We start from the raw sequence: 72,089 nt of genomic DNA, 5'->3' as shown, positions 1-72,089 counted from the left end.
GCTATAAAATGTAATGGCAGACTAAGCCACTCTGCTTCCTAAAATTACATGGTGTTGTAGACAAAAACAAGAGGCTATTTAAGGATCTGACATAATACAGAACTGTTGTCAAAGCTGTCAAATAGAGTGCTGTTTGGTTTCCAGAGAACAAGACATTCAAAGAAATGAAATTAACCGTTTGTAAGGCATGACTCATTTCCCTCAAAGAGAGTTTGCTGACTCAATTGGAAAGGTGCCGGCATAAACACTTCTCATGACAGCTGCACTGTCAAAAGGTTACTTCTCAAATGACAATGGGCAGGCAAGAATAAAATGACAGTTTTAAACCCCTGTGTGTTTATGTTTTGGGACAATATTCTACTTCCACTGGTTTGGCAGGGGCCAATGATGACCTATTATGTCGCAATTACTACATGTGTATGTACTAGATTCTTTTTGCTCTCCAACAAACTTGAAAGTGATTAATTGAAAACTCCTGTATTGTTTTGTTGATGCACGAAGCATGTTGCCATCATCAAAGCTTCGGCTCCTCTCAGCTTTGTTTTTTTCAGTGGTCGCTCATGCAAGAGTGATCAAATTCCATTATAAACTGGGTGGTTCGAGCCCTGAATGCTGATTGGATGAAAGCCGTGGCATATCAGACCGTATACCATGGGTACGTCAAAACATTTATTTTTCCTGCTCCAATTATGTTGGTAACCAGTTTATAACAGCAATAAGGCACCCCAGGGGTTTGTGGTACATTGCCAATATACCACCTCTAAGGGCTGTATCCAGGCACTCCGTGTTGCGTTGTGTTTAAGAACCACCCTTAGTAGTGGTATATTGGTCATATACCACACCCTCCCAAGCCTTATTGCTTAAATATCACACTGGGAAAAAAGACAACCTCTTTTCCATGGAACATCTGCAGGAGGGACAAAGACCAGGCAGAAAGTCCAACTCTTTCAAAGTGGACAGAGCGAACCGCGACTTCTCACACAGCCCCCTTCCTGGGACATCACAGTTGATAGAGTTGAGAGCTAGAGGAGTTGGGGGCAGGGTGATTGTCTTGTTCTATGAGAGAATTCAGGGTCACGCTCTGCCCCAGCTGTCAAAGTGTTTATTGATCAGTGATACCCCTGAGGGGAGGAGGGGAAGCAGATCATAACAACCAGCACCTGTCCTGGTCAGCTCTGCCCTGGTCAGCCCTGCCCTGGTCAGCCCTGCAAACTGAGCTGAGCCCAGGACTCAATGTGCACTGCATCCCAATTGGCCATAATAGTGGATGTCAAATAAAGGTAACATGACAGGCTGGCCTGATATGTTTTGTCAGGATCCCAGTCCCAGCGAGTTCTGTTAGAGAGATGGGAACTCTAAAAGCATTGCCAAATTCATTGGCAGGCTTTTGGGAAATATGATCATAGCAAACAACCATAGTTTATGTGTGAAATAAATTAAAGACATTATTATCTCTCTGCTGATTTCATAAGGGAGGGAGGCAGTGCCGTTTCTGCCTAAACGCAGACTAGAAAACAAAACAAAACAATACAATATGGAAGAGTTTCTGTATATATTATGACAGCATTTTTTCATGTTTTTGTTTATTTTGGACTTTTGGACTGTCTGGGCACACAACATTTTATCTGGAGGCAAGCCGAAGTTGGTAGCTGAAGTCTATACCCCTTTGTCAGTGATTGGTCAACAGTAGGGAGTCTTCAATAATATCTTTGTTGTCATTCAACAACAGACAACTAATTTTCATGCACATTTTTTTATTGAGAAATACTGCACCAAACATCTTAGCTAGATATAAAATTGCTCAACTAAAATGTGCTCTGCAAACATCAAAATTAATTATAGATTTTGTAATATTATTATATATTTTTTACCCCTTTGTCATGAGATCTTCTGTTGAATCTGACAATTAATCTTAATGGTTGTTCAGTCGTCTCAAATAAAACTGTGAAGGACCTCGGCGTTACTCTGGACCCTGATCTCTCTTTTGACGAACATATCAAGACTGTTTCAAGGACAGCTTTTTTCCATCTATGTAACATTGCAAAAATCTGAAACTTTCTGTCCAAAAATGATGCAGAAAAATTAATCCATGCTTTTGTTACTTCTAGGTTAGACTACTGCAATGCTCTACTTTCCGGCTACCCGGATAAAGCACTAAATAAACTTCAGTTAGTGCTAAATACGGCTGCTAGAATCCTGACAAGAACCAAAAATGTTGATCATATTACTCCAGTGTTAGCCTCTCTACACTGGCTTCCTGTCAAGGCAAGGGCTGATTTCAAGGTTTTACTGCTAACCTACAAAGCATTACATGGGCTTGCTCCTACCTATCTCTCTGGTCCTCTTTGGTCCTGCCGTACATACCTACACGTACGCTACGGTCACAAGACACAGGCCTCCTAATTCTCCATAGAATTTCTAAGCAAACAGCTGGAGGCAGGGCTTTCTCCTATAGAACTCCATTTTTATGGAATGGTCTGCCTACCCATGTGAGAGACGCAAACTCGGTCTCAACCTTTAAGTCTTTACTGAAGACTCATCTCTTCAGTGGGTCATATGATTGAGTGTAGTCTGGCCCAGGAGTGTGAAGGTGAACAGAAAGGCTCTGGAGCAACGAACCGCCCTTGCTGCCTGGCCGGTTCCCCTCTTTCCACTGGGATTCTCTGCCTCTAATCCTATTACAGGGGCTGAGTCACTGGCTTACTGGTGCTCTTTCATGCCGTCCCTAGGAGGGGTATGTCACTTGAGTGGGTTGAGTCACTGATGTGATATTTCTGTCTGGGTTGGCGCCCCCCCTTGGATTGTGCCGTGGCGGAGATCTTTGTGGGCTATACTCGGCCTTGTCTCAGGATGGTAAGTTGGTGGTTGAAGATATCCCTCTAGTGGTGTGGGGACTGTGCTTTGGCAAAGTGGGTGGGGTTATATCCTTCCTGTTTGGCCCTGTCTTGGGGGTATCATCGGATGGGGCCACAGTTTCTCCTGACCCCTCCTGTCTCAATCTCCAGTATTTATGCTGCAGTAGTTTATGTGTCGGGGGGCTAGGGTCAGTTGGTTATATCTGGAGTACTTCTCCTGTCTTATCTGGTGTCCTGTGTGAATTTAAGTATGCTCTCTCTAATTCTCTCTTTCTCTCTTTCTTTCTCTCTCTCGGAGGACCTGAGCCCTAGGACCATGCCTCAGGACTATCTGGCATGATGACTCCTTGCTGTCCCCAGTCCACCTGGCCGTGCTGCTGCTCCAGTTTCAACTGTTCTGCCTGCGGCTATGGAATCCTGACCTGTTCACCGGATGTGCTACCTGTCCCAAACCTATTATTTGACCATGCTGGTCATTTATGAACATTTGAACATCTTGGCCATGTTCTGTTATAATCTCCACCTGGCACAGCCAGAAGAGGACTGACCACCTCTCATAGCCTGCTTCCTCTCTAGGTTTCTTCGTAGGTTTTGGCCTTTCTAGGGAGAACACCTGCATTGCTTGCTGTTTGGGGTTTTAGGCTGGGTTTCTGTACAGTACTTTGAGATATCAGCTGATGTACGAAGGGCTATATAAATAAATTTGATTTGATTTTATATCCAATTGGTAGTTACAGTCTTGTCCCATCGCTGAAACTCCCATACGGACTCGGGAGAGGTGAGGGTTGAGAGCCATGCATCCTCCGAAACACGACCCTGCCAAACCACACTGCTTCTTGACACACTGCTCGCTTAACCTCTCTGGGCAACCCGACGCGCCAGCGTCCCGCCTTGCCAACAATAAATGCAAATGCGCTACGCCAAATGCTAATAGCACTCGTTAAAACTCAAACGTTCATTAAAACTCACATGCAGGGTACTCAATTCAAGCTACACTCGTTGTGAATCTAGCCAACAAGTCAGATTTTTAAAATGCTTTTCGGCGAAAGCATGAGAAACTATTATCTGATAGCATGCAACACCCCGAAATACCAGAAGGGGACGTAAACAAAAGAATTAGCGTAGCCGGCGCTACACAAAACGCAGAAATAAAATATAAAACATTCATTACCTTTGACGAGCTTCTTTGTTGGCACTCCTATATGTCCCATAAACATCACAATTGGGTCTTTTTTTCGATTAAATCGGTCCTTGTATACCCAAAATGTCCATTTTTGAAGACCGTCAGATCCAGGAAAAACACAGTTTTTAAACACAACGTTATTTTTTTAAATTAAAAAAGTTGCCTATAAACTTTGACAAAACACTTCAACCTACTTCTGTAATCCAACTTTTGGTATTAGTAAACGTTAATAAACGATCAAATTGATAACGGAGCGATCTGTATTCAATAGCAACAAGTTTGGAAAACGTAGTCCACTTTTCCGGTTCCATTTTTTCCAGCTGTGGACCTGAAGACCGGATGTGCCTATTACTCAGATGGCCAAGGATTTAGTTGCATCGAAATCACAACACTGGCGACATCGTGTGGAAGCTGTAGGAACTGTAATCCCATCCTTAACTATTATTCCTTCCAATAGACAATACAGAGACTGGCGGATTGATTTTTTCTCCGTCGATTTTGTGATCAGGTTTCCTTGCGATTTTGACCACGGACCACGATCTGTTATAGTCACAGACATCATTGAACCAGTGTTAGAAACTTCAGAGTGTTTTCTATGCACACATACTAATCATATGCATATACTATATTCCTGGCATGAGTAGCAGGACATTGAAATGTTGCGCGATTTTTAACAGAATGTTGAAAAAAGTACACGATCTCTAACAGGTTTTAACCCGGAAGCCAGCTGCACCAATGTGTCGGAGGAAACACCGTAAAACTCGTGACCAAAGTCAGCATGCCCGGCCCGCCACAATGAGTTGCTAGAGCGCAATGGGACAAGAACAGCCATCCAAACCCTCAGCTAACCCTGGCGACGCTGCGCCAATTGTGCATCGCCTAATTTTTCAAGCGATCTTTTATTGATTTATTTTATTGAACCCTTATTTTAAAAGATAAATTGACTGAGAACACATTCTCATTTACAGCAACAACCTGGGAAATGGTTACAAGGGAGAGGAGGGGGGATGAATGAGCCAATTGGAAGCTGGGGATGATTAGTTGGCCATGATGGTATGAGGGCCAGATTGGGAATTTAGCCAGGACACCGGAGTTAACACCCCTACATTTCGTAATGTGCGAGTGCATCAGCAGTTGGGGCCCCCGAACCAAATCTCCCTTTACAAAACATGGCCCCGGAGGGAGGTTAGGGAGTTTAAGGGTTGGGGGCTATGATCTACTTACATTTTCTTGCAAGATGCATGACCCTCTAGAACACACTTTTCTATTTCTGGTAGTGCCAGAAAAAACCCAATAATGTTATCCTAAATATGAACACAACATTTTTCCACAGACAAGTATTACATCTGTTTAGAAAAATAACTGCCAACTCTCACGCATTGGACGTGAGACACACGCATTTGACCCTCTTCTGACACTCACGGCACATCTCTTATATCTCACGCATTGAAAAGTACTGCTTTATTTTTCTAATTGGTCCATTCTATAGTCAGCACGTTGACCTTTCAACTGTGCTCCAAATCATATTGAAATCTGAGCATCAGTGCCTTCAATTTAACATCATCATGAGCAGAAATTCTATCATTGTCCTGTCTTGACACAGCACTGTGAACTGCAGCACATTGAAGAATATGATTGGTTTAGTTATATAAGGCATCAAGGGGATTGGACGCATGTTTTATAGAAACTCCCCTCAAGATTAGAGTAAAAAGAGCATCATGATAGCTCTGTTTTATGTACAGTCGTGGCCAAAAGTTTTGAGAATGACACAAATATTAATTTTCACAAAGTCTGCTGCCTCAGTGTGTATGATGGCAATTTGCATATACTCCAGAATGTTATGAAGAGTGATCAGATGAATTGCAATTAATTGCAAAGTCCCTCTTTGCCATGCAAATGAACTGAATCCCCCAAAAACATTTCCACTGCATTTCAGCCCTGCCACAAAAGGACCAGCTGACATCATGTCAGTGATTCTCTCGTTAACACGTGTGAGTGTTGACGAGGACAAGGGTGGATATCACTCTGTCATGCTAATTGAGTTTGAATAACAGATTGGAAGCTTCAAAAGGAGGGTGGTGCTTGGAAACATTGTTCTTCCTCTGCCAACCATGGTTACCTGCAAGGAAAACCGAGCCTTCATGATTGCTTTGCAAAAAAAATGCTTCACAGGCAAGGATATTGCTGCCAGTAAGATTGCACTGAAATCAACTATTTATTGGATCATCAAGAACTTCAAGGAGAGCGGTGCAATTGTTGTGAAGAGCGTCTGCTAAATGACTTAAATGTAAATGTAAGAAGGATTCAGGGCACCCAAGAAAGTCCAGCAAGCGCCAGGTCCGTCTCCTAAAGTTGATTCAGCTGCGGGATCGGGGCACCACCAGTACAGAGCTTGCTCAGCAATGGCAGCAGGCAGGTGTGAGTGCATCTGCACGCACAGTGAGGCAAAGACTTTTGGAGGATGGCCTGGTGTCAAGAAGGGCAACAAAGAAGCCACTTCTCTCCAGGAAAAACATCAGGGACAGACTGATATTCTGCAAAAGGTACAGGGATTGGACTGCTGAGGACTGTGGTAAAGTCATTTTCTCTGATGAATCCCCTTTCCGATTGTTTGGGGCATCCGGAAAAAAGCTTGTCCGGAGAAGACAAGGTGAGCGCTACCATCAGTCCTGTGTCATGCCAACAGTAAAGCATCCTGAGACCATTAATGTGTGGGGTTGCTTCTCAGCCAAGGGCTGAGCTCACTCACAATTTTGCCTAAGAACACAGCCATGAACAAAGAAAGGTACCAACACATCCTCTGAGAGCAACTTCTCCCAACCATCCAGGAACATTTTGGTGACGAACAATGCCTTTTCCAGCACTTCCTTGACAGCATCCTCCATCAGAGTTCTGCTCAACAGCTCTGCACTGCTCCGCGATGTACAAGAAGTATGAATGCCCTGATTTCTGCAGAGGCCGTATCACCTTAAATGATGAACACGACCAATACAGATGCCAGATTGCCCATGTAGCACATTTTAGGATGTGACAACGAAAAGGCAGCAGACAGACCGAAACAGTATGTTTTAGTTGGGAAGTTTTGTAGGGTGACCTGATTTGGAACTATGAAAATAATTTTGTCAAACAGACAAATCAGAATCTGTTTGGACAATTTGTGTCTTTTGAAAATGAATTATATGAGGCTATGTATTATTGCAACCAATCATGTACAGCTTTTAATAAACCATACAAATTAGCATTGGCTATTAAATGCTCCAGTAATCAAGTTGTTGACATTTTAGTTTTGTGCACATGATGGTGGGGGGGGGGGTAGGCAGAGATGGTAGGGGGACTCACAACTCAAACACATCATCTTTTGTCTATGTAGAGTACAATGATGGCAAGGTTCTTTAACTAGTAGTCACAAACCACCTGAATATTGATATTCATTATACAGTGCCTCCGAAAAGTATTCAGAGCCCTTGACTTTTTCTAATTTTTTTTACAGCCTTATTCTTGTTACAGCCTTATTCTAAAATGGATTAAATACATAAAATTTGTCAGCAAACTACAAACAATACCCCATAATGACAAACCGAAAACAGGTTTTTAGATATTTTTGCAAATTTATTACAGATAAAAAACAGAAATACCTCATTTACATAAGTATTCAGACCCGTTGCTATGAGCCTTGAAATTGAGCTCAGGTGCATCTGGTTTTAATTGATAATCCCTGAGATGTTTCTACAAATAGATTTAAGTCCACCTGTGGCAAATTCAATTGTCAGAGCGAAAACCAAGCCATGAGGTCGAAGGAATTGTCTGTAGAGCTCTGAGACAAGATTGTGTTGAGGCACAGATCTGGGGAGGGTGTTTGCAGCATTGAAGGACCCCAAGAACATAGTTGCCTCCATCACTCGTAAATGGAAGAAGTTAAGAACCACCAAGACTCTTCCTAGAGCTGACCGCCTGGCCAAACTGAGCAATTGGGGGAGAAGGGCCTTGGTCAGGGAGGTGATAAAAACCTGATGGTCACTCTGACAGTTCCAGGGTTCCTCTGTGGAGATGTGAGAACCTTCCAGAAGGACAACCATCTCTGCATTGCTCCACCAATCAGGCCCTTAAGGTAGAGCAGCCAGATGAAAGCCACTCCTCAGTAAAAGGCACATGCCATCCCGATTGGAATTTGCCAAAAGGCACCTAAAATACCTTCAGACCATGAGAAACAAGATTCTCTGTTCTGATGAAACCAAGATGGAACTCTTTGGCCTGAATGCCAAGTGTTATGTCTGGAGGAAACCTGGCACCATCCCTACGGTGAAGCATGGTGGTGTTAGCATCATGCTGTGGGGATGTTTTTCAGAGGCAGAGACTGGGAGACTAGTCATGATAGAGGGAAAGATGAACGGAGCAAAGTACCGAGAGATCCTTGATGAAAACCTCCTCCAGAGCGCTCATGACCTCAGACTGGGGCGAAGGTTCACCTTCCAGCAGGACAACAAGACCTGAAAATAGCTGTGCAGCAACGCTCCAACAAATAGCTGTGCAGCAACGCTCCCCATCCAACCTGACACAGCTTGAGATGAGATGCAGAGAAGGATGGTAGAAACTCCCCAAATACAGGTGTGCCAAGCTTGTAGGGTCATCCCATCGAATACTCGAAAGGTGCTTCAAAAAAGTACTGAGTAAAGGGTCTAAATACATATGTAAATGTGATATTTCTGTTTTTTTTTGTATAAAAATTTGCAACATTTTCTAAAAAAAAAATTTTGCTTTGTCTTTATGGTGTATTGTGTGTAGATTGTTGAGGAAAAAAATAATTTAATACATTTTAGAATAAGGCTGTAACCTTACGAAATGTGGAGAAATTTAAGGAGTCTGTGTACTTTCTAAAGGCACTTTATGTTTCTCGAAGGTTGGGTGATTGAGATATGAATTGTTACAGCAACAACATGTTCAAACACCCAGCACTTGGGAAACATAGACTATGGGTGGCCAACCCTCCTGGAGAGCATGCAGGATTTTCTTCTAGCCCTATTTTAAATGGAGTTCACCCAAATGACAAAATACAAAATGTTTGTGTCCTTAACTTGAAAGCAATCTATGGACAAGGAGACTGCAATCTATGATTTGGTTACCCACTGCAATCAACTATTAATATTAACATTACCTGTGCAGAGTCTTGGTGTTCTTCCAACCTTCCCACTGCTTGTCCCTAAGTCTGAATAAAGTGTCAAACCAGCTAAAAAAATGTGTTTTAAAAATAATATTAGCATACTTTAAATGTCATCCTCCAAAAATGTCAAAGTAATAAAGTCATCAAATTTTGAGTGTCCATTTAATGTTCAAAGCATCCTGAATACACCTGAATACACCTTTATTTTACACTCTTCCACCCTGGTCATAGGCCTAAGCCATGTCAAAATACCTAGAATTGCAGGAAATTAGCTTTAATCATCCATAAGTGGTGCTCCTAGTGGCCAGGGACTTTAATGCAAGAAAAAATATATCAGTTTTATCGAATTTCTACCAGCATGTCACATGTGCAACCAGAGGGGACAAAAACTCTAGACAACCTTTAATCCACACACAGAGATGCATAGAAAGCTCTCTATCACCCTCCATTTGGCAAATCTGTCCATAATTTTCTCCTCCTGATATCTGCTTACAAGCAAAAACTAAAGCAGGAAGTACCAGTGACTTGCTCAATACAGAAGTGGTCAGATGGATACCAAGATGGCGTAGCAGTGAAGACGTGTTTGTTTGTCCTCTCGTGTACTTTTGTATTTTTCATATTTTTTTGTATATATATATATATATATATATTTCAATTTATTTTCAATCTCTTTTTGATTTTTAATTCGATTATGCCTTCCGTTAACCTGCCTCACCCAATGTGATACGGAATCGCTATTATTTTAAATTTTAGAACACATTCAAGAACCTCCAGAAGCTAACCAGCTAATTAGCTACAACCTATTTAGTCATTGTTAGCCACTGCTAGCGGCTTTTACCTTCTGCAGAGATACCAGCCCTGTTTTTAGCCTGGATAATACTCGCTAGTCTACCAGTATCGGACTGTCTCTCCACAACAACACCGGATTCCTGCCGTAATCCCTGGACCACAACTTCTCACAGCTAGCTTGCACTCACCGTGGTACCCAGTACCGAAGCTATCCCTGAGGCCCACCTCCCGGCCTACTCAGCTGTTCACCCGAACCCCACTCATACACGGCTAGAGCCCAATACTCCACCGGATCCTTGTTGTAAACTCTGGACCTTGGCACCGGATCACCGCTACTACCGATTGGATATAGTGGCTAACACCACTGCCACGAAGCTAGCACCAGTTAGCCGTGAGCCAGGCACATCTCCTGGCTAGCAAACTAAATTCCACAATACCTCTTTCGCCATCTGGCTTGGATTCTCTGTCGACGCGGCGCCTCAACGCACCACCACGACTAGTCTGCCGATGAATACTTCATCCGCTGTGCCTTCATCCGGCCTCCGTCGGAGCAGACGCTCCTACTAGCTCAGGGCTACTAACTTTAACTTAGCTTTTTTTTAAAGCAGAAATTTGCATCCTGTAGCTCCAACTCCAAAAAGTTCTGGGACACTGTAAAGGCCATGGAGAACAAGAGAACCTCCTCCCAGCTGCCCACTGCACTGACGCTAGGTAACACGGTCACCACCGATAAATCCATGATAACCGAAAACTTCAACAAGCATTTCTCAACGTCTGGCCGTGCCTTCGTCCTGGCTACTCCAACCTCGGCCATCATCCCCGCAGCTACTCACCCAAGCCTCCCCAGCTTCTCCTTTACCCAAATCCAGATAGCAGATGTTCTGAAAGAGCTGCAAAACCTGGAACCGTACAAATCAGTTGGGCTTGACAATCTGGACCCTCTATTTCTGAAACTATCCGCCGCCATTGTCGCAACCCCTATTACCAGCCTGTTCAACCTCTCTTTCATATCGTCTGAGATTCCCAAGGACTGGAAAGCTGCCACAGTCATCCCCCTCTTCAAAGGGGGAGACACCCTGGACCCAAACTGTTACAGACCTATATCCATCCTGCCCTGCCTATCTAAGGTCTTCGTAAGCCAAGTCAACAAACAGATCACTGACCATCTCGAATCCCACCGTACCTTCTCCGCTGTGCAATCTGCTTTCTGAGCCGGTCACGGGTGCACCTCAGCCACGCTCAAGGTACTAAAAGATATCATAACCGCCTTCGATAAAAGACAGTACTGTGCAGCCGTCTTCATCGACCTGACCAAGGCTTTCGAGTCAATCACCATATTCTTATCGGCAGACTCAGTAGCCTCGGTTTTTCTAATGGCTGCCTTACCTGCTGTCACGTTCTTTCAAAATCGAACCCAGAAGCAGACCAGGACAAGGAGAGTAGGAAGAAGGTGAGTATTTATTTACAAGTGAATGTGAATGGGTAGATATATCCAGGTGGCGTAGCGGGCAGCGGTGGTGAGTTGATGGGAGTAAATAGGTGGATCCAATGGGGTAGCGGAATTCTCTGACGACCAGGCGGGAATGGGGTAAATGATCCGGGTGAGTAACTGAAGACAGAACAAACGGAGGTAAGTTTAAGGCAAGCAATACGTAAAAAACAACAAAACAAATTCTATCCAACTTGAGGCTGATACTATGGCACGACATACTGTTCATGGCTAACGATCCGGCAGGGAATGGATGTCAGGTCCGGGCTTATGAAGAGGAGAGATGATGATCAGGACCAGGTGTGCAGATAGCTGATGGGATACAGGTGCGGGTAATCAGGCCTCCCAACTGGCTACATTGCCCGGCAACCAGACAGGGTGCGTTCCAGGACGCCGGAAGAAACACTCCAGAACAGAACACAGGCAAAAACAGACTCAGGAAACGGGATTCGTGACACCTGCTTCACCAACTACTTTATAGACAGAGTTCAGTGTGTCAAATCGGAGGGCATGTTGTCCTGTCCTCTGGCAGTCTCTATGGGGGTGCCACAGGGTTCAATTCTCGGGCCGACTCTTTTCTCTGTATATATCAATGATGTTGCTCTTGCTGCGGGCGATTCCCTGATCCACCTCTACGCAGACGACACCATTCTGTATACTTCCGTCCCGTCCTTGGACACTGTGCTATCTAACCTCCAAACGAGCTTCAACGCCATACAACACTCCTTCCGTGGCCTCCAACTGCTCTTAAACGCTAGTAAAACCAAATTCATGCTTTTCAACCGTTCACTGCCTGCACCCGCACGCCCGACTAGCATCACCACCCTGGATGGTTCCGACCTAGAATATGTGGACATCTATAAGTACCTAGGTGTCTGGCTAGACTGTAAACACTCCTTCAAGACTCATATCAAACATCTCCAATCCAAAATCAAATCTAGAGTCGTCTTTCTATTTCGCAACAAAGCCTCCTTCACTCACGCCGCCAAACTTACCCTAGTAAAACTGACTATCCTACCGATCCTCGACTTCGGCGATGTCATCTACAAAATAGCTTCCAATACTCTACTCAGCAAACTGAATGCAGTTTATCACAGTGCCATCCATTTTGTTACTAAAGCACCTTATACCACCCACCACTGCGACCTGTATGCTCTAGTCGGCTGGCCCTCACTACATATTCGTCGCCAGACCCACTGGCTCCAGGTCATATACAAGTCCATGCTAGGTAAAGCTCCACTTTATCTCAGTTCACTGGTCACGATGGCAACACCTACCCGTAGCACGCGCTCCAGCAGGTGTATCTCACTGATCATCCCTAAAGCCAACACCTCATTTGGTCGCCTTTTCTTCCAGTTCTCTGCTGCCTGTGACTGGAACGAATTGCAAAAATCGTTGAAGTTGGAGACTTTTATCTCCCTCACCAACTTTAAACATTTGCTATCTGAGCAGCTAACCGATCGTTGCAGCTGTACATAGTCTATCGGTAAATAGCCCACCCAATTTACCTACCTCATCCCCATACTGTTTTTATTTACTTTTCTGCTCTTTTGCACACCAGTATCTCTACCTTCACATGACCATCTGATCATTTATCACTCCAGTGTTAATCTGCTAAATTGTAATTATATGCCAACCTCCTCATGTCTTTTGCACACAATGTATATAGACTCTTTTTTTTCTTCTACTGTGTTATTGACTTGTTTATTGTTTACTCCATGTGTAACTCTGTGTTGTTGTCTGTTCACACTGCTATGCTTTATCTTGGCCAGGTCGCAGTTGTAAATGAGAACTTGTTCTCAACTAGCCTACCTGGTTAAATAAAGGTGAAATATATATATATATTTTTAAAGATGACACAGATGCTACACTACAGGACTGTTTCGCTAGCACAAACTGGAATATGTTCTGGGATTCATCAAATGGCATTGAGGAGTATACCACCTCAGTCAGTAGCTTCATCAATAAGTGCATTGACGAAGTCGAACCCACAGTGACCATACGTACATATCCCAACCAGAAACCATGGATTACAGGCAACATCATCATAGAGCTAGAAGCTAGAGCTGCTGCTTTCATGGAGCGGGACCCTAATCCGGACGCTTATAAGAAATCCTGCTATGCCCTCAGACGGACCATCAAACAAGCAAAACTTCAATACAAGATTAAGATTGAATCCTACTACACTGGCTCTGACGCTCATCGGATGTGGCAGGGCTTGAAATCTGTTACAGACTACAAAGGGAAACCCAGCCACGAGCTGCCCAGTTACGCGAGCCTACCAGATGAGCTAAATGCCTTTTATGCTCGCTTCGAGGCAAGCACCACTGAAGCATGCATGAGAGCACCAGCTGTTCTGGATGAAAGTGTGATCACGACCTTGGTAGCCAATGTAAGCAAGACCTCTAAAACAGGTCAACATTCACAAAGCCCGGGGCAAGATGGATTACCAGGACATGTACTCAGAGCATGCGCGGTCCAACTGGCAAGTGTCTTCACTGACATTTTCAACCTACCCCTGACTGAGTTTGTAATACCTACATGTTTCAAGCAGACCACCATAGTCCCTGTGCCCAAGTAAGCGAAGGTAACCTGCCTAAATGATTACCGCCCGTAGCGCTCATGTCTGTAGCCATGAAGTGATTTCAAAGGCTGGTTATGGCTAACATCAACAGCATCCTCCCGGATACCCTAGACCCACTCCATTTCGCATACCGCCCAACAGATCCACAGTTGATGCAATCTCAATCACACGCCACACTGCCCTCTCCAACCTGGACAAGAGCAACACCTATGTGAGAATGCCATAGACTGTTTTCTCTGCTACCGCACATCAAGCGGTACCGGAGCGCCACGTCTCGGACCAAAAGGCTCCTTAGATTCTACACCCAAGCCTTAAGACTGCTGATAAATTAATCAAATGGCAACCGGGTTATTTATATTGGCACCCCCTCCAATAGTTTTTTACACTGCTGCTACTCACTGTTTATCATCTATTCATAGTCACTTCACCCCTACCTGCATGTAAAAATTACCTTGACTAACCTGTACCCCCGCAGATTGATTTAGTACTGGTACCCCATGTATATTGCCTCGTTATTGTTATTTTATGGTGTTAGTGTTTATAGTTATTTACTTTAGTTTGCTAAATATTTTCTTAACTCTTTCTTTAACTGCACTGTTGGTTAAGGGCTTGTAAGTAAGCATTTCACGGTAAGGTCTACCTACACATGTTGTATTCAGCGCAGGTGACAAATAAAGTTTGATAGGGGGCAATGAAATACACATGGAAAAGATCACTCCAAGCTTTCAAAAGTTGGCAGCCCTGGACTCTGGTCATTGCAAAAATATTGCGTGGGCATAGTGTAACCTATAACATTCAATGTTTTTTGTCACTCATAATACTACTGACATTACTCTTATTATACAGATTATACAGTAATACAGTAGTAGTCTATAAACCCTTTGTGCTCACGTGTTCTTACTGTCATTGATAGCAGCTCAATCAGCTAAGAATAATCAATAAAACGAAACTGTTTCGTGCACGAGGGAATTTCAAAACCGAAGCTGTCTCGTGCACAAGGGAATTTCCCGTCCACGTGTCTGAAAACACTATTTTGAAGGCGGGATCAAAACAAACACTCTGATTGGTTATGAGAACAAAACGCGAAATAGATCTTAAAGGGCCATACACGAGTCACGTTATAAAACAATAAAAATGGCCTAACGTACCGATGCTTCTTTAAGACCACTTCAATATAGCCTATATTTTTCGTGTGTTCACGCCCTGTTTGAGGGCGGGTGATTTTCTTGCTGACGTCTGTGAAATGAAATCAGCTTGTTGCTATTTGTCTCACACAGAATAAAAGTTTGCGTGGGGTGATACTGAGTACGGACTAAATCCATTTGGGTTTACAGTGAAAATATACCCTTTTCATTTTTCTATACACTAAGGACTATCTTGTGGTGAGTTCCGAGTCTTAATGTATCAAATAAGATTGAACACTGTCATTAACCTGTTGTTTTTTACATTGTTGTTTTGCTGGTCTGCATAGTTTGAAAGACCTGCCTGTGCTGTAAAATCTTGGACATTGTGTGTCATCATTGAGCCGCTACATTGTCTCTCACAACATCCCTGTATAACCACTGGGATAAAGTGACTTTACCGACCCATTATGTGGCTATTTCTCACCGATATATGCCATCGGATGAATATTTTACTAACTTTTGTCTTGACAGTAGTTATGGGGTGTTGTATTATGACAACAATCGTAGCCAACCTTGTAGGCTGTTTTACTTTTCGCGCTGCGATCTCTGTAGAGTTACGGTCTGTCGGCACCGTGTCGGCATTTCCAGCTTCTGGTTGGTTTACTTAAACTCTAAACAAGCACGCAATTTAACCAGGGACTCACACTGGAAAAGAGCACATCTATATTGTCGACTATGTAATTCGTCCAATTTTGATTATTAACGTGCATGGCTTATAAACAAAGGAATAAGCAAGTGTAATAAGACAGCTATTACAGGTTGTTCTGAAATAATCCGAGCGCGTTACGATAAATAAGAGAATAAAGATTATCTGCGGCCGCACAATAAATGAGTTGAGAGAGACGGTTGTCGTTGTCATATCTCACAGTTCAGTGTCTCTGGGGTAGTATAGCCCATATAATGTCAGTTACCCGAATGGTTTTAGTGTCCTTTGCCTGACCCACCCGTCTTGACCACACTCCTTATTGTCGACTATGTAATTCGTCCAATTTTGATTATTAACGTGCATGGCTTATAAACAAAGGAATAAGCAAGTGTAATAAGACAGCTATTACAGGTTGTTCTGAAATAATCAGAGCGCGTTACGATAAAGAAGAGAATAAAGATTATCTGCGGCCGCACAATAAATGAGTTGAGAGAGACGGTTGTCATTGTCATATCTCACAGTTCAGTGTCTCTGGGGTAGTATAGCCCATATAATGTCAGTTACCCGAATGGTTTTAGTGTCCTTTGCCTGACCCACCCGTCTTGACCACACTCCTTATCCAAAACCTCACTTTCCCAAATAACTATATGCAGGGACACAGATAAAGAACTAGTTGTCACTGTCAGATTTCCAAATAGTGCGATATAGTGTGATGGAGGTAGAGAATTATTACAGGGGGCTGCATTTGTGTCTCTGTGAGTGTGTATGTACACTGTACCTGTGTAGTGTTTTTGGGGGGGTGATGGTCTTCTTTGTGGTGTAGGGTCTTCTTTGTGATAGAGTATTCTTTGTGGTGTGTACATGACTCTGAGTATAACGTTCAACTATGTGTTGTTTATGACATTAGTGCTGTGCTCAAGAGGTGTATGGGTGTGAATGCTAAGCTGAGCTGATGTGAGTGTGTTGTCAGTATCTGTGAAGGTGGTGTTTAGAGTTGTATTAAGTGATAGTAGGCTATTTGTAAATCCATGAACCCAATGCAGTAGGGGGAGCCACTGGCTGACACACTCTTAAAAGGGCAGACTTTGGTCTGTGGCAGAGAACTGAATGGAAGTAGTAAGACACATAACCTAAGTATATCTTTTCCACATTCTGTTATGTTACAGCCTTGTTCTAAAATTGATACAATCATTTCTTACTCTCATCAATCTACACACAATACACCATAATGACAAAGCAAAAACAGGTTTTCAATTTATTTTGCAAATGTATTACAAACAAAAAAACAGAAATACCGTATTTACATAAGTATTCAGACCCTTTGCCATGAGACTCGAAATTGAGATTAAGTGCATCTTGTTTCCATTGATCATCCTTGAGATGTTTCTACAACTTGATTGCGGTCCACCTATGGTAAATTCAACTGATTTGACATGATTTGGAAAGGCACAAACCTGTCTATATAAGGTCGCCCAGTTGACAGTGCATGTCAGAACAAAAACCAAGCCATGAAGTCGAAGGAATTGTCCATAGAACTCCGAGACAGGATTGTGTTGAGGCACAGATCTGGGGAGGGGTACCAAAAAAATGTCTGCTGCATTGAAGGTCCCCAAGAACACAGTGGTCTCCATCATTCTTAAATGGAAGAAGTTTGGAACCACCAAGACTCTTCCTAGAGCTGGCCGCCTGGCCAAACTGAACAATTGGGGAGAAGGCCCTTGGTCAGGGAGGTGACCAAGATGGTCACTCTGACAGAGCTCCAGGGTTCCTCTGTGGAGATGGGAGAATCTTATCAGAAGGACAACCATCTCTGCAGCACTCCACCAATCAGGCCTTTACGGTAGAGTGGCCAGATGGAAGCCACTCCTCAGTAGAAGGCACATGACAGCCCGCTTGGAGTTTTCCAAAAGGCACCTGGAGGAATCTCAGACCATGAGAAACAAGATTCTCTGGTCAAATGAAACCAAGATGGAACTCTTATTGCCTGAATGCGTTTGGAGGAAACCTGGCACCATTCCTACGGTAAAGCATGGTGGTGGCAGAATCATGCTGTTGGGATGTTTTTCAACGGCAGGGACTGGGAGGCTAGTCAGGTTTGAGGGAAAGATGAGAGGAGCAAAATACCCAAGAAGACTCAAGGCTGTAATTGCTGCCAAATATACTTCAACAAAGTACTGAGTAAAGGGTCTGAAAACTTATGTAAATGTGATATTTCAGTTGTTTGTTTTTTTTAATACATTTTCAAAAATGTCTAAAAACCTGTATTTGCTTTGTCCTTATGGAGTATTGTGTGTAGAAAAAGTCAAGGGGTCTGAAAACTTTCTGAATACACTGTATTTTCTTGCAACTTCCATGTTCTTGTCTTGTTTGCCAGAACAAAGCACTAAGTGGTTTTCCACATAGGGCTTATTGTGAATGCATACAGCATGGCATAGCAGACCCCAGAATAATAGGCACTAAAGAGACTGAGGCAAATCTCTTTGGGTGAATAAATGAAAAAGTGTCCTCAGAGGCTGGCATGTTGATAAATCCAAGGAGAGAAGAGGAGAGTGGCTCTGTCTCTCTTCCTCCAAGGCTGTCATTACCCATTTGTTGCACTCTCATTTGGAAGTGGTGTGTTAGTAGCCTAAACCTGCATTAAAGGCTTGATGGAGAGTACTGAAAGGGTTCACAAGGTTACTTACATTTCAGAAGTATTTTCGTAACTCGTTTGACCCCCATATTGCTGAAGGTTGCAATGCTGTGAATTAACCAAGCAGGGAGATTGTTGTCTGCTAATCTCTTGTGGACAGACAACGTAAGCATTATTGGTACAGTAGAGCTGTCATGCGTGGAGCAAATCAAATCCAATTTTATTGGCCACATACACATGGTTAGCAGATGTTGATGCAAGTGTAGTGAAATGCTTGTGCTTCTAGTTCTGACTATGCAGTAAAACCTAACAATTAATCCAACAAATTCACAGCAACTACCTTATACACACAAATGTAAAGGGGTGAACAAGAATATGTACTGTACATATAAATATATGCATGAGCGATGGCGTGTGGCATAGGCAAGATGCAGTAGATGGTGTAGAATACAGTATATACATATGAGATGAGTAATGTAGGAGATATGTAGACATTCTTAAAGTGGCGTTATTTAAAGTGACTAGTGATAGTTTATTTAATAAGTGGCCAGAGATTTTAGTCTGTATGTTGGCAGCAGCCTCTCTATGTTAGTGATGGCTGTTTAACAGTCTGATGGCCTTGAGATAGAAGCTGTTTTTCAGTCTCTCAGTCCCAGATTTGATGCACCTGTACTGACCCCACCTTCTGGATGATAACGGGGTGAACAGGCAGTGGCTCGGGTGGTTGTTGTCCTTGATGATCTTTTTGGCCTTCTGTGACATTGGGTGCTGTAGGTGTCCTGGAGGGCAGGTAGTTTGCTCCCGGTGATGCGTTGTGCAGACCGCACCACCCTCTGGTGAGCCTTGTGGTTGAGGCCAGTGCAATTTCAGTACCAGGTGGTGATACAGCCCGACAGGATGCTCTCGATTGTGCATCTATCAAAGATTGAGTGTTTTAGATGACAAGCCGCCGTTGCGCCTTCTTCATCATGCTAACTGTGTGGGTGGACCATTTCAGTTTGTCCGTGATGCGTACACAGAGGAACTTAAGACTCTCCACCCTCTCCACTACTGTCCTGTTGATAGGGGGGGGGTCCCTCTGCTGTTTCCTGATGTCCACAATCATCTCCTCTGTTTTGTTGACGTTGAGTGAGAGTTTATTTTCCTGACCCCAGACTCCGAGGGCCCTCACCTCCTCCGTGTAGGCCGTCTCGTCGTTGATGGTAATCAAGCTTACCACTGTAGTATCTTCTGCAAACTTGATGATTGAGTTGGAAGCGTCCATGGCCACGCAGTCATGGGTGAACAGGGAGTACAGGAGAGGGCTGAGAACTCACCCTTGTGGGTGTTGAGGATCAGCGTGGTGGAGATGTTGTTTCCTACCTTCATCACCTGGTGGCGGCCAGTCAGAAAGTCCAGGATCCAGTTGCACATGGCGGGGTCGAGATCCAGGGTCTCAAGCTAAATGACGAGTTTGGAGGGTACTATGGTGTTATATTCTGAGCTATAGTCAATGAACATAATTCTCACATAGGTATTCCTCTTGTCCAGATGGGATAGGGCAGTGTGCAGTGTGATGGCGATTGCATCGTCAGTGGACCATTTGGGGCGGTAAGCAAATTGGAGTTGGTCTAGGTTATCAGGTAGGGTGGAGGTCATATGGTCCTTGACTAGTCTCTCAAGGCACTTCAGGATGACAGGGATTGGTTGAATATGTCCATAAACACACCGGCCAGCTGGTCTGCGCATGCTCTGAGGACGCGGCTAGGGATGCCGTCTGGGCCGGCAGCCTTGCGAGGGTTAACACGTTTAAATGTTTCACCAACTTTGGCCATGGAGAAGGAGAGCCCGTAGGTTTTGGTAGAGGGCCGTGTCAATGGCCCTTTATTGTCCTCAAAGCGAGCAAAGAAGCTATTTAATTTGTCTGGGAGCAAAACGTCGGTGTCCGTGACGGGGCTGGTTTTCTTTTTGTAATCAGTGATTGACTTTAGACCTTGCCACATACGCCTCGTGTTTGAGCCGTTGAATTGCGACTCTACCTTGTCTCAATACTGACGCTTTGCTTGTTTGATTATCTGCACTGTTTGTATTCAGTGCTGTTTTCGGTCACCTTGCCATGATTAAAAGTGGTGGTTCACGCTTTCAGTTTCATGGGAATGCTGCCATCAATCCACGGTTTCTGGTTAGGGAAGGTTTTAATGGTCACAGAGGGAATGACATCTCCGATGCGCTTGCTATTAAACTCGCTCATCAATGTTATTGTCTGAGGCAATCTGGAACCTATCCCAGTCCACGTGATCATAGCAATCTTGACGCCTGGAATCCAATTGGTCAGACCAGCGTTGTATTGACCTGAGCATGGGCGTTTCCTGTTTTAGTTGCTGTCTATAGACAAAATGGAGTCATGATCAGATTTGCCGAAGGCAGAGCGGGGGAGGGCTTTGTATGCATCGCGGAAGTTGAAGTAGTAATGATCCAGAAAGCTACTGGCTCTTGGCGCGCATTCGATATGCTGATAGAATTTAGGAAGTATAGTTCTTAGGTTAGCTTTGTTAAAATCCCCATCTACAATAAATGCAGCCTCAGGATGTATGGTTTCCAGTTTACATAGAGTCCGGTGAAGTTCTTTCAGGGACGACGAGGGATCTGCTTGGGGGGGATATCGAAGAGAATTCTCTTGGAATATAATGCAGTCAATATTTGATTGTAAGGAATTATAGGTTAGCTGAACAAAAGGACTTTAGTTCCTGTATGTTGTTGTGATTACACCATGAGTCGTTAATCATAAGGCATACACCCCCGCCCTTATTTTTACCAGAGAGATGTTTGTTTCTGTAGGCGTAAAGAAACCGGGTGGCTGTACCGACTCTGACAACATATCCCAAGTGAGCCATGTTTCCGTGAAACAGAGAATGTTACAATCTATGTCTCTCTGGAAGGCAACTTGTGCCCTAATTTCATCCACCTTGTTATCTAGAGATTGGACAGTATTAGTTCCGGTGCTTTGGACAAATCACATTTTCACAGGTGTTAGCATCTTTTGAATTTCGGAAGAGGAAGGGATATTTGGCCGCTAGTCTAGTTTCCGATCTCTTCTCAACACATATGAACCCAGAACTTAATCGAGCATCTGACCGATTACACAATAATTTAGTTCTGGGTTAACCAAGATTATTTTCTCTGCTAACCTAGGGCCTGAAACACTGGAAGTACTGGGGGGATCCTTAAGTGTGATCTTGAAGCAATACAGAATCTTTTAACTTTTTTGTTGTTTTTTACAACAGTCATGAACTATTTATTATAAGCAAGTCTTTGGAGACCAAGCTTCAGTTTTGCCATATAAACCTATTAGTCAGATTTGCAAATAATTTGTTGTCTAGGCTACTCTGCATGTTGTAGTCTCAATCCTTTGGACTGTATGAGGGACCAAGCTAGCCACAGGTCTGCTGGGTTGAGATAGGAGAGAGATGGAGACTGCCTCTCGCTCAACCAAACCCCCGATTTAGGTACATTTAGCCAACAAGTCTCTTAGCCGCAGCCAGTTGTGTTGTTTGATGACTGTGATGAGCTGAACGATTTGTCTAAATCAGCAGTGTGCTTCACAACCACAGACTGAGCAGATCTCTGCTAGTTTTCTGTTCCACATAGATATCCCCAACTGACCTGGGTCTGCTCTGTCTGGATCAGCCAGCGTGGGTTTTATTTATGGAAGGGTAGTTATTATGGATTAGAAAGTTGTCTTTAATGATAATTAAATGTTAAATGTACTCTGCCTGAGGTCCTGCCTGAGGTCATCTCATTAGTGCAGAGACAGACGTGTTTAGAATCCACATTGATTTGAAGGTAATGATATCAATTTATCAAAACAGTAGTCAAAGGAAGTCTTAGCAGAGCAATAGGCCCAACTCCCTCTCAATTTCTCTCTTCTCCCCCTAGGCAGGTCTTGGCAGATCGCCGCCGTATGGACGATGAGGAGGATGATGTGTTTGAGCCAGACTCCCACTGCTGGCGCACAGCCTTCAGGGAGATAAAGTACGAGGACAGGGGAACCCAGACACCCAGCCCTGTCCTGCCACTGCCCAATAATATGCTGCCCTGCGGGGTGGCCCAGGAGCCCAGACCACTCTTCTACGGTACGGCCACACACACTATGTTAACACACACCCACGCAAACACAGTGTGAGGAATAGATAAGAGTGGAGCTCTGCTGTACTCCGCTCTTGGCGCCTGATAGTCCCAGCCACACCAGCTTTTATGACCTGTGTGTAGTGTACCCAGCTGCTTTCCCATTCAGATGGCGCCATTAGGTGATTTAGCCTGGCCCTGATGTGACAACAGGCCATACCTGTATAACTGACCCTTTACTAGAACACCAAGGATAGCTGGATGCCCTCTCTGTCCTGTCACACTACAGATAGCACTGGTAATGGAAAAGATTACTGTATCTGAACTTTGGCGTTGTTATGAGTTGCAGAGCATATGGCACTCTCAATGAACATTAAGATATTGACCTGACCAGTATCTATGGCTTTTTTCCCACAGGCAACGCAGGCTTTCGATTGCACTTCCCAGCACAGTTTGAGCGTGTTGGAGACCAGGGGCCTCTGGGAGAGCGAGGGGGGATGGAGCGGCTCAATCGGCAGCCCCAGCTGCCAGCACGCAGCATAGAGGTCTGCATTGGACAGAAACTCCAACTCATCGGAGACCAGTTCCACCAAGAACACCTTCAAGTGGTGAGAATACCCACCGTGACTGACTGTACAGCACAGCTAAAGTCCACTGAGCAGGCCTACTGTACTCAGAGGTCTGCTGAGAGAGAGACTGAGCAGCAGAAGTGGCTTCTTTACGGGCATCCATTGTGGTCATGTCTCAGTGTCCCGTGTTTGTTTTGGCTAGTCAGTGAGCATGCATTAGCCCAGTGTTCTGACCTCTCATTCTACCCCCCCAAGACGTAGCTTAACCAGGGCAGCCTTTTCCCACACTCACCCCTTCCCTCCCGGTCTCAGCTTCCTGTTTATTTCTCTCTGCCTTTCTCACCCCATTTCATCCCTATGCTGCCACGGCGCCACAGGGGGCATGGAGGAGTCCACACCAAACTGTATACTATGGTCGGGGTGACACTTTTAGTTCATGTACTGGATGCACTGAAGTAGTCAGGCTATTCTCTCTTGACATACTATAGGTTAGGTTGTATTGGTGGTAGAACCGTGGATCATTGAGAGTTTCTTTCTGCAGAGCACCAATGGCACATTTAGAGGGAAAGGAAAACACAGAGTCAAAGACACTCACACACACTCTTACACACATAAACACACACAACACATTCTCACACAGAGACTAAGCTGAAGTGACCAGACTAGGTAAACATGTTGTACTTGCTACGATTATGATATATGATTGTCTCACCCAGCTATCTTAAGATGAATGCCCTAATTGTAAGTCGCTCTGGATAAGAGCGTCGGCTAAATAACTAAAATGAAAAATCTAATATTGTAACCCGAAGCTTGGCGCGTGAGCCCAGGTGAACAGCTGTGGTTAGGGAGTCTGACCAACTTAAGAAAACCGTCTTGCATTTCCTTAAAATCTCTTTCGTGAATTGCATGGACCTCTTGAGTCTTAGTCTTAAGCATGAAACACACAGAGAATCTCACTGCCGATAGACTGCTGACTATGTACTTACCACAGTGGGAGGTCATTCCTTCACTTGCTAGAACAAAAGCGGTACCTGCTGCATTCCGCCCCAGTAGCAACGAGCCTGCCATTTCTATTTGTAGAATCGCAATGCTCGTCAGTGGCCAACTACTTGACTTTGAGCCAATCAGAGAGCACAAACCCCCACGTGGGGGAGCTATCAGGAGTGACAACAAAAAGGAAAAAATAACACATTTCCTCTGTACATTCATGGTTAAATGTCACGAGCCAGTCATACTTCATATGCAATGTAGGCTATGGGATGGTAACTAGGTACACAAACGCAATGCAATGCACACAACACTAAATACTTCCTCCAAACTAGCTAACACTGTAGTTAGTATTGACATAATTAAAGCTGCAATATGTAACTTTTTGGGGGACCCAACCAAATTCACATAGAAATGTACATTTACATTTACATTTAAGTCATTTAGCAGACGCTCTTATCCAGAGCGACTTACAAATTGGTGAATTCACCTTCTGACATCCAGTGGAACAGCCACTTTACAATAGTGCATCTAAATCATTTAAGGGGGGGTGAGAAGGATTACTTTATCCTATAGTAGGTATTCCTTGAAGAGGTGGGGTTTCAGGTGTCTCCAGAAGGTGGTGATTGACTCCGCTGTCCTGGCGTCGTGAGGGAGTTTGTTCCACCATTGGGGGGCCAGAGCAGCGAACAGTTTTGACTGGGCTGAGCGGGAACTGTACTTCCTCAGTGGTAGGGAGGCGAGCAGGCCAGAGGTGGATGAACGCAGTGCCCTTGTTTGGGTGTAGGGCCTGATCAGAGCCTGGAGGTACTGCGGTGCCGTTCCCCTCACAGCTCCGTAGGCAAGCACCATGGTCTTGTAGCGGATGCGAGCTTCAACTGGAAGCCAGTGGAGAGAGCGGAGGAGCGGGGTGACGTGAGAGAACTTGGGAAGGTTGAACACCAGACGGGCTGCGGCGTTCTGGATGAGTTGTAGGGGTTTAATGGCACAGGCAGGGAGCCCAGCCAACAGCGAGTTGCAGTTATAGATCTGTCATTTTTATGGAAAACAAGTCTAAGAAAGGGTAGATCGGTTCTATGTGCACTATGCCTATACTTCCCTGTCTTGTACACCACCACAAGTTTTGTGAAAATACATTTTTGGTTATGGAAAATATATTTCACAGCAGTTTAGATGGCACAAGGATCTCTACACTATACTTGCTTGTTTTGTCACAACTGAAATTAGGTGAACTATTCAAATTTTAGCAACCTGGAAATGGCTGAGCGATTTCTCTGTAGTGCACCTTTAAATCGCAATGGATTAAATCAAATCAAATCCAATCAAATTTATTTATATAGCCCTTCGTACATCAGCTGATATCTCAAAGTGCTGTACAGAAACCCAGCCTAAAACCCCAAACAGCAAGCAATGCAGGTGTAGAAGCACGGTGGCTAGGAAAAACTCCCTAGAAAGGCCAAAACCTAGGAAGAAACCTAGAGAGGAACCAGGCTATGTGGGGTGGCCAGTCCTCTTCTGGCTGTGCCGGGTGGAGATTATAACATGGCCAAGATGTTCAAATGTTCATAGATGACCAGCATGGTCGAATAATAATAAGGCAGAATAGTTGAAACTGGAGCAGCAGCACGTCCAGGTGGACTGGGGACAGCAAGGAGTCATCATGTCAGGTAGTCCTGGGGCATGGTCCTAGGGCTCAGGTCCTCAGAGAGAGAGAAAGAAACAAAATAGCAATATTTAACGTAGCTATCTAGATTTCTTTGGAATCTAAACCATAAATTAAGCAACACTCACAGACATGCGTTTTTCAAACAATGCTACTGCCACCATCTGGTTTGGAGTATTTTAACAAGGCTGTGGATGACGACTTCAAGGTCTTTGCTGTGTGAACACAAAATAGATTGACTGCCGACACTGTTCAGAGGTGCAAAGGCAGGCAAACGTTTGACAATCCTACCAGTGTGTCTGAGCTACAGTGCATTCTGAAAGTATTCAATCTACACACAATACCCATAATGACGAAGCAAAAACAGGTTTTTAGAACTTTGTGCACATTTATAAAAAATATTATGTATACATAATTATTCAGACCCTTTACTCAGTACTTTATTAAAGCACCTTTGGCAGGGATTTCAGCCTCAAGACTTCTTGGGTATAACGCTACAAGCTTGGCACACCTTTATTTGGGGAGTTTCTCTCATTCTAATCTGCAGATCCACTCAAGCTTTGTCATGTTGGAAGGAGAGTGTTGCTGCACAGCGATTTTCTGGTCTTTCCAGAGATGTTTGATCGGGTTCAAGTCGGGCTCTGCCTGGGCCACTCAATGACTTTCAGAGACTTGTCCCGAAGCCACTCCGTCATTGTCTTGGATCTCTTCTATGGGTCGTTGTCCTGTTGGAAGGTGAAACTTCACTCCAGTCTGAGGTCCTGAGAGCAGGTTTTCATCAAGGATTTCTCCGTTCATCTTTCCCTCGATCCTGACTAATCTCCCAGTCACTGCCGCTGAAAAACATCCACACAGCATGATCCTGCCACCACCATGCTTCACCGTAGGGATGATGCCAAGATTCCTCCAGACATGGCGCTTGGCATTCAGGTCAAGGAGTTCCATCTTGGTTTCATCAGACCAGAGAATCTTGTGTCTCATCGTCTGAGAGTTTTTTAGATGCCTTTTGGCAAACTCCAAGCTGGCTGTAATGTGCCTTTTACTGAGGAGTGGCTTCCATCGGGCTGATTGGTGGAGTGCTGCAGAGATGGTCGGCCAAGGTCCTTTTCCACCGGTTGCTCATTTTGGCTGGGCGGCCAGCTCTGTGAAGAGTCTTGGTGGTTCCAAAAGGCTTCAATTTAAGATTGATGGAAGCCACTGTGTTCTTGGGGACCTTCAGTGCTACAGACATTTTTTGGTACCCTTCCCCAGATCTGTACTGCGACACAATTCTGCCTCTGAGCTCTACGGCAATTCCTTCGACCTCATGGCTTGGTTTGTGTTCTGACCTGCACTGTCAACTGTGCGACCTTATAAAAGGCAGGTGTGTGCCTTTCCAAATCATGTCCAAACAATTTGAATATGACCACAGGTAGACACCAATAAAGATGTAGAAACATCTCAAGGATGATTCATGGAATCAGAATGCATTTTTTCTCCCACACTCACGCTGAGATTTTATTAATACCACAGACTTCTGTCCTGCAGCCACAGTGCACTGTTACTCATCTGATATGACACATGACATTGCAGGCAGGCGTTATTACACTAGGGCTATGATACACTGACTGACACACAGCTTAACCTCAGCAGAGACAGGCCAGGGCAGGGTATAAGGGAAGTCTCTCTCTCTCTCTCTCTCGTTTTTCACTGGGTAAACACAACAAGTAACATCAGTTAGTATGAGAACAATATGATGTCATATCCTGAAGCTACAGCGTGATAGGGCTCACACACTCACACACTGCTAACCTCAGCAATTAACCTCTCCCGGGCAGGTGGGACGGTAGCTTCCCACCTGGCCAACATCCGGTGAAATTGCAGAGCGCCAAATTTAAAATACAAAATTGCTAATATTAAAAATTAATAAAAATACAAGTGTCATAGATGATTCTTTAGCTTAGAATCTTGGTAATCGAAGCACGTGGTCCAATTTACAATAGGCTTTACGGCGAAAGCATAGCATTTGATTGTCTGAGGACAGCACCTTCCTACATTAATATAAATTCATAACCTGCACAGGTGTCACAAAACACAAAAATTGCGATAAAATAAATCACTTACCCTTGAAGATCTTCATCTTTTTTTGCAATCCAAAGGTCCCCAGTTACACAATGAATGGTCGTTTTGTTTGATAAAGTCCCTCTTTATATCCCAAAATCTCTGTTTGGTTGGCGCGATTTGTTCAGTAATCCACTGGCTCAAAGGCGGTCAAAACATGCAGACGAATACATCCTAATAGTACTGGTAAAGTTTGTCAAAACATGTCAAACAATGTTTATAATGAATCCTCAATTATCTAAATAATCGATAATATTTCAACTGGACAATTGTGTATTCAATAGAAAGGAAAAACAACGAAGGACGCGCACACGGTCACGCACGCAAACCAGCACTTCATGTAATCAGTGTCCACTAACCAAAAGGTATTTGTCTTTGTCGTTTTTCAAAATACAAGCCTGAAACCATGTCTAAAGACTGTTGACATCTAGCGGAAGCCGTAGGAACTGCAACCCGAGTCCTAGTTATGAGACTTTCGCATAGAAAACCATAGGAAAATCAAATGACCAAAAAAATAAATATTCCTGGATGGATTGTCCTCGGGGTTTCACCTGCAAAATCAGTTCTGTTATACCCACAGACAATATTTTAACAGTTTTAGAAACTGAGAGTTTTCTATGCAATACTACCAATTTTATGCATATCCTAGCTTCTGGGCCTGAGTAACAGGCAGTTTACTTTGGGCACAGATGTCATCCAAACTTCAAAATACTGCCCCAGAGAGGCTAGGGAAAAAAACAACCGCGTGAGACATTGTTTTTTTAGATTTCCGAATCCCAGAGAATAGTGGATCTGGAATATTGACTTTGATTACCTACATAGTAAGCAACAGTTAGGTGTTATTTCAGTTCTTGAAGTTCTTGATTTACTCTCTTGTCATTCGAGTGGACAGAATTACTGTTCTTGTGTGCAGAGCCCACTCAGCGCAGGGAGTTATACAGGCCTGAGTCTCTGAGAGTTTCTCTCTGCCTGTCTGGCTGCTGTTGAGTGATGCTTGTACAGACTAACCCAAAACAGATCCGTGTGGTTTGTATGCGTGATCTCAAGTTTAGCCCATGTCTGCTATTCCTGGCGCTGTGGTTTTGTTGTGTGTATATAAGTCTTCAGCAGTGAGGTAGGTACACTCATTTCCGTGCTGCATGTGTGCATGCACCCACATAAACTCAGAAAAAGACAGGACCCTTTCTTTCAAAGATAATTCATAAAAATCCAAATAACTTCACAGATTTTCATTGTAAAGGTTTTTTAACACTGTTTCCCATGCTTGTTCAATGAACCATAAACAATTAATAAACATGCACCTGTGGAACGGTCATTAAGACACTACCAGCTAACGGGCCTCCCGGGTGGCACAGTGGTTAAGGGCGCTGTACTGCAGCTGTGCCACCAGCGACTCTGGGTTCGCGCCCAGGCTCTGTCGTAACCGGCCGCGACCGGGAGTTCTGTGGGGCGACGCACAATTGGCCTAGCGTCATCCGGGTTAGAGAGGGTTTTGCCGGTAGGGATATCCTTGTCTCATCACGCACCAGCGACTCCTGTGGCGGGCCGGGCGCAGTGCACGCTAACCAAGGTTGCCAGGTGCACGGTGTTTCCTCCGACACATTGGTGCGGCTGGCTTCCGGGTTTGATGCGCTCTGTGTTAAGAAGCAGTGCGGCTTGGTTGGGTTGTGTATCGAAGGGCGCATGACTCTCAACCTTCGTCTCTCCCGAGCCCGTACGGGAGTTGTAGCGATGAGACAAGATAGTAACAACTAACAATTGGATACCACGGAATTGGGGAGAAAAAAGGGGTAAAAAAGAAAAAAATCTATTAAAAAAAGACACTACCAGCTTACAGGCGGTAGGTCACAGTTATGAAAACTTAGGACACTAAAGAGGTCTTACTACTGACTCTGAAAAACACCAAAAGAAAGATGCCCAGGGTCCCTGCTCATCTGCCTTAGGCATGCTGCAAGGAAGCATGAGGACTGCAGATGTGGCCAGGGCAATAAATTGCAATGTCTGTACTGTGAGACGCCTAAGACAGAGCTACAGGAAGACAGGACGGACAGCTGATCGTCCTCACAGTGGCAGACCACGTGTAACAACACCTGCACAGGATCGGCACATCCAAACATCACACCTGCGGGACAGGTACAGGATGGCAACAACAACTGCCCGAGTTACACTAGGAACGCACAATCCCTCCATCAATGATCAGACTGTCCACAACAGGCTGAGAGAGGCTGGACTGAGGGCTTGTAGGCCTGTTGTAAGGCAGGTCCTCACCAGACATCACCGGCAACATCGTCACCTATGGGCACAAACCCACCGTCTCTGGACCACACAGGACTGGCAAAAAGTGCTCTTCACTGACGAGTCGCAGTTTTGTCTCAACAGGGGTGATGGTCGGATGCGCGTCTATCGTCTAAGGAATGAGCGTTACACCAAGGCCTTTACTCTGGAGTGGGATCGATTTGGAGTTGGAGGGTCCATCATGGTTTTGGGCGGTGTGTCACAGCATCATCAGACTGAGCTTGTTGTCATTGCAGGCAATCTCAACGCTGTGCGTTACAGGGAAGACATCCTCCACCCTCATGTGGTACCCTTCCTGCAGGCTCATCCTGATATGATCCTCCAGCATGACAATGCCACCAGCCATACTGCTCGTTCTGTGCGTGATTTCCGGCAAGACAGGAATGTCAGTGTTCTGCCATGGCCAGCGAAAAGCCTTGGATCTCAATCCCATTGAGCACATCTGGGACCTGTTGGATCGGAGGGTGAGGGCTAGGGCCATTCCCCCCCAGAAATGTCCAGGAACTTACAGGTGAGTTGGTGGAAGAGTGCGGTAACATCTCACAGCAAGAACTGGCAAATCTGGTCCATGAGGAGGAGATGCACTGCAGTACTTAATGCAGCTGGTGGCCACTCCAGATACTGACTGTTACTTTTGATTTTGACTCCCCCCTTTTGTTCAGGGATACATTATTCAATTTCTGCTAGTCACTGTGTCTGTGGAACTTGTTCAGTTTATGTCTCATTTGTTGAGTCTTGTTATGTTCATACAAATATTTACACATGTTAAGTTTGCTAAAAAATAAACACAGTTGACAGTGAGAGTACGTTTTCTTTTTTTGCTGAGTTTACGAATACGCTGTGTGCGTGTGTGTGTGCATGCATGCATGAGACTGAGTATGTGTGTGTGTGAGTGTGATCTCGTCTTTCAGAGTCACTTGGACTGCCACTTTTCAATGTTGATATGTCTCTCTCGCCATCCCTCCATTTCTCCCTCTTGTTGGGTTATTGCAATTATGTAGGGCATCAGCAGGCTTTCAAACACAGTTTGACATTTATCTCTTTGATTGACTCATAAATGAAGAGACATGGCATACTGTGTATTGTGGCTCAACACCCTCCCATTTCCATATCATCCTACCATCGCTGCAGGGGAATGGCTTAAGGCGCTTAAGAGTATAAGAGGAGCATTGGTGCTGACAGATAAATTGCTCCTCCGTATGAGAAGGCTGGAGGGGACGGAGCAGAGGTCCCCAGAGCAGAGTAGGCTGACATGACAGTAATGACAGACACAATGACAGGAAGACTGCCACAGTCTGCATGGGGGTGAGGAGCAGAGTTGAGTTACAATAGTGTGTTTTTCTAAAGACTCCTCCTGGTGCTTTCGATGAGTGTTGAAAGCGTAAGCATTGAATGTCCCTAGGGTGTGTGTGTGTGTGTGTTTCCTTTCCTTATCTTCTCACTGTTCTATAAGGGCACTCTATTTTCTTTACAGCACACATGAGGGGGTGGGGAAAAATGCTTGTGGTTGTTGAGATGTGCATGTCTGTATTCCTGTCCACTTCTGCCTCTTGGCTGCACTCCTGTCCTGAGCTGTGAGTCTCTGGCCACTGCCTGTCTGTGTAGCTGATAAGCTAATGCTTGTGTGAGCCATTGGGCCGACAGACAGACAGGTTGCCTGCATCATGAGGCTCTGACAAAACACATCAGGCTTATGTTAATGTGATGATGCTCGGCACACGCATACTCCTGACATGGCTCTTGTTCAGGCAAATGAGAAATAAGAGCACTCAGGATTTCCGGAAGTCCAAAGTTAGTTACTTTAAGGAGCAGTTCTCTCACTGTGGGTCTAACCCCAAGAAGTTCTGGAAAATTGTTAAAGACCTGGAGAAAAAACCCTCCTCCTCACAGCTACCCATGTCCCTTAATGTTGATGATGTGGTTGTTACTGACAAAGAGCACATGGCTGAGCTGTTTAATCACCACTTCATTAAGTCCGGATTCCTATTTGACTCTGCCATGCCTCCTTGCCCGTCCAACATTTCCTCATCTCCCACTCCTTCTAATGTGACTACCCCCGATGCTCCTCCCTCTTTTCCCCCTGCCCTGCTACAAATTTTCTCCCTGCAGTGTCCAAGGTGCTAAAGGAGCTGATTAAACCTGACCCCAAAAACCATCTGGGTCAGATGGTTTAGACCCTTTCTTCTTTAAGGTTGCTGCCCCTATCATCGCCAAGCCTATCTCTGACCTTTTTAACCTGTCTCTCCTCTCTGGGGAAGTTCCCATTACTTGGAAGGTAACCACGGTGCATCCTTTATTTAAAAGGGGATATCAAGCTGATCCTAACTGTTATAGGCCTATTTCTATGTTGCCCTGTTTATCAAAAGTGTTGGACAAACTAACTGGCTTTCTTGATGTCTATAGTATTCTCTCTGGTATGTGGTTTCCGCTCAGGTTATGGATGTGTCACTGCAACCTTAATGGTCCTCAATGATGTCACCATTGCCATTGCCAAGCAATGTTGTGCTGCTATTTTTATTGACTTGGCCAATGCTTTTGATACGGTAGACCATTCCATTATTGTGGGCCGGCTAAGGAGTACATTTACATTTAAGTCATTTAGCAGACGCTCTTATCCAGAGCGACTTACAAATTGGTGAATTCACCTTCTGACATCCAGTGGAACAGCCACTTTACAATAGTGCATCTAAATCATTAAGGGGGAGGATTACTTATCCTATCCTAGGTATTCCTTGAAGAGGTGGGGTTTCAGGTGTCTCCGGAAGGTGGTGATTGACTCCGCTGTCCTGGCGTCGTGAGGGAGTTTGTTCCACCATTGGGGGGCCAGAGCAGCGAACAGTTTTGACTGGGCTGAGCGGGAACTGTACTTCCTCAGTGGTAGGGAGGCGAGCAGGCCAGAGGTGGATGAACGCAGTGCCCTTGTTTGGGTGTAGGGCCTGATCAGAGCCTGGAGGTACTGCGGTGCCGTTCCCCTCACAGCTCCGTAGGCAAGCACCATGGTCTTGTAGCGGATGCGAGCTTCAACTGGAAGCCAGTGGAGAGAGCGGAGGAGCGGGGTGACGTGAGAGAACTTGGGAAGGTTGAACACCAGACGGGCTGCGGCGTTCTGGATGAGTTGTAGGGGTTTGATGGCACAGGCAGGGAGCCCAGCCAACAGCGAGTTGCAGTAATCCAGACGGGAGATGACAAGTGCCTGGATTAGGACCTGCGCCGCTTCCTGTGTGAGGCAGGGTCGTACTCTGCGGATGTTGTAGAGCATGAACCTACAGGAACGGGCCACCGCCATGATGTTGGTTGAGAACGACAGGGTGTTGTCCAGGATCACGCCAAGGTTCTTAGCGCTCTGGGAGGAGGACACAATGGAGTTGTCAACCGTGATGGCGAGATCATGGAACGGGCAGTCCTTCCCCGGGAGGAAGAGCAGCTCCGTCTTGCCGAGGTTCAGCTTGAGGTGGTGATCCGTCATCCACACTGATATGTCTGCCAGACATGCTGAGATGCGATTCGCCACCTGGTCATCAGAAGGGGGAAAGGAGAAGATTAATTGTGTGTCGTCTGCATAGCAATGATAGGAGAGACCATGTGAGGTTATGACAGAGCCAAGTGACTTGGTGTATAGCGAGAATAGGAGAGGGCCTAGAACAGAGCCCTGGGGGACACCAGTGGTGAGAGCGCGTGGCGAGGAGACAGATTCTCGCCACGCCACCTGGTAGGAGCGACCTGTCAGGTAGGACGCAATCCAAGCGTGGGCCGCGCCGGAGATGCCCAACTCGGAGAGGGTGGAGAGGAGGATCTGATGGTTCACAGTGTCGAAGGCAGCCGATAGGTCTAGAAGGATGAGAGCAGAGGAGAGAGAGTTAGCTTTAGCAGTGCGGAGCGCTCCGTGATACAGAGAAGAGCAGTCTCAGTTGAATGACTAGTCTTGAAACCTGACTGATTTGGATCAAGAAGGTCATTCTGAGAGAGATAGCGGGAGAGCTGGCCAAGGACGGCACGTTCAAGAGTTTTGGAGAGAAAAGAAAGAAGGGATACTGGTCTGTAGTTGTTGACATCGGAGGGATCGAGTGTAGGTTTTTTCAGAAGGGGTGCAACTCTCGCTCTCTTGAAGACGGAAGGGACGTAGCCAGCGGTCAGGGATGAGTTGATGAGCGAGGTGAGGTAAGGGAGAAGGTCTCCGGAAATGGTCTGGAGAAGAGAGGAGGGGATAGGGTCAAGCGGGCAGGTTGTTGGGCGGCCGGCCGTCACAAGAAGCGAGATTTCATCTGGAGAGAGAGGGGAGAAAGAGGTCAGAGCACAGGGTAGGGCAGTGTGAGCAGAACCAGCGGTGTCGTTTGACTTAGCAAACGAGGATCGGATGTCGTCGACCTTCTTTTCAAAATGGTTGACGAAGTCATCTGCAGAGAGGGAGGAGGGGGGGGAGGGGGAGGAGGATTCAGGAGGGAGGAGAAGGTGGCAAAGAGCTTCCTAGGGTTAGAGGCAGATGCTTGGAATTTAGAGTGGAAGAAAGTGGCTTTAGCAGCAGAGACAGAGGAGGAAAATGTAGAGAGGAGGGAGTGAAAGGATGCCAGGTCCGCAGGGAGGCGAGTTTTCCTCCATTTCCGCTCGGCTGCCCGGAGCACTGTTCTGTGAGCTCGCAGTGAGTCGTCGAGCCACGGAGCGGGAGGGGAGGACCGAGCCGGCCTGGAGGATAGGGGACATAGAGAGTCAAAGGATGCAGAAAGGGAAGAGAGGAGGGTTGAGGAGGCAGAATCAGGAGATAGGTTGGAGAAGGTATGAGCAGAGGGAAGAGATGATAGGATGGAAGAGGAGAGAGTAGCGGGGGAGAGAGAGCGAAGGTTGGGACGGCGCGATACCATCCGAGTAGGGGCAGTGTGGGAAGTGTTGGATGAAAGCGAGAGGGAAAAGGATACAAGGTAGTGGTCGGAGACTTGGAGGGGAGTTGCAATGAGGTTAGTGGAAGAACAGCATCTAGTAAAGATGAGGTCGAGCGTATTGCCTGCCTTGTGAGTAGGGGGAAGGTGAGAGGGTGAGGTCAAAAGAGGAGAGGAGTGGAAAGAAGGAGGCAGAGAGGAATGAGTCAAAGGTAGACGTGGGGAGGTTAAAGTCGCCCAGGACTGTGAGAGGTGAGCCGTCCTCAGGAAAGGAGCTTATCAAGGCATCAAGCTCATTGATGAACTCTCCGAGGGAACCTGGAGGGCGATAAATGATAAGGATGTTAAGCTTGAAAGGGCTGGTAACTGTGACAGTATGGAATTCAAAGGAGGCGATAGACAGATGGGTAAGGGGAGAAAGAGAGAATGACCACTTGGGAGAGATGAGGATCCCGGTGCCACCACCCCGCTGACCAGAAGCTCTCGGGGTGTGCGAGAACACGTGGGCGGACGAAGAGAGAGCAGTAGGAGTAGCAGTGTTGTCTGTGGTGATCCATGTTTCCGTCAGTGCCAAGAAGTCGAGGGACTGGAGGGAGGCATAGGCTGAGATGAACTCTGCCTTGTTGGCCGCAGATCGGCAGTTCCAGAGGCTACCGGAGACCTGGAACTCCACGTGGGTCGTGCGCGCTGGGACCACCAGATTAGGGTGGCCGCGGCCACGCGGTGTGGAGCGTTTGTATGGTCTGTGCAGAGAGGAGAGAACAGGGATAGATAGACACATAGTTGACAGGCTACAGAAGAGGCTACGCTAATGCAAAGGAGATTGGAATGACAAGTGGACTACACTTATCGAATGTTCAGAACGTTAAGCTTACGTAGCAAGAATCTTATTGACTAAAATGATTGAAATGATACAGTACTGCTGGAGTAGGCTAGCTGGCAGTGGCTACGTTGTTGACACTACACTAATCAAGTCGTTCCGTCGAGTGTAATGGTTTCTACAGTGCTGCTATTCGGGGGCTAGCTGGCTAGCTAGCAGTGTTGATTACGTAACGTTACGTTAAAAGAACGACAAAAGCTGGCCGGTCAACATAGCTAGCTAACCTAGAAAATCGCTCCAGACTACACAATTGTCTTAGATACAAAGACGGCTAAGTAGCTAGCTAGCTACGATCAAACAAATCAAACCGTTGTACTGTAATGAAGTGAAATGAAAATGTGATACTACCTGTGGAGCGAGGCGGAATGTTGACCGGGTTGTTGAAGTTCAATTCGGAAGACGTTGGCTAGCTGTTGGCTAGCTAGCTAGCAGTGACTCCTACGTTAAGGACGACAAATAGCTGGCTAGCTAACCTCGGTAAATTAAGATAATCACTCTAAGTCTACACACTCTAAGCTACACAATTACCTTGGATACGAAGACAGCAAAGACAACTATGTAGCTAGCTAACACTACACTAATCGAGTCATTGAGTGTAATAGTTTCTACAGTGCTAGTGGACGTTAGCTAGCTGCTGTGCTAGTGGACGTTAGCTAGCTGCTGGGCAGAAAGCAGTGTAGACTACGTTAGGACGACAAAATACGATCAGCAAAGACAACTATGTAGCTAGCTAACACTACACTAATCGAGTCGTTGAGTGTAATAGTTTCTATAGTGCTAGTGGACGTTAGCTAGCTGCTGTGCTAGTGGACGTTAGCTAGCTGCTGGGCAGAAAGCAGTGTAGACTACGTTAGGACGACGAAATACGATAATTACGCAATTATCTTTGATACAAAGACGGCTATGTAGCTAGCTAAGAAGAAATTGCTAAGATTAGACAAATCAAACCGTTGTACTATAATGAAATGTAATGAAATGTAATGAAAAGTTATACTACCTGCGGACCGAAGTGTAGATGCGACCGCTCGCTCCAACCCGGAACCGGAACCGGAGTATTGGTGTCGCTGAGGGGTCTTTGGCCTGGTTTGCTAACTACCTCTCTCAAAGTAGTCAGCCACTGCCTGTCACCAAGGGAGTACCCCAAGGCTCGATCCTAGGCCCCACACTCTTCTCAATTTACATCAACAACATAGCTCAGGCAATAGGAAGCTCTCCCATCCATTTATATGCAGATGATTCAGTCTTACAGTCAGCTGGCCCCTCTCTGGATTTTGTGTTCAACACTCTACAGCAAAGCTTTCTTAGTGTCCAACAAGCTTTCTTTGCCCCTAACCTTGTTCTGAACACCTCCAAAACAAAAGTCATGTGATTTGGTAAGAAGAATGCTCCTCTCCCCACAGGTGTGATTACTACCTCTGAGGGTTTAGAGCTTGAAGTAGTCACCTTATACAAGTAACTGGGAGTATGGCTAGAAGGTACATTGTCCTTCTCTCAGCACAAGCTGCAGGCTAAGGTTAAATCTAGACTTGGTGCCCTCTATCGTAATCGCTCCTCTTTCACCCCAGCTGCCAAACTAACCCTGATTCAGATGACCATCCTACCCATGGTAGATTACGTAGACATAATTTATAGTTTGGCAGGTGAGGGTGCTCCCCAGCGGCTAAATGTTATTTACCATTCGTCCATCAGATTTACCTTCAATGATCCTTATAGGACACATCACTGGTCATCTCCGTATACCCGTCATAAGACCCACTGCTTGATGCTTATTTATAAAACCCTTTTAGGCCTCACTCCCCTCTATCTGACACAAGCAACACCCGTTCTGCCAGTCACATTCTGTTAAAGGTCCCCAAAGCACACACATCCCTGGGTCGCTCATCTTTTCAGTTCGCTGTAGCTAGCGACTGGATTGAGCTGCAACAAACACTTAAACTGGACAGTTTTATCTCCATCTCTTCATTCAAAGACTCAATCATGGACACTTACTGACAGTTGTGTCTGCTTCGCGTGATGTATTGTTGTCTCTACTTTCTTGCCCTTTGTGCTGTTGTCTGTCCCCAATAACGTTTGTACCATGTTTTGTGCTGCTACCATGTTGTGCTGCTGCCATGTTATGTTGCTACCATGTTATGTTGTCATGTGTTGCTGCCATTCTAAGTTGTTGTCTTACGTCTCTCTTTATGTCATTTTGTGGTGTCTCTCTTGTTGTGATGTGTGTTTTTGTCCTATATTTATATTTTATGTTTAATCCCAGCCCCCGTCCCCGCAGGTGGCCTTTTGCCTTCTTGTAGGACGTCATTGTAAAGAATATTTTTTCTTAACTGACTTGCCTAGTTAAATAAAGGTTAAATAAAATACGTTAAAAAAAAGTCTGGCAAGTGTCTGTTCTCTATCACTGGCTAAATTTAGACCCTGACTGAGTCATTTTAGACAGTTGGTAGTGTGACTCATGACCAAAGAGGGTGCTACAGGGTGGGCCCACACCTTGTCACCCTCTCTGTGCTGAGCAGGGTGGAGGAACCAGAGGAGGAGACAAGGTCACTGCTGCCGTTTTTACAGGACATTATGGATGTGAGAATGTAAACATTAGAGGTCGACCGATTAATCAGAATGGCCGATTAATTAGGGCCGATTTCAAGTTTTCATAACAATCGGAAACCTGTATTTTTGGATGCCGATTTTGCCTCTTTTTTTTTACACCTTTATTTAAGGAGGCAAGTCAGTTAAGAACACATTCTTATTTTCAATGACGGCCTAGGAACGGTGGGTTAACTGCCTTGTTCAGGGGCAGAATGACAGATTTTTATGTTGTCAGCTCAGGGATTAAATCTTGCAACCTTACGGTTAACTAGTCCAACGCTATAATCACCTGCCTCACGAGGAGCCTGCCTGTTATGCGAATGCTGTAAGAAGCCAATGTAAGTTGCTAGCTGGCATTAAACTTATCCTATAAAAAACAATCAATCAGTCATAATCACTAGTTATAACTATACATGGTTGATGATATCACTAGTTTATCTAGCATGTCCTGCGTTGTATATAATCGATGCAGTGCGCATTCGCAAAAAAGGACTGTCGTTGCTCCAACGTGTAACCATAAACATCAATGTCTTTCTTAAAATCAATACACAGAAGTATATATTTTTTAAACCTGCATATTTAGCTAAAAGCAATCCAGGTTAGCAGGCAAAATTAACCAGGTGAAATTGTGTCACTTCTCTTACGTTCATTGCACGCAGACAGTTTGGGCCGCCTGGCTCATTGCGAACTAATTTGCCAGATTTTTACGTAATTATGACATAACATTTAAAGTTGTGCAATGTAACAGCAATATTTAGACTGAGAGATGCCACCCGTTAGATAAAACACGGAACAGTTCAGTATTTCACTGAAAGAATAAACGTTTTGTTTACGAAATGATAGTTTCCGGATTCGACCATATTAATGACCAAAGGCTCGTATTTCTGTGTGTTATTATGTTATAATTAAGTCTATGATTTGATAGAGCAGTCTGACTGAGCGATGGTAGGCACCAGCAGGCTTGTAAGCATTCATTCAAACAGCATTTTCGTGCATTTTGCCAGCAGCTCAAGCATTGCGCTGTTTATGACTTCAAGCCTATCAACTCCCGAGATTAGGCTGGTGTAACTGATGTGAAATGGCTAGCTAATAGCGTTTCAAACGTGACTCGCTCTGAGACTTGAAGTAGTTGTTCCCCTTGCTCTGCATGTGTAACGCTGCTTCGAGGGTGGCTGTTGTCGATGTGTTCCTGGTTCGAGCCCAGGTAGCGGCGAGGAGAGGGATGGAAGCTGTTATACTGTATACTGTTACACTGGCAATACTAAAGTGCCTATAAGAACATCCAATAGTCAAAGGTATATGAAATAAAAATCGTATAGAGAGAAACAGTCCTATAATTCCTATAATAACTACCACCTAAAATGTCTTACCTGGGAATATTGAAGTCTCCTGTTAAAAGGAACCACCAGCTTTCATATGTTCTCATGTTCTGAGCAAGGAACTTAAACGTTACCTTTCTTACATGGCAAATATTGCACTTTTACTTTCTTCTCCAACACTTTGTTTTCACGTTATTTAAACCAAATTGAACATGTTTCATTATTTATTTGAGGCTAAATTGATTTTATTGATGTATTATATTAAGTTAAAATAAGTGTTCATTCAGTATTGTTGCAATTGTCATTATTACAAATAAATAAAAACAATCGGTCGATTTAATCGGTATCGGCTTTTTTTGGTCCTCCAATAATCGGTATTGGCGTTGAAAAATCATAATCGGTCGACCTCACATTAATGTCATTGTGTGGCGTAGCAGTGTTTGTTGATCAAATATATTGTGCTAACCTAGTCAGTTGTACAACTGAATGCATCAACTGAAATGTGTCTTCCTCATTTAATCCAACCCATCTGAATAAAAGAGGTGTGGGGGGCTGCCTTAATCGACATGCACGTCATCAGCGCCCAGGGAGCAGTTGTCGTTGGGGGTTAACTGCCTTGCTCAAGGGCAAAATGGCAGATTTTTCCACCTTTCCGGCTCGGGATTCAAACCAGGCATACATACAGCATTACTGACTGTCACAATTGCCTATAATAGGCTTCACCCTCTGTCAGAGTTGGCCAGTTCAGGTGTAATCACAGACAGATTGATGAGCTTGGTTATGTGCTTTCTAGTTGTAATTAGATGTAAAGGCACAACTTTAATAAGTGCTGCTACCCTACCTGTTGTTAGCGCTGTGTCTCTAGGTGAACCAAACAGAACAAAAATATAAACGCAACATGCAACAATTTTAAAGATTTTACTGAGTTAAAGTTCATATAAGGAAATCAGTTAATTGAAGTAAATTCATTAGGCCCGAATCAATGGATTTCACATGACAGAGAATACAGATATGCATCTGTTGGTCACAGATACCTTTAAAAAAAAGGTAGGGGCATGGATCAGAAAACCAGTCAGTATATGGTGTGACCAGAAATTGCCTCATGCCATGCATCACATCTCCTTTGATTAGAGTTCAGGCGGTTGGTTGTGGCCTGTGGAATGTTGTCTTACTCCACTTCAATGGCTGCGTGAAGTGGCTGAATATTGGCGGGAACTGGAACACGTTGTCGTACACGTCAATCCAGAGCATCCCAAACATGCTCAATGGGTGATGTCTGGTGTGTATGCAGGCCATGGAAGAACTGGGACATTTTCAGCTTCCAGGAATTGTGTACAAATCCTTGCGACATGGTGCCGTGAATTATCATGCTGAAACATGATGTGATGGTGGTGAATGAATGGCACGACAATGGACCTCAGGATCTCATCACGGTATCTTGGTGCATTCAAATTGCTATTGATAAAATGCAATTGTGGTCGTTGCTCGTAGCTTTTGCCTTCCCATTCCAATACCGTACCGCCACCATGGGGCATTCTGTTCACAACATTGACATCAGCAAACCATTCGCCCACACGACGCCATACACGCTGTCTGCCATCTGTCCAGTACAGTTGAAACCGGAATTCATCTGTGAAGAGGACACTTCTCCAGCGTGCCAGTGACCATCGAAGGTGAGAATTTACCCACTGAAGTCGGTTACGACACGGAACTGAAGTCAGGTCAAGACCCTGGTGAGGACGACAAGCACGCAGATGAGCTTCCCTGAAAAGCTTTCTGACAGTTTGTCCAGAAATTCTTCGGTTGTGCAAACCCACAGTTTAATCAGTTGTCTGGGTGGCTGGTCTCAGACGATCCCGCAGGTGAAGAAGCCGGATGTGGAGATCCTGGGTCGGCGTGGTTACACATGGTCTGTGGTTATGAGGCCGGTTGGAAGTACTGCCAAATTAGAGAAAGGAACATTCAATTATCTGGCAAACGTTCTGGTGGACATTCCTGCAGTCAGCATGCTAATTGCACGCTCTCTCAAAACTAGAGACATCTGTTGTATTGTGTTGTGTGACGAAACTGCACATTTAAGAGTGGCCTTTTATTGTCCCCAGCAAAGGGTGCACCTGTGTAATGACCATGCTGTTTAATCAGCTTATTGATATGCCACACCTGTCAGGTGGATGGATTATCTTGTCAAAAGAGAAACGCTCACTAACAGGGATGTAAACAAATTTGTGCACAACATTTGAGAGAAATACGCTTTGTGTCCGTATGGAAAATTTTGGGGATATTTTACTTCAGCCCATGAAACATGGGACCAGCACTTTACATGTTGCGTTTATATTTTTGTTCAGTATAGTTCAAATTGTGCTTTGGATAATGTATATTTATGAAGCAGACTTATTATGCAATTATCAAAATATCCCCAGCTTAACTTTTGATAAATGCTATATCACAAAACTAGTGCTATCAATATTCCCAGTCGTACCTCAAATATCCGATGGCTATACAATAATGTATTTCTTCCTTTTCCAAAAACGGGTGCGGGTGTGGAAAGTGCATGAGCCTGTTTGAAACTGGCACCAGCTTATGCAACGCTCTGCAAAGTTCATCTCACTGTATAGGGGCTAGTGGAAACCTGGATCTTATCACATTGCAAAGTGCAGGCTAGTTGTAAACAGGTTGATTTCTGGGCTTGCACACAGATGCTGCATCAGATGTCATGTTAAGAAACAAGTCAACTCGGCAGTCACGCTTTGGTGGAATTGGTTTACAACGGGAGAATGTTGTCTGACACTGGCAATGTACTAAGCTTTTTTTTGTCAAAGCTTTTTATCCAGCCTATTGTTGCTCTTTGTTGATGTGTGACGTGTATCTGACATAGCTGTGGTGTTATCAGGTCCGGAAGTGTCTGTGTTTCGTCTGTGGAGCTAAGCTCAGCTCTCATACTGAGATATGTTCCTGTGGATCCACGCCCCTCCTCAAGTGCTCTCTAGTCCTATATAGTGCAATTATCTTATCTCCTCCTCTATGGCAGAGATAGCTTTATCCTCCAAATCACACACCATCCAGTTGGCTCTCCAGTCTGAGGGGGAGAGGGAGGCTGCTCCTGATGTGCTGTTGATTCTGTTTCCATAGACTTGCTGTGCAATGAATGTGTCTGTGACATGGGGTGGGGTGGATGTTAGTGTTACATTGGCTGGGGTTAGGGTTCTCAATCCTGCACACAAAGAACCTGCATTAATAAGTAGTGCTGGACACACACACAGACTGTTGTGAAAATATCATAGCCGTTCCGGTGTCTGGTTATGACCTATCCCTCCTCAATTCACCATCTTGATCTCTCTCTCAATCACTATCACCACCCATCACACACCAACACACATCCACAGCTCCAACTGAAGACCCTGGTAAAGGAATGATGCCATTTTCTAATTGACTAGGCCAGTTCCCTGTCCTTATGCTGTTCTGACTCGGTTGTTTTTCTCCCTTGTTTTGTTGCAGTATCACCGAAACCAAAGGAACATGAGGCCCTTGTGGTGGCGCCTGGCCTCGGCTCTGCTCACCCTGCTGTTTGAGCAGGAGGCCATCGCTGGAGGGGGGAGAGCAGGGTGGAGGTGATGGAGAGGACCAGCCCAGCCCAGCCCAGACTACCCCTCTCCCACAGGAACTGGACTCCAAATGGCACTGTCAAATTTAACACGGGTCTGTTGGGGAAAAATTACAAAAGAGAAAAGGTCCCCGCGGGACGGAGACAACCATTTTTTACGAGGTTGTTTTTTTCCAAGAAGATGCCATGTTGTTTCACGAGATTCCTCTACTGGACGATGTCCTTATTTTGGTAATTGTTTGATGTAGTATTTTGTACAGTACATTATTCCTGTTGAATTTGTTTGCACTTCCGTATGTGTACATCTTGAATGACCTCCATGGTCCCGGGAATGCCTTGTCAATGTCTTCTACCACAACCCAATGACTGTTGACAAGAACCAAGCAGAAGAAAGAAAGAGAAGGAGGGATCTGAAGAAGGGAAAGAAGAGTAGTTCATAGGGTTTTCTTTTCTGAAGTTTCCAGGAAATAATTGGTCAAACTTGATAACTTACTAATTTCCAAAGATGCAGTCTCTCAGAACCAAGCATTTTTCAGCTCAACCTTCTCAATGGGGTTGTGTATGTTATATTGGGGTTGTATACTGTTATATTACATGTTGATTATTCTTTGCTCTTCCAGTCACTTTTATTGTTTTGATTTCAATAATTGTTGTTTTTCCCATTGTCACCAAAAATAATGAAACATCCAGTGGCTTCCGATGTGGTAAATGCCACTTTGTGGTGTGAAGGTAGATACAGTACATGCAGCACCCCTGATAAAAAAGTATATATATATATATAACATTTTCTCATAACATTTGTGAACTAGGCCTTTATTACTGCTGTATTAGCAGAGAAAAATACTCTTTAGGACCCCCCCCACCCCCCTTCAACAGCACTCCCAAAACATCTGCCATCATACAACTTCCAAAGCAAAAGTGGATCCCACGAGTTACTCAGAGAGAACACCAGGTTTTCAATCATAGTTTATTTCAGAGTTATCTTTTACTAATTTCATAAATCCCCGAACTGGACCCCAGTCATTGTAAGATAGATTGTGCTGATCATTTTTTTGTTTTAAGACTACCAGGCCCTTCAAGTGGAGCTATGTATCCACACTGTTTGCACTATAGTACATCAGTCAGGAGTAGATTCGGTTACAAAGCCAACCTCTGTCATTTAATGAAGGTTTTTAACTGTATCTGATTTGCAATGGTAACATTACAATGTTTTCATTCACATGACCAAGCTATATCTTCCCAAGAAGTGACTGAATATGGCCTGTTATCATTAGAATAAAACATCTGAGGTACAAGTGATGCTGGTTAAATGAATGCCTCATTGAAATTCCCTCCAATCGATGTGCTCTCTAACCCACTGCCAGAGATGCACTTGTATTCTGGACACCAAAACAAACATGTGAAACAACAACATCTTCCCTCCTCTCAGGATTCTTGCATGGGCTTTTATATATATTTTTTTAACCTGTGGAGTGATCTTGTATTAGTTCTTTGTCCTCAGATCCTGTGGTGTAACTTTGTAATAGAAATCACCTCTGATAATCCAATTGACAAGAGAACGTGTCTGAGATTAGAAATGAACTGGTAGTATGCAAGACTGTAATTACTATTGAAATATTAATCTTTTTGAAGACACTGCTGTATTCTTGAAGATGCTGTTTGTTGTACATGTTATTGCCTTTTTACTTCACTTTTTGTCCATTTTGAAGTAGCAGTATATATCTGTAATTTCAGACACAACTCCTGTTAATACGGTTATGTTTGGTCCTACAGTACTTTACTTTTTGCCCATTTTGAAGGAGAAGTATACATCATCAGGCTGTAATTTCAGACACAACTCTTGGTAATATGGTCCTACAGCCATCTTCTGTGTCATCTTCTGTCTGTATAATCAGTGCTTTCTTTCAACCCTTAATTTAGAATGCTGGAGAAACAGGTAACTGCCAAAGTCAAGGAAACACCCATATAAAGTGTCTTCATAGGGTGGTGTTGGGCCACCATGAGCCAGAACAGCTTCAATGCCCCTTGGCATAGATTCTACAAGTGCTTGAAATAATATGGTGTTTTGTTGATGGTGGTGGAAAACGCTGTCTCAGGCGCCCCTCCAGAATCTCCCATAAGTTTTCAATTGGGTTGAGACCTGGTGACAGTGACGGCCATTTCATATGGTTTACATCATTTTCATGCTCATCAAACCATTCAGTGGCCACTCGTGTCCTGTGGATGGGGACATTGTCATCCTATGGGGGCATAGCCATGGTAGCCAAAATAATGACCTGCCCAACCTTTTTAAACATATTTCTTTAGCATAATGGGATATTAATTCCTTTATTAACTCAGGAACCACACCTGTGTGGAAATACCTGATTTAAATATACTTTGCATCCCTCATTTACTCAAGTATTTCCATTATTTTGGCAGTTACCTGTATGTTTCAGTGCCAGGGAAAATACAAATAACAGTTTCCCATGTAGAGTAGTATGACAAAGGAATGGAGTGGTTTGGTCCAATTCTGTTGTCTGCATCAGTTGAAATATTAGATATTAGATACATAACCATAGATATAAAAGTATACTTCAGACAGACTGGTCAGATGATGATGCTTGCTCTGTCTGTTGAGGCAGGGACTAATTTAGAACCATGTGGGGCAGTGAGAGATGAGCTGAACATCGCTGTTGGTGTTGTTTGTTGTTGTTTCCTGCAGATCCTGAATGCTGAGCCAGTCACCGTAGCCTCCTGTCTCACTGTAGCCCTTAAACCGTCCCTAAACTCGCTTCTCTCGCTCTACTGTAGCCTACATCTCTGTGTACTGCTCATCCATTTCCTTTAGGACTTTTAGCGTTGTTTTCCGTTTTTTTATTTTTTATTTATTTTTTGTATATTCACCCTTTTCTACTGTATGGATTTTGTGTGCAATTTCTCTTCCTTTTGTTTTTTAAAAATGTGTATATAATTTGTTTGTTTGACTGTATAGAACGATGGTTATCTGCGCTGTGTTTTCCCTGGGGGTAGTCATCTCCAGAAATGGGCCCAATCGGTTAAGGCATTTATATGAATCAACCATGTCACGTTAGCCATTCAGCAGATAGCAGTAGAATCTCAGTGTTCATTCTGGAAAGATCACAGATCAGTTTAGCTACAGTTGAAGTCGGAAGTTTACATACACTTAGGAAGGAGTCATTGAAACTCATTTTTCAACCACTCTACAAATGTCTTGTTAACAAACTATAATTTAGGCAAGTCGGTTAGGACATCTACTTTGTGCATAATTCACTGTATCACAATTCCAGTGGGTCAGAAGTTTACATACACTAAGTTGACTGTGCCTTTAAACAGCTTGGAAAATTCCAAAAAATGTCATGGCTTTAGAAGCTTCTGATTCGCTAATTGACATCATTTGAGTCAATTGGAGGTGTACCTGTGGACATATTCAAGGCCTACCTTCAAACTAAGTGCATCTTTGCTTGTCATCATGGGAAAATCTAAAGAAAGTCTGGTTCATCCTTGGGAGCAATTTCCAAATGCCTGAAGGTACCACCTTCATCTGTACAAACAATATTACGCAAGTATAAATACCATGGGACCACGCACCTGTCATACCACTCAGAAAGGATACGTGTTCAGTCACCTAGAGATGAATGTACTTTGGTGCGAAAAGTGCAAATCAATCCCAGAACAACAGCAAAGGACCTTTGCAAAGGAAACAGGTACAAAAGTATCTATATCCACAGTAAAACGTATTCTATATCGACATAACCTGAAAGGCCGCTCAGCAAGGAAGAAGCCACGGCTCCTAAACCGCAATAAAAAGCAAAACTACGGTTTGCAACTGCACATGGGGACAAAGATCGCACCCTTTGGAGAAATGTCCTCTGGTCTGATGAAACAATAATAGAACTGTTTGGCCATAGTGACCATTATTATGTTTGGAGGAAAAAGGGGGAGGCTTGCAAGCAGAAGAAACACCAATCCAACTGTGAAGCACGGGGGTGGCAGCATCATGTTGTGGGGGTGCTTTGCTGCAGGAGGGACAACGTAGATGGCATCATGAAGAGGAAAATTATGTGGATATATTGAAGCAACATCTCAAGACATCAGGAAGTTAAAGCTTGGTCGCAAATGGGTCTTCCAAGTGGACAATGACCCCAATCATACTTCCAAAGTTGTGGCAAAATGGCTTAAGGACAACAAAGTCAAGGTATTGGAGTGGCCATCGCAAAGCCCTGACCTCAATCCTTTAGAAAAATTGAGGGCAGAACTGAAAAAGTGTGTGCGAGCAAGGAGGCCTACAATCCTGACTCAGTTACACCAGTTCTGTCAGGAGGAATGGGCCAAAATTCACCCAACTTATTGTGGGAAGTTTGTGGAAAGCTACCCGAAATGTTTGACCCAAGTTAAACAATTTAAAGGCAATGCTACCAAATACTAATTGAGTGTATGTAAACTTCTGACCCACTGGGAATGTGATGAAAGAAATAAAAGCTGAAATACATCATTCTCTCTACCATTATTCTGACTTTTCACATTTTTTAAATAAAGTGGTGATCCTAACTGACCTAAAACGGGGAATTTTTACTCTGAATAAATGTCAGGAATTGTGAAAAACTGAGTTTAAATGTGTTTGGCTAAGGTGTATGTAAACTTCAGACTTCAACTGTACAGTATGACCATTTTCTGGTCAGTGCTTTGGAGCTGGATCAGTACCGTGCAGATAATTTGCCAAAACATTTTTTTTGTCACTGGGCATTAGTTATGGGTTCAATCCTTTTTTGTCTACTTTAGCATTCTTCTGTAATAAACATGCACTGGAAAGTACTTTGTGTCTGTAGATCTGATGCGTCCCTGAGCAGTCCCTGTGATATTGTACAGTGTACTCTGGTTCGTTCTTTCAAATCTGTCATGTGCTGAACTAGCTGTGTGTCTGTAGTATAGCAGACCATTGACGATGCATAGAACAGTCTTTGATTTATTTGAAAGAGAAAAAAGCCACCATGGTGCCCAGAAATGATTTTTCAGAGGGGGTTCTGAAGCTGTGTACTGGAGATATACATATACTTGCCAGCACTGTGCAAAGCTCCAGGAACTCTATACAGTGAGTTTTGTATATTATGGAAAAACCGTCAGTGTCTTGATTTTTTTTGTCCACTTTCTTTAAATGTACCTTTTTTATGAGACCATTTCTTACTCATTGTCTTTCCTAACTGTTTTAATGTCTTTTCATTTGAAAGGGTCAGCTTTTATAGGGACAGTTTTGAGGCTTTTAAATTGTTTTTAATACCTGTTCGATCTTTTTAACAAGTCCAATGAGATCAAGGGCTTCTTTGTATATAAATGAGCTTGAAACATTCCTTTTTTGACTGGTTCTGGTGTAAACATGTTTTCAACGATACCGTCAAAACGGAAACATTTATTTCAGTGTTGTGCTCCATATGATCTCTGAAGTTAAATCATAACCAAGAAACATTGTCCTTTTTTAGGAACCGATGAACTGTACATGTATTACTGACACCTGGAAAATGCCTTTAACTGCTCAGTTTCAACTAAGTCTTGATTATCACACACTCTCTGTACTCCCAAGAAAAGAGACCCAGCGAAAATGTAGCATTTTTGTGAACATTGACTGTGTGTTTTCAAGACTGTACTGTGCACTCATTTCTTTTTTTGTGTTTTATTTTTGTTGATGCATTATGGAAGTAAGGACAATTTGTTATGTAGTGCAATATGCTGTACATATAAGAGCTTTGCTCAACAAATCTTTTTCTGAATTACTTGTTCTGTTTTATTGGTACTTTTTTTTCAATAAAATTATATTGAAAGTGTAAATGGCTTAAATTGTTAAAAGGTCCCCTTTTATGGGGAGGTAAAACTACATGTTACAGTTGAAGTCGGAAGTTTACATACAGTGGGGAGAACAAGTATTTGATACACTGCCGATTTTGCAGGTTTTCCTACTTACAAAGCATGAAGAGGTCTGTAATTTTTATCATAGGTACACTTCAACTGTGAGAGACAGAATCTAAAACAAAAATCCAGAAAATTACATTGTATGATTTTTAAGAAATTAATTTGCATTTTATTGCATGACACAAGTATTTGATAAATCAGAAAAGCAGAACTTAATATTTGGTACAGAAACCTTTGTTTGCAATTACAGAGATCATACGTTTCCTGTAGTTCTTGACCAGGTTTGCACACACTGCAGCAGAGATTTTGGCCCACTCCTCCATACAGACCTTCTCCAGATCCTTCAGGTTTCGGGGCTGGCACTGGGCAATACGGACTTTCAGCTCCCTCCAAAGATTTTCTATTGGGTTCAGGTCTGGAGACTGGCGAGGCCACTCCAGGACCTTGAGATGCTTCTTACGGAGCCACTCCTTAGTTTCCCTGGCTGTGTGTTTCGGGTTGTTGTCATGCTGGAAGACCCAGCCACGACCCATCTTCAATGCTCTTAATGAGGGAAGGAGGTTGTTGGCCAAGATCTCGCGATACATGGCCCCATCCATCCTCCCCTCAATACGGTGCAGTCGTCCTGTCCCCTTTGCAGAAAAGCATCCCCAAAGAATGATGTTTCCACCTCCATGCTTCACGGTTGGGATGGTAGTCTTGGGGTTGTACTCATCCTTCTTCCTCCAAACACGGCGAGTGGAGTTTAGAACAAAAAGCTCTATTTTTGTCTCATCAGACCACATGACCTTCTCCCATTCCTCCTCTGGATCATCCAGATGGTCATTGGCAAACTTCAGATGGGCCTGGACATGCGCTGGCTTGAGCAGGGGGACCTTGCGTGCGCTGCAGGATTTTAATCCATGACGGTGTAGTGTGTTACTAATGGTTTTCTTTGAGACTGTGGTCCCAGCTCTCTTCAGGTCATTGACCAGGTCCTGCCGTGTAGGTCTGGGCTGATCCCTCACCTTCCTTATGATCATTGATGCCCCACGAGGTGAGACCTATTGTCCTGTAGCCCATCCCAGCCTTGTGCAGGTCTACAATTTTACCCCTGATGTCCTTACACGGCTCTCTGGCCTTGGCCATTGTGGAGAGGTTGGAGTCTGTTTGATTGAGTGTGTGGACAGGTGTCTTTTATACAGGTAACGAGTTCAAACAGGTGCAGTTAATACAGGTAATGAGTGGAGAACATGAGGGCTTTTTAAAGAAGGTGTAACAAGTCTGTGAGAGTCAGAATTCTTACAGGTTGGTAGATGATCAAATACTTATGTCATGCAATAAAATGCTAATTAATTACTTAAAAATCATACAATGTGATTTTCTGGATTTTTGTTTTAGATTCCGTCTCTCACAGTTGAAGTGTACCTATGATAAAAAATTACAGACCTCTAAATGCTTTGTAAGTAGGAAAACCTGAAAAATCAGTAGTGTATCAAATACTTGTTCTCCCCACTGTATACCGTAGCCAAACAAATTTAAACAGTTTTTCACAATTCCTGACATTTACTCACAGTAAAAATTCTCTTTCTTAGGTCAGTTAGGATCACCACTTTGTTTTAAGAATGTGAAATGTCAGAATAATAGTAAAGAGAATTATGTATTTTAGCTTTTATTTATTTCATCACAATCCCAGTGGGTCAGAAGTTTACATACACTCAATTAGTATTTGGTAGCATTGCCTTTAAATTGTTTAACTTGGGTCAAACATTTTGGGTAGCTTTCCACAAGCTTCCCAAAATAAGTTGGGTGAATTTTGGCCCATTCCCCCTGACAGAGCTGGTGTAACTGAGTCAGGTGTGTAGGCCTCCTTGCTCGCACACGCTTTTTCAGTTCTGCCCACACATTTTCTATGGGATTGAGGTCAGGGCTTTGTGATGGCCACTCCAATACCTTGACTTTGTTGTCCTTAATAAGCCATTTTGCCACAACTTTGGAAGTATGCCTGGGGTCATTGACCATTTGGAAGACCCATTTGCGACCAAGCTTAAACTTCCTGACTGATATCTTGAGATGTTGCTTCAATATATCCACAGAATTTTCCTCTTCAAGATGCCATCTATTTTGTGAAGTGCACCAATCCCTCCTGCAGCAAAGCACCCCTACAATATGATGCTGCCACCCCCGTGCTTCACAGTTGGGAACGTGTTCTTATTTGTCACGAATGTGACAAACAAATCATTCTCTCTACTATTATTCTGACATTTCACATTCTTAAAATAAAGTGGTGATCCTAACTGACCAAAGACCGAGAATTATTACTGTGGTTAAATGTCAGGAAATGTTGAAAACTGAGTTTAAATGTTTGTTTTTTTCACCTTTATTTAACCTGGTACGCTAGTTGAGAATAAGTTCTCATTTAATACTGTGACCTGGCCAAGATAAAGCAAAGCAGTTCGACACATACAACAACACAGAGTTACACATGGAATAAACAAACATAAAGTCAATATTACAGTAGAAAAAAAAGTATATATACAGTGTGTGCAAATGAGGTAAGATAAGGGAGGTAAAGGCAATAAATAGGCCATGGTGGAAAAGTCAGTACAATATAGCAATTAAACACTGGAATGGTAGATGTGCAGAAGATGAATGTGCAAGTAGAGATATGGGGTGCAAAGGAGCAAGATAAATAAATAAATACAGTATGGGGATGAGGTAGTTGGATGGGCTATTTACAGATGGGCTATATACACGTGCAGTGATCTGTGAGCTGCTCTGACAGCTGTGCTTAAAGCTAGTGAGGGGGATATGAGTCTCCAGCTTCATTGATTTTTGCAGTTCGTTCCAGTCATTGGCAGCAGAGAACTGGAAGGAAAGGCTGCCAAAGAAAGAATTGGTTTTGGTGGTGACCAGTGAGATATTGTCACGACTTCCGCCGAGGTTGGCTCTCCTGCCCGTTCAGGCGGTGCTCGGCGGTCGTCGTCACCGTCCTACTAGCCACTACCGATCCCTTTTCGTGTATCTGTTGGTTTTGTCTGATTGGTTTCACCTGTGTGTTGTTTAGTTAATTAGTGTCTGTATATAATGTAGGTTGTCCCGCCCTTGTTTTGTGCGGGATTGTTTATTTGTCATCTATGTCTGTCGGTGTATCTTGTGTTCTTATTCTCCGGTTCGTCTTTTATCCTGTGTTGGATTATTCACCCTGTGTGTATTTGGGTTGACCGTGTTTCTTGTTCACCGGAGAATAAAACTTTCATATCGCTATCTGCTCTCTGCACCTGATTCCACCCACCTTGATTAGACGTGACAGATATGTATTTGGCTAAGGTATATGTAAACTTCTGACGTCAACTGTGCATAACTACAGTATGACCATTTTCTGGTCAGTGCTTTGGAGCTGGATCAGTACCCTGCAGATAATTTGCCAAACATTTTTTGTCACCGGGCATTGGTTATGGGTTCAATCCTTTTTGTCTACTTTAGTATTCTTTTGTAATCAACATGAACTGGAAAGTACTTTGTGTCTGTCGATCTGATGCGTCCCTGAGCAGTCCCTGTGATATTGTACAGTGTACTCTGATTCGTTCTTTCAAATCTGTCATGTGCTGAACTAGCTGTGTGTCTGTAGTATAGCAGACCATTGACGATGCAATAACCTGCATAGAACAGTCTTTGATTTCTTTGAAAGAGAAACAAGACACCATGGTGCCCAGAATTTTTTTTTTTTAAGTGGTGATCCTATCTGACCCAAAACAGGGAATATTTACTAGGATTAAATGCCAGGAATTGTGAAAAACTGAGTTTAAATGTATTTGGCTAAAGTGTTTGTAAACTTCCGACTTCAACTGTGTGGTTACTTGATAAATTCTTTGCTTCGATGCAAGTACTGTAGTGCTGAGGTAGAAGTTATTATTCTCTTCCCTCCAACATCCAACATCAAGTTGTCCATTTGTTATAAGCATCATTGTGAAATGAAGCCACTTAAAACTAGCCAAGCATCTGAGGATTGCCAGCCAGCCATTAGAAGTTAGCCAGGTGTTCGTCAGTGGGAGTGCCCGTCACATCCCTCCTGCTGAGTGCTCATTCATTTATTGGGGGCGATGGGGCCTTCAGCCTACACTCATGACTGTCTAACTAGCAGTACTGTATACACACACACACACACACACACACACAGGCCTGTCTAGCAGGGCATTGGTAATACTGAGGATGAGTAGCTACTACAGACGACCTGTGCCCTGGTCTCCAGCAGAGCCTTGGTTAGGAGGATGTGTCCATGAAGTCCCCTCACTCTGCATTTCTGTCACTTCTACAAAGGTCAGAGCCACGGCTGCCATGCCTGCAGATGAATTCCAGTACTACTGGGACTCTCAGACCAGGGGGCTTGATATACTGCTGATGACAAATATATGCATGAATGTACCTTATGCATAACAGTGGTGGAATATCAGTGTGTGGTTCCTAACATGGTGTTTATAGAGACTATATAATCACTTGTGAATGTTCTTGTGAGATAAAGGTGTTGTTTTTATAGATACATGACATACACAAGTACCACAACATAAAATAAACCTCACATTCAATGTGAGGTTTATGTCAATTTCTTTGCACCATATCTTACAAGGGATCATCATTACAACAAATTGCAGTAAAACCCAGTGTTATTTTGCTCTTCAGCTCAGGCTGAGTTGAATAGACTAGTTAACGCTGTGTGCTGTGTGTAAAGTCACCTCCCCCAGGTCTGACGTGTGGCAAGCGTATTGTCATGGCTGCCAAGTAAGATTTCACACCTCACTGACACCCGACTCACCTGTTTGGCCACTTCCAGCAGGAGAACTCCCAGGCCTGTGTGCATCAGAGGATGTGGTGGGTTCTCACTTCTAGCTACTATAGGTTTGTCATTTAAAGTATCTCTTCAAATCCTCCAAAAAGCAACAAGAGACTAAGAAAAGATAAAAGTGATAAAAGACGTGTGACCAAAACAAGTGAAGCAGCCATACCAGGTGTTATCAGTGCAATGATTGCTTTGTTAGCATGGCTCTGCTCTGAGGGGGGAGGTGGCAATCCTCTCCTGGGTTAACTCTCCCTCAGGGAGTGGAAGGCTGAGGCTCTGCCTTGCAGCAGGAGGAGGAGGAAGGGCCCATAGTTCCCTGGCTCTCTAGCCTGCTCCTCTTGGCTCAGCACTTTTGTGGGCTTGAGTCTTGGCTGTTCCTGGCACAAACAATGGCTTCTCTGTTCCACGGACCGCCCGCTGAAAGAGACACCCATTAGAGGGAGCGTCTATCTCTGGGGTCAGGCCCATGGGTCACTTGCAAGTGCAGCTCTTGTTTATGTCTGCAAAGCCAATCGATGCAGTGCAGCCTCCATGACTGGAGCCTTTGGCTGAGTGGGGCGGCTCACAAGAGAACCGAGAAAAGAAGACTGATTGTGCTCAGCTGATGAACACAACAAAACCAGCACAGAGTCAATCTCTACATGTCATTCGGTCTGGCCTCTGCCTAGTACTGTTAAGTTCGGTTTTCTCTCTGTAGAGGCTGACAGTTGTGCTAAAGGCATCAGATAGGCACGGTATCATTAAGTGAATAAAGTAGCTATGAGCTGGAGAATAACAGCAAATTAGCGCTGACAGGCACCTCATCACCCCCTGTGTCCCACCCAGCCACAGAATCCCCCCCAGGACTGTACTCTCACCCAACACCATCTCATCTCACACCATCTCACCCAAACACATAGGTAATTACTAAATTATCACCTATGAGCAGCACACTCATTTCATGAACCTATAATTTCAGACAGACATTTACTGGGGGAGCAACTAGTGACTACAGCTCATTTTAATGTGTCTAGTATGACATGAATTACTCCTTGACAATAGCAATTTTACCCTATTATCAGGGACAAAGCAGACCATATAGAGCTGGATAGGCTACATGGATAGGTCGGTTTGTTAGTACATCAATTGTTTGTATTCTCTGCCAGGCTGTTGTGAAAAAAAGGACAGAGTTTTCTGTAAATGTATATGTTCCAAGTTTATGTGTAACATTTTCCAGTTTTTCTTTGTTCTGTTCGTTGATATTGTGCTTCTGTAAAGACATCCCTCCTAGTCTGAAAGCATCTGCAAAGTGGGCTGTAAAGAGGGGGCTAGGACGAGAACAAGGGGGGGTTGGGAGGTACCTCCTGATTGAGTGACAGCACCAAAACAACTCTGTGGCTCTCCTGATTGCATGCCAGATGAAGTTGATGGCAGGGGACTAGTGCTGTCTGGGAAGACATATTAAAATGGAGATAAACCAACCTCATGATTACAGCACTTTTCTCTTTTGTTTAAGATGGTTCTTTAGATAGCATTGTGTATTTTGGCATTGTTTGTTTTTGCCTTTAATTGTCTTGTCTGTGCTTTGGCTAAAATAATACTGGAGGTGCCCATGGCCTCTGACTCACTACCTGAAGTACTGTTGTGTTGTTGTTTGAGTAAGAGGCAGTGATCCACCAAATGAACATTATTACTAAGAGTTTATAATAGTCCATTGACAGTGAATAGTAACACCATCCTGTTGCTTGACACTTTATGCCAGAGTTATTTCCATGCTACTTCTGCAGAAAGGCAATAGTCTACATATCAAATAACAACCTCAGCCATGTCATAGCGAACACAAACACTGAAGTATTCTCACATTCTCTACTCTTCTCTGTACACATCTGGCTCCAGGAAAGTCTACAGTTGTCATGGGAACACCAGCTAAGTCAACAAAGCCAGAGTGCATAGGCTGAGCTAAGTTGTACTGGGTTTGCTGGGGGCAACAGAGCCCCCTCCAACACAGCTAACCTCCCAGTCGGCACAGACTCATTGCTGGGCAATATGAACAAAAGTCCATATCACGATAAATGTAATGAATTATCACAAAACTATAAATAGGACAATATGTTTATTTCAGCGATAATGCCTGAAAATCCATACCAATATATCCTCAAAACACCGGCTTTGAGGGAATTATCACTTTTACACAACAGGTTACGAACATGTTCAAATAATGATTTACATACAGTGCCTGGCAAAAGTATTCATCCCCCTGTCACACCCTGACCATAGAGAGACATTTTACTTGTCTACTTGCTGAGGTCAGGGTGTGATGTGGGGTGGGCATTCTATGTTTTATATTTCTTTGGTTTTGGCCGAGTGTGGTTCCCAATCAGAGGCAGCTGTCTATCATTGTCGCTGATTGGGAATCATACTTGGGTATATCATACACAGGCTGGAGAATATCGCCGTCCTGAGGGGGAGCTAGAAGCAGCAAAGGCGGAATGCCTCCAGTGATGATCGATGCTCCCCAGTCCGGGGCCTGCAGCGACGGTCCCCAGTCCGGAGCCTGCAGCGACGGTCTCCAGTCCGGAGCCTGCAGCGACGGTCCCCAGTCCGGAGCCTCCAGCGACGGTCTCCAGTCCGGAGCCTGCAGCGACGGTCCCCAGTCAGGAGCCTCCAGCGACGGTCCCCAGTCCGGGGCCTGCAGCGACGGTCCCCAGTCCGGAGCCTGCAGCGACGGTCTCCAGTCCGGAGCCTGCAGCGACGGTCTCCAGTCCGGAGCCTGCAGCGACGGTCCCCAGTCCGGAGCCACCAGCGACGGTCTCCAGTCCGGAGCCTGCAGCGACGGTCCCCAGTCCGGAGCCTCCCCAGTCAGGCCTGCAGCGACGGTCCCCAGCGACGGTCTCCGGAGCCTGCCAGTCCGGAGCCTGCAGCGACGGTCTCCAGTCCGGAGCCTGCAGCGACGGTCCCCAGTCCGGAGCCTGCAGCGACGGTCTCCAGTCCGGAGCCTCCAGCGCCTGCGGTCTCCAGTCCGGAGCCTGCAGCGACGGTCCCCAGTCCGGAGCCTGCAGCGGGCCGGTCCCCAGTCAGGAGCCTCCAGCGACGGTCCCCAGTCCGGAGCCTGCAGCGACGGTCCCCAGTCAGGAGCCTGCAGCGACGGTCCCCAGTCCCCCGGCCAGCAGCGGCGGTCCCCAGTCCGGGGCCTGCAGCGACGGTCCCCAGTCCGGAGCCAGCAGCGACGGTCCCCAGTCCCCAGGAGCCTCCAGCACGGTCCCCAGTCCGGGGCCTGCAGCGACGGTCCCCAGTCCGGAGCCTGTCTCCAGCGCCTGCAGCGGTCCCCGCGGTCCAGTCCGGAGCCTGCAGCAGCGGACGGTCCCCAGCCTGCAGCGGCGGTCCCCAGTCCGGAGCCTCCAGCGACGGTCCCCAGTCCGGAGCCTGCAGCGACGGTCCCCAGTCCGGAGCCCCGACGGTCCCCAGTCAGGAGCCTCCAGCGACGGTCCCCAGTCAGGAGCCTGCAGCGACGGTCCCCAGTCAGGAGCCTGCACGGTCCCCAGTCCGGAGACGGTCCCCAGTCCGGGGTCCCCAGTCCCCGGAGCCAGCAGCGGCGGTCCCAGTCCGGAGCCTGCAGCGACGGTCCCCAGTCAGGAGCCTCCAGCGCGGTCCCCGGTCCCCAGTCCGGAGCCTGCAGCGACTTTCCCCCCAGTCAGGGCCTCCAGCGACTTTCCCCAGTCCGGAGCCTGCAGCGACGGTCTCCAGTCCGGAGCCTGCAGCGACGGTCTCCAGTCCGGTGCCTGCAGCGATGGTCCCCAGTCCGGAGCCTCCAGCGACGGTCCCCAGTCCGGAGCCTGCAGCGACGGTCTCCAGTCCGGAGCCTGCAGCGACGGTCTCCAGTCCGGAGCCTGCAGCGACGGTCTCCAGTTCGGAGCCTGCAGGGACTGTCTCCAGTCCGGAGCCTCCAGCGATGTCCACCCGGACCCTCCCCTATAGGTTCAGGTTTGTGGCCGCGAGTCCACACCTTTGGGGGGGGGGGTACTGTCCTGAGTCGTTTTATTTCTCTATTTGGTGAGGTCAGTGTGATGTGGGGTGAGCATTCTATGATTTGTATTTCTTTGGTTTTGGCCGAGTGTGGTTCCCAATCAGAGGCAGCTGTCTATCGTTGTCTACTATCGTTGTCTACTTATTAAAGATCATGAACACTTACCATGCTGCACCTTGGTCTACTTCTTCAGACGAGCATTACACTCCCTTGGCATATTTCCTATTTTGTTGCATTACAATCTGTAATTTAAATGGATTTTTATTTCTATTTCATGTGGTGGACATACAAAAAATAGTCCAAATTGGTGAAGTGAAATGAAAAAAATTACTTGTTTAAGTAGTGGTGCGTGCATATGTTTTCACCCCCTTTGCTATGAAGCCCCTAAATAAGATCTGGCGCAACAAATTACCTTCAGAAATCACATAATTAGTTAAATAAAGTCCACCTCTGTTCAATCTAATTGTCACATGATCTGTCTCATTTTCCCAGTATATATACACCTGTTCCGAAAGGCCCCAGAGTCTACAACACCACTAAGCAAGGGGCACCACCAAGCAAGTGGCACCATGAAGACCCAGGAGCTCTCCAAACAGGTCAGGGACAAAGTTGTGGAGAAGTATTGATCAGGGTTGGGTTAAAAAAAAATATCTGAAACTTTGAACATCCCACTGAGCACCATTATAAAAAAAATGAAAAGAATATGGCTCAACAACAAACCTGCCAAGAAAGGGCCGCCCACCAAAACTCACGGACCAGGCAAGGAGGGCATTACTCAGAGAGGCAACAAAGAGACCAAAGATAACCCTGAATGATCTGCAAAGTTCCACAGTGGAGATTGGAGTATCTGTCCATAGGCCCACTTTAAGCTGTATATTCCACAGAGCTGGGCTTTACGGAAGAGTGGCCAGAAAAAAAGCCATTGCTTAATAAAGAAAAAAATAAGGCATGTGGGAGACTCCCCAAACATATGGACGAAGGGCAAGTCAGTTAAGAACAAATTCTTATTTTCAATGACAGCCTAGGAACATTGGGTTAACTGCCTGTTCAGGGGCAGAACGACAGATTTGTACCTTGTCAGCTGGGGGGTTTGAACTTGCAACCTTCCGGTTACTAGTCCAACACTCTAACCACTAGACATACCCTAAGAGACTTGCTGCCAAAGGTGGAATAGTTATGAATAGTTATGCACGCTCAAGTTTTCAGTTTATTTTGTGTTATTTCTTGTTTGTCTCACAATAAAAAATATTTTGCATCTTTAAAGTGGTAGGCATGTTCTGTTAGTCAAATGATACAAACCCCCCAAAAACCTATTTTAATTCCAGGTTGTAATGCAACAAAATAGGAAACATGCCAAGGGGGTGAATACTTTTGCAAGCCACTGTATTTTCATTAAAACTTTACTTTTATTAATTTATTCATACTATTTCATCCATCCACAATAAATAGTCCTGACACAGATCAAGGGTTGCTACCCAAGCCGGCTGGTCATTCGTTCTATCGGTTTGGTTGCCAGAGACACGACCCAGTACAATCCTTTGGTTCTGTATCTATGGACCCAGTGGTTCTTTCTAAATGTTTGATTGCCATACTGGATGGCAATTTTCATGCCCCTTGCTTGCTATCTAGCCATCTATGGCTAAATTACAGTAACGTCAAACAGTGCAGCCAGAATTTCAGCAAAGTAGCTGCATTTAGGTTTGCTTTTGCTGTTTTGTAGTGACCATTTGGAAACATCCATAACAATGACCTAATAATGCTAAATTTCACCTGGCGTAGAAATGTGCTCTCTCATCAGGACACTATTGTTCAGAGGAGCTAGCCCACAACACAGCTAACACAATCACTTCAAAATGAAGATGGAAAGACAGCAAAATAGCTGCACTTCATTTCATTTTACCTTTTGATAGTTCTATTGATAGTTCTTTTTTATACATCATAAAACATTATGCTGATTCATGATTTCAACTGGCTGAGAAAAGCTGCCTGCCTATCTGTCTCATCCAGACTCCCAACACGTTCATTACCATGGGACAGCTGGAGATCGAATTTGAATATTGAAACAATATTGCAAATGTTGGAGACAGGCAGCAAGGTTTATACAAATCTCCGCTGTTGAAAACGAAATGTTAGTCTAAAAGAAAAATTGCCTGGCTTGGCTGATGAGACAGTGGATTGCGCAATCAGATGGAACAGAGTAAATGGGCATTTTAACGTCAAAGATTTAGCCGGTGGTAACTTGTGGAATAGAATCCGGCTGGAATGTGGTTTAAACTAATCAAATCAAATTTTATTAGTCACATTTCACCTTAGAGTGAAATGCTTACTTACGAGCCCCGAACCAACAATGCAGTTGAAAAAAATATGGATAAGAATAAGTAAATAAAAGTAACAAGTAATTAAAGAGCAGCAGTAAAATAATAATAACGTGACTATATACAGGGGGGTACTGGTACAGAGTCAATGTGCGGGAGCACTGGTTATTTGAGGCAATATGTTAACTCAGCAAAAAAATAAACGTACTCTCACTGTCAACTGCTTTTATTTTCAGCAAACTTAACATGTGTAAATATTTGTATGAACATAACAAAATTCAACAACTGAGACATAAACTGAACAAGTTCAAAGACGTGACTAACAGAAATTGAATAATGTGTCCCTGAACAAAGTAGGGGTCAAAATCAAAAGTAACAGTCCGTATCTGGTGTGGCCACCAGCTGCATGAAGTACTGCAGTGCATCTCCCCCTCATGGACTGCACCAGATTTGCCAGTTCTTGCTGTGAGATGTTACCCCACTCTTCCACCAAGGTACCTGCAAGTTCCTGGACATTTCTGAGGGAATGGCCCTAGCCCTCATCCTCCGATCCAGTGCTCTTCACTGGTCTCGTTGCTGGCATCTTCGCTGGCCACACTGACATTCCTGTCTTGCAGGAAATCATGCACAGAATGAGCAATATGGCTGGTGGCATTGTCATGCTGGAGGGTCATGTCAGGATGAACCTGCAGGAAGGGTACCACATGAAGGAGGAGAATTTCTTCCCTGTAACGCATAACGTTGAGATTGCATGCAGTAACAACAAGCTTAGTCCGATGATGCTGTGACACACCACCCCAGACCATGACGAACCCTCCACCTCCAAATCGATCCCAATCGATCTCAATCGATCCCACTCGATCCCAAATTGATCCCGCGCATCCAACCATCACCCCTGTTGAGACAAAACCGCAGCTCGTCAGTGAAGAGCACTTTTTGCCAGTCCTGTGTGGTCCAGAGATGTGGGTTTGTCTGCATAGGTGACGTTGTTGCCGGTGATGTCTGGTGAGGATGTCTGGTATTTTTACAAACTATCTTTGAAAGACAGGGTCCTGAAAAGGGACGTTACTGTTTTTGCTGAGTTTATATGAAGGTAGAGTTATTAAAGTGACTATGCATAGATGATAATAACAGAGAGTATCAGCGGTGTAAGAGGGGGGGCAACGCAAAAAGTCTGGGAAACCATTTGATTAGCTGTTCAGGAGTCTTATGGCTTGGGGGTAGAAGCTGTTTAGAAGCCTCTTGGACCTAGACTTGGCGCTCCGGTACCGCTTGCCATGCGGTAGCAGAGAGAACAGTCTTTGACTAGGGTGGCTGGAGTCGTTGACAATTTTTAGGGCCTTACTCTAACACCGCCTGGTATAGAGGTCCTGGATGGCAGGAAGCTTGGCCCCAGTGATGTACTGGGCCATTTGCACTACCTTCTGTAGTGCCTTGCGGTCGGAGGCCGAGCAGTTGCCATATCAGACAGTGATGCAACCAGTCAGGATGCTCTCGATGGTCCAGCCCTAGAACTTTTTTGAGGATCTGAGGATCCAAGCCAAAGCTTTTCAGTTTCCCGAGGGAGAAGAGATCATTTTCAGTTTATCGTCCAGCTCTAGCACAGACTCACCAGCCCTCTAGTCCCCAAGCCCTCCAGCATCCAGTTCCCATTCCGTTTTATGTTTCAGTCATTTAGCACATGCTCTTATCCAGAGCAATTAGGGTTAAGTTATTTGCTCAAAAGTACATCAACAGATTTTTTACCTAGTCAGTTTAGGAATTAGAACCAGCGACCTTTCACTTACTTGCCCAACACGCTTAACCGCCAAGCTACCTGCCAACATCCCAAGCCTCAACTCAAGCCTCCCAGCCCTTCTAGCCCTCAGCCCTGCTCTGCTATCAAATCACAGCAAATCACAACTATCAGCAGATGGATCTGTTGACTCTAGGTCAATACTGAAAGGACAATTATTTATTATTTTATTTTCTGCAATTGAAGACAATGAGTTTGTGGAATTTTAATACAGTGTGAGATTTGTATATCTGTGCATGAAACATTAATTCACTTCAGTTCAACCCCTTCCCAATGAGTATACAAGGTTATGAAAGTGATGTACTATTGTGGTATAAGTAAGGCAAAGATGCATTTAATTCATGCTTAGAGACTGAGGCTTAAGACGCTGGCATGCATAAGTCATTGAGAAGGGGGCTGGAAGTTAAATTCATGTGATTTGGGACAGTGAGAGTTAATCTCTTTGACTCTGTCCATATTCTGTATTGTGTTTCTCCATTGGTTCTTATTTTATTCTGCAGCCGTCTCTGTACATTTTCTTTAGAAAATAAGTTGTGCAACCACTGTGCAGCACTGTGAGTTCTCTTCTGTTAACCAAGAGAAACCCGGCAGAGCCCAGTCCTTTGCTCAGCGCCAGTCACTCCAAGCTGCACAGCTGTGAAGCACACGCAAGCAGAAGGACAAGCACACACATACATATGCACGCACACTCACACACTCTTGGCACACATACACACACAGATAAAAGCACACATGCACACGCACACATGTTTGTTTAACTATCCTTGTGGGGACCAAACAATTGATTCCCATTCAGAATTATATTTTCTCTAAACCCTAACCTTAACCCTGACCTTATCCCCAAAACCCTATGTCCTAACCCTAACCCCTAACTCCAACCGTAATTCTAACCATAAAGAGATATTTCGGGATTTTGGCAATGAGGCCCTTTACTTCCCCAGAGTAAGATGAACTTGTAGATACCAATTTTATATCTCTGTGTACACTTTGAAGGAAGTTGATTACTAGCTCTAGTGCAATTGCTAACTAGCGTTAACGCAGTGACTGGAAGTCTATGGTATCTGATAGCATGCTAGCAGATACTGTAACATAGACTTCGAGTCATTGCGCTAATGCTAGTTAGCATTAACGCAAGAAAATATCTCCAACTTCCTTCATACTGGACACAGAGACATTACAAATGGTATCCACAAGTTCATCTGACTCTGGGGAAGTAGATAAAGGGCTATTGCCAAAATCCCAAGTTATCCCTTCAACTCTAGTTGTAACCCTAACCCTAACCCTAAACCTAACCCCTAAGCCTAAAATAGCCTATTTCCTTCTGTTACCACTTGTCAGAATTGTCCTTGTTCTAGCCCCAACAAGGATAGTTACACCCAAAACACACACACACACAATCTCTGACTCACAAACACTAGCAGTATCCTGCGGTCAAGGGGAGGGATTTAAAATCCTCCAAGTAAAGCACATAAACCTAGTGAACTGGCCATTTTTGTCTCCTGCTGCCTATTGTTTTGTGGGCTACTTTTTACATGTTATCTTTTTATGCTTATCTTATTACATTTAAACCCTAATTAAAAGATTCAAACTGTAAACCTTCACACCGCAGGCAGCTGTTGTTTCATGTGTCTGATAATCCATGCTTTGGAACATCACTTGAGGAGGCTCAAGCAATATACAATATACAGGACATAAACAAGGCGGGGTATTGTTGAGAATTAATTGGCAGGAAAAGGCTCCTTTCAGAATAAAATAAGGCAGTCACTGTGGTTTCCTGAGGACACACCAGTCTCAACCCTCTGTGTTCACTCTGCATGAGGTGTTCAGTAATGAGAGCAGCATTTGCTCATGCCCAGTTTCCAGACAGCCCCTTGCTGAGAGACAGCGAGGCAGGGAGGCTGCAGATAAAGAGCTGATAGAGCCTCCTGGCAGAAGCCGGTCCGGTTCAGTGGGTGGAGACAGTTTTTCTGGAGACAGTTGGCTGGACGGCAGGCCAGAGACGTCAGGCTGCCTTGTTAGTGTGTGTGTGCCTCACCTTGATAACATAAGTGTGGTGAGGGATGGGGCAGGGACAGAGAAAAACAAGCACACCAGGGGTGTGTATGAGGCTCTGCATGTACGTGTGTACGGTTCTGTGCCTGCGTGTGTTGGCTCACGCAATGGATCCCTCCTAACAGTAACAACTGCAAAACATTTTGGGAAAGTGTTAAACTCAGAGACATTTTTCCCAGCTCAGGTTTCACAAAAACAGACCAAGCCCTCGATCTCTCTTGCCTTCCCTCCCCCACTCATACTTTTCCACAATTTTTTTCATGCTCCCCCTCCCTTCCCTCATCCTCTCTCTCATATACACACTTCCTCCTTCCCCTCCTCTCTGTGCTGGCTGTTGTTGACTGACGGACAGTGCTGATTTACTCCAGGCTTGGATGGCTGCCATCTCATCTAAAAAATTGCACGAGTTGCAGGGCCAGCAGAGCCAAGTTCTGATGACAACAAGGTAGTAGATTGGCTCATTGCCTCTCTCTGCACTGCTAAACCCCAGCAGGCCTGATGTGTCCAGCAGCTGGGAACAGAAACCATCTTCAACGTCTGTGCAATGGACTTATTTAGACATCATAGCATAAGAATGAGGAGGAGGAGATGGCTGCCATTTATTGGCCACCTAACCAATTGTGCTCACAGCTGCGAGCTACCCAGTGACACGAGCCTACCAGACAAGCTAAATTACTTCTATGCTCGCTTTGAGGCAAGCAAAACTAAAACGTGCATGAGAGCTTCAACTGTTCCGGATGACTGTATGATCACGCTCTCCGTAGCCGATGTGAGTAAGACCTTTAAACAGGTCAACATTCACAAGGCCGCAGGGCCAGACGGCTTATCAGGACGTGTACTCTGAGCATGCGCCGACCAACTGGCAAGGTTCTTCACTGACATTTTCAACCTCTCACTGACTGAATCTGTAATACCAACATGTTTCAAGCAGACCAGCATGGTCCCTGTACCCAAGAACACGAAGGTAACCTGCCTAAATGATTACCGACCTGTAGCACTCACGTCTGTAGCCATGAAGTGCTTTGAAAGGCTGATCATGGCTTATATCAACACCATTATCCCAGAAACCATAGACCCACTCCAATTTGCATACCGCCCCAACAGATCCACAGATGATGCAATCTCTATTGCACTCCACACTGCCCTTTCCCACACGGACAAAAGGAACACCTATGTGAGAATGCTATTCATTGACTACAGCTTAGCATTCAACACCATAGTGCCCTCAAATCTCATCACTAAGCTAAGGAACCTGGGACTAAACACCTCCCTCTGCAACTGGATCCTGAACTTCCTGACAGGAGGTAAGGTTAGATAACAACACATCTGCCACACTGACCCTCAACACGAGGGGCCCCTCGGGGGTGTGTGCTCAGTCCCCTCCTGTACTCCCTGTTCACTCATGACTGCATGGCCAGGTACAACTCCAAAATCATCATTAAGATTTCCGATGACACAACAGTGGTAGGCCTGATCACCGACAATGATGAGATGGAGAGGAGATGATTGTGGACTAGAGGAAAAGGAGGACCGAGCACACCCCCATTCTCATCAACGGGGCTGTAGTGGAGCAGGTTGAAAGCTTCAAGTTCCTTGGTGTCCACATCACCAACAAACTGCCCTGGTCAAAACACATCAAGGCAGTTGTGAATAGAGCACGACAACACCTATTCCTCCTCAGGAGACTGAAAAGATTTGGTATGGGTCCTCAGATCCTCAAAAAAGTTCTACAACTGCACCATCAAGAACATCCGGACTGGTTGCATCACTGCCTGGTATGGCAACTACTCGGCCTCCGACCGCAAGGCACTACAGAGGGTAGTGCGTATGACCCAGTAAATAACTTGGGCCAAGCTTCCTGCCATCCAGGACCTCTATACCAGGCGGTGTCAGAGGAAGGCTCAAAAAATGTAAAAGATTCTTGCCAGCCTAGTCATAGACTGTTCTCTCTGCTACCGCATGGCAAGGGGTACGGAGCACCAAGTCTAGGTCCAAAAGGCTTCTTAGCAGCTTCTACCCCAAGCCATAAGACTCCGGAACAGCTAATCAAATGGCTACCCAGACTACTTGCATTGCCCCCTCTCTTTTACTCTTTTACACTGCTGCTACTCTCTGTTAATTATCTATGCATAGTCACTAACTCTACCTATATGTACATATTACCTCAACTACCTCGACTAACCGGATGCCCCCGCACATTAACTCTGTAGCATTTACTGTAGTATTTCTACAGTGATTTTTCAGATTGTAGTATACAGTAGCATTTACTGTAGTGTTGTGGCAGACATTATTGTAGTGTTTACTAGTGTGTTTTTTTAATGTTTAACATTATCAGGAATCAAGGTAAGAGCCAGTTGCAGACTGTCGAAGTAACAATGTTTATTGTAGCAACAGGGACAGGTAAGACAGGTCAAGGCAGGCAGGGGTCGAAGAACCAGGGAAAGGCAAAGGAACAGGATGGCAGGTGGACTCAGGGTCAGGGATTGGCAGAGTTCAGTTATCCAGAGGTGGCGCAAAGCTACAGGATGGCAGGCTCAGGGTCAGGCAGAGAGGTCAGGCGGGCGGGTACAGGGTCAGGACATGCAAAGGTCAAGAACCAGGAGGACGAGGAAAGGGAGGCTGGGAACAATAGGGGCTGACATGGAAAACGCTGGTTAGCTTGAACGAACAAGACGAACTGGCAACAAACAGACAGAGAACACAGATATAAATACATAGGGGATAAGTGGGGAAGATGGGCAACACCTGGAGGGGGTGGAGACAAGCACAAGGACACGTGAAACATATCAGGGCGTGACAGTATCCCCCTCCCCTTCTAGGGACGCCACATGGGCGGATACCTGGTTGACTGGGGTGCCTGCGGTGAAAGTCAGCGAAGAGGGCCAGGTCCAAGATGTCTTTAGCGGGAACCCAGCACCTCTCCTCTGGGCCATAACCCCCGCAGTAAACCAGGTACTGGAAACCCCTGCCCAGTGGTCCCATGCCCAAACAGAAGACAAGGGGCAGTCACACATGGTTTTAGGTAGGACAAATATGGAGAGTACAGGGCAACAGAGGACAAACAGCAGAGGGGCTGATGATCTTGGAGCTGGGTGGGACAAGTCTCATTTTCCAGGGGTGTAGCCATGGCCCTAAAGCGATGTGCCAGTGCCTCAGACTTGACCTTCCTGGATACCGGTCTGTGGTGCAGAAGCGAAGTGGCCCGGGCCATATTGAACCCCTGCAGGAGGTCCTGGTACTCTGCAAAGCTGGCGAAGAGGTCTGGGGCAATTTCCCAGCCCCCAGGAAGACGTCAGGCAGAGCTGAGCAGGCAGAGCTGACTTCAGGCAATGAGTGTGGCAGGACGGGCTCCAGCCCATGACGGAGCCAAGAGAATCCCAATACCACGGAACCCGCGCAGACTCAACCAGCAGGAATTTCAATAGTATTGCTGTGGTTCACCAACACTCGTAGGCCGACGGGGGTGGTCTGGTGGGTGACCCGGTCTATAGAGCGCCCGTCCAGCTCTCTAACACCCATGTGAATGAAGAGGGGTTGAGTGGGGATGCCCAGCTCGGACGCCAGGGTAACGTCCATGAGACTCACATCAGACCCCGAGTCGATGAGTACCTGGAGAGACTTGGACTGGTCTTCCACAGCAGGGTGGCATAGAGATGGGGGCGAGTAAGGGGAGAAGAACAATTATCTTTCAGGCCCACCAGTTCACTCAATCCAAGAAATGAGCTAGCTCTCTTGAAGGGACAAGTAAACACAAAATGACCGGCAGTACCACAATACAGAAATCTCTGGGTCTTAAGTCTGCGTATGCATTCAGCTGGAGGCAGCCTAGCCCTGTCAAGCTGCCTTGGCTCGGGAAGAGGTGAATCGGCAGTGTCCAGAGGCTCTTAGAGGGACTCAGGTAAACACAGATCCTTTCATGAACTTCCGGAGTTTATTAACTACAAGTTAGGATCCCTGAGTGAGCGATTGGACCGCAATTGAACCTCTTCTCCCTCCTACGTTCCCATAACCAACCATCGATCCGGATGTTTAAAGCGATGAGTGAGTCGAGATCTGTCGGTAGTTCCTGGGCTACCAGCTCATCCTTTACCTCCTCTGATAATCCATTCAGAAACATGTAGAACAGCGCTTCCGAGTTCCAGGTACCCTCCTCTGCTAGCATGCGGAACTCCACCGCATAGTCTGCCACAGTGAGGGTGTCCTGCCAAAGCTGGAGTAACTTCCGGGCGGCCTCTCTCCTGGAGACCGGAGCCTTGAACACCTTTCTCACTTCCGCCACGAATACCTCCAGACTGAGGCAGACGGTGGATTGTTGCTCCCACACTACCGTGGCCCAGGGAAGTGCCCTCCTGGACATCAGCGTAATAATATAGGCTGTCTTCGAGCTGTCCAAGGGGAACAAAGAAGGCTGCAGCTCGAAAACAAGGGCGCACTGGGAGAGAAAGGCCAGGCAGGTTCTCGAATCTCCATCATAGCGCTCCAGGGGAGGTAAGCGGGGTTCCAGGGAAACCGGCGTGACGGCGCTGCTACCAACCGGGCTACAGAGGGGCTGGGAGGTTACCGCCATGGTTGGCTGCCCAGTAGGCAACCCACTGACTTGCTCCCGCACAATGTCCAATGCTTGGTCGAGACGTACCTGCCATCATACCGGGAAGCAACTCCTTGTGCCTACCAATGGTGGCTCCTTGGGAGGAGATGGCATAGCAGAGCTGGTCCAAGTCTGCTGGGTCAGTCATGGCCAGTTCGTACTGTCAGGAATCAAGGTAAGACCCAGATGCAGAATGTCACAGTAACAATTGTTTATTGTAGCAAGAGGGGCAGGCAAGACAGGTCAAGGCAGGCAGGGGTTGATGAACCTGGGTAAGGCAAAGGAACAGGACGGCAGGTGGACTCAGGGTCAGGGATGGGCAGAGTTCAGTTATCCAGAGGTGGGGCAAAGGTACAGAACGGCAGGCAGGCAGGCTCAGGGTCAGGCAGAGAGGTCAGGTGGGCAGGTACATGGTCAGGACATGCAAAGGTCACGAACCAGGAGGACGAGGAAGGAGAGGCTGTGAAACAATAGGAGCTGACATGAAAAACGCTGGTTAGCTTGAACGAACAAGACGAACTGGCAACAAACAGACAGAGAATACAGGTATAAATACACAGGGGATAATGGAAAGATGGGCAACACCTGGAGGGGGATGGAGACAAGCAAAAGGACAGGTGAAACAGATCACAGCGTGACAAACATAGAAGTGGAGGCTTTCTCCTTGAGGAAACCTGCTAGATAAATAGCAAATTATCTACAGTAACAGTCAAAAGTTTGCACACACCTACTCATTCAAGGGTTTTTCTTTATTTGTACTATTTTCTACATTGTAGAATAATAGTAAAGACATCAAAACTATAAAAGAGCACATGTGGAATCATGTAGTAATGAAACAAATGTTAAACATATCAAAATACATTTTATATTTGAGTTTCTTCAAAGTAGCCACCCTTTGCCTTGACGACAACTTTCCACGCTCTTGGCATTCTCTCATCCAGCTTCACCTGGAATGGTTTTCCAACAGTCTTGCAGGGGTGCCCACATATTGTGAGCACTTGTTGGCTGCTTTTCCTCTGCGGTCCAACTCATCCCAAACCATCTCAAATGGGTTGAAGTCTGGTGATTGCGGAAGCCAGGTTATCTGATGCAGCACTCCATCACTCTCCTTCTTGGTCAAATAGCCATTACAAAGCCTGGAGATGTGTTGGGTCATTGTCCTGTTGAAAAACGAATGGTAGTCCCACTAAACGCAAACCAGATGGGATGGTGTATCGCTGGAGAATGCTGTGGTAGCCATGCTGGTTAAGTTTGCCTTGAATTCTAAATAAATCACTGACCAGCAAAGCACACCCACACCATCCCACCTCCTCCTCCATGCTTCATGGTGCGAACCAAACATGCATTAATCATCCGTTCACCTACTCTGCTTCTCACAAAACACAGCTGTTGAAACCAAAAATCTCAAATTTGGACTCATCAGACCAAAGGGCAGATTTCCACCAGTCTAATGTTCATTGCTCGAGTTTCTTGGCCCAAGCAAGTCTCTTCTTCTTATTTGCGTAATTTATTAGTAGGGTTTTTTCAGCAATTCGACCATAAAGGCCTGATTCATGCATTCTCCTCTGGACAGTTGATGTTGAGATGCGTCTGTTACTTGAAGCCTGTGAAGCATTTATTTGGGCTGCAGTTTCTGAGGCTGGTATCTCTAATGAACTTATCCTCTGCAGCAGAGGTAATTATGGGTCTTCCTTTCTTGTGGCGGTCTTCATGAGAGCCATTTTCATCATAGTACTTGGTTTTTGCGACTGACTGACCTTCATGTCTTAAAGTAGTGATGGACTGTCATTTATCTTTGCTTATTTGTTAATTGAAGTGCATTTCAGGTGACCACCTCATGAAGCTGGTTGAGAAAATGCCAAGAGTGTGCAAAGCTATCATCAGGACAAAGGGTGGCTACTTTGAAGAATCTCAATTTTAACATTTATTTAGATTTGTTTAACACTTTTTTGGTTACTACATGATTCCATATGTGTTATTTCATAGTCTTGATGTCTTCACTATTATAATACAATGTAGGAAATAGTAAATATAAAAGAAAAACCCTTGAATGAATAGGTGTGTCCAAACTTTTGACTGATACTGTATAACCTGTAGGTAGATAGGACTGGTGTTGAATAGTTCAGAGCTTCTGCTCTTTTCTATAACCTGTAGGGAACACAATATATGGTCTACTCTATACTTGGCATGTAGGTTTCTCACTTATGGGTGGCACAAATTGAGATATGGGGGAGAGTGTTGGCAGTGTATACACAAATTAAATACTGAAATATTTACTATAGTTAAAAAACTGCAGTGTTTTTGTGGACTGTAGTGTTTTTACTAACATTACTGTAGTGTTTTTTTCACCCCGGATAATACAGTCTACTACAACATTCTATAGTAAGTACTACACATGACCGAGGGATACTACAGCATGTAGTATAGTATTCAACAGTATACCTCAGTTTACTACAGAATTCTATTGTAAATATTGTGGTATTCTATAGTAAACAAAAATATTTTTTCATGTGGGTCCTGTCCCAACTGTCATTCATTCACATACTGAGGTCACAGTGCCAGCCATCACAGCTAATCAACAGGCTCATCCCTAACGCTGAGGGCTGGCGTTATTACTCAGTGGATCGGTGTAAACTCCTGAACCCAGACTCCTCTAAGAGATAACATACAGACATCTGGAGCTGGAAGCCACCTGGGATGGACTCAGACTCCCATGATCTTCTCTGAGCTGGCAGCTCATCATTAACCTGATGACACTACTGTACCATGGGAACACATGAAAACATTCCTCAAGATAAACAAAACAACAAATTCACTGTATCTCATGAATAACATTGGGGAATAGTACAGAGTTTCTTGTATGAAGGTTATCATTCCAAGTAGTACTTCAGTAGTACTCCAGCAATTACGTTATTATTTTTTAAATTGCACTTTGGATATTGACTTTGTTAAAAGTATTGAAAATAACGTGGCATGGAACCCCAGCTGAATCCACTCGGGAAACACAGCATAACAAAACAAATACAGACACTCAAATGAACAGATTTCCTCATAAATTATTCAGTTCAAAGACAGTCAGATGCATTTCAAGTAGAAGCAGAGATCAAAATTTTAAAAAAGAGTG

At 44.9% G+C, this 72,089-nt stretch overlaps 1 protein-coding gene across 2 annotated transcripts; it reads left to right on the top strand.

Moving 5' to 3' along the window:
• The first annotated feature begins 15,336 nt into the window (after positions 1–15,336).
• Positions 15,337–49,315, top strand: LOC135508253 (bcl-2-modifying factor-like). Of its 2 annotated transcripts, none has more exons than XM_064928317.1 (4): positions 15,337–15,440; positions 22,440–22,632; positions 23,042–23,232; positions 43,387–49,315. In XM_064928317.1, exons 2-4 carry the CDS (start codon positions 22,461–22,463, stop codon positions 43,501–43,503), a joined length of 480 nt encoding a protein of 159 aa, XP_064784389.1. In that variant the 5' UTR covers positions 15,337–15,440; positions 22,440–22,460; the 3' UTR covers positions 43,504–49,315. The 2 variants fall into 2 exon arrangements, with proteins under 2 accessions (XP_064784389.1, XP_064784387.1); XM_064928315.1 differs by having other exon boundaries at positions 22,436–22,632.
• The last annotated feature ends 22,774 nt before the right edge of the window (positions 49,316–72,089 follow it).

Source organism: Oncorhynchus masou, chromosome 21 (assembly GCF_036934945.1).
Source record: "Oncorhynchus masou masou isolate Uvic2021 chromosome 21, UVic_Omas_1.1, whole genome shotgun sequence".
Taxonomy (NCBI): domain Eukaryota; kingdom Metazoa; phylum Chordata; class Actinopteri; order Salmoniformes; family Salmonidae; genus Oncorhynchus; species Oncorhynchus masou.
The sequence above is the reverse complement of the archived record's forward strand: the minus strand, read 5'-3'. Positions and strand labels throughout refer to the sequence as shown.

Bases quoted from the DNA above. Each gene is read 5' to 3' on its own strand.
- LOC135508253 (XM_064928317.1), top strand. From the start codon at position 22,461: ATGGACGATGAGGAGGATGATGTGTTTGAGCCAGACTCCCACTGCTGG. The intron at 22,633-23,041 runs GTACGGCCACAC...TTTTTCCCACAG, and splicing joins GCCCAGACCACTCTTCTACG to GCAACGCAGGCTTTCGATTG. The intron at 23,233-43,386 runs GTGAGAATACCC...GTTTTGTTGCAG, and splicing joins ACCAAGAACACCTTCAAGTG to TATCACCGAAACCAAAGGAA.